Here is a 70896-nt window from a genome sequence, read left to right as displayed (position 1 = left end):
ACTTGGGGCCAATGTGGGCACTGATGGTGAATATACCAGTAGCCTGACCTTGTTATGCTAGCAAGATTCTTCTTAAAAAGGAGTGACCCTTGAGTTTTGCATCCGGGTCTTCTTCTAGCTGGTCATTGACTCTCTAAATGATGCTACCATCTCTTTTGTCTTCTCCAGAACCTTCCATAGCTTTCTGCCCCCCCCCCAGGTGTCCCAGCCTTGTTCTCAACTACCCCTTCTCCAAGTCTCATAAACTTGGGCTTGAGGACTAAGAAAGGGTTTCTAGAGAAAAAAAAAGAGACAGAAGAGGGGCCCCAGTACCCAAGAATGGAGTCTGAGGAGTTACCGGATAAGGCCATGAGAGCTTCAGAGAGGTACACCAGGAACTAGCTCTGCCTTTGCTGAGAAGAGACCCCTAAATAGAGGTGCAGTCAATGTGCCAGCTCACTGCCCTCAGTACTGAGTCTAGACTGAGTGTCTCCATCTTCACAGATGTAAGATGTCCCCACCATGAGCAACCTATGGAGTGCATGACACTGCTCTCCCAGTAGCTCCTGTCCTAGGACCTTCCAGAGTGCCTGTCTTAGTGGAGGGATCCACTTCATTCTCTTCAGATGTCTAGGTGTCTACCTGACTTGTCTTAACTTTCAGCAGTAGAAAGCTATGTCTCCCATAAAGGCTCTGATTTTAGGAGTGAATGGAGCTTGGTTTAGGATTAGGGGTTAAAACTGGGATTAGGGTTAGAATCAAGGCTTAGTTAGGGTTATAGAGCTAGGGCTTAGGGTTAGGGTTAATCTTGGGGATGGGGATTAGGATTCTTGCCAGTCTGGCCATTTTCCCTGGGTCAGGTTATTTCATGAATGGATGTAGTATTAGTTACTTTTCTTATTGTTGGTACAAAAGAGTATGACAAAATTAACTAAAGTGTGAAAGAGTTTATTTCAGTTCTGTGGCAGGGCTGACCTAAAGGAGCTGACCTGAGCCAGGCCTGGTTTTCCTGCCATTTCTCTGGTGCGCCAGGCAAGCCACTAATGGTCTTCTTATTATCAAGTAGCATGACCCTCACAACACTCCCATGCACTTTGCAGCTTATAATAAACTCCAATAATCATTCTGTCATCCAAAACTTGAAAGAGACACAGCAAGGAATTAATTAGTAAAGTCAGTGCATTCATTCAGTCAAGAAGCACTTGTAAGACCCAAGCTGGTCCATGGGCTCTTAGCTCAGTATTGTTAGCTTGGTCATACTTGGGAACCCTACAACCAAAGAGGAAGAGGCTTCACCTACCATCCACTGCTAAAACAACCCAGAAGGGCTTCAGTAACTTAAGCACTCATCTCTGCTCACTGTCCTAAGCCATCAGCTGCAGGGCCAGTGTGTCAAGTCTCTGTGTCAGGGTCCCATAGTCTCCTGATCCTCCTGGGCCAGGAGTTACAGCAGCTTAAAGGAGTCTGGGAGAGAGTACTGAGTGAGCCACAGGAAGAGGCTGGGGCTGGCCCTGCTTATATGTGCTGCTGTTATTACACCCCCTACTTTGATTTGTTCCAGAATCATAGGTGGTCCATATCTGTTCTCCTCAGCCAGTGAGTGGCCAGTGGACGTTACGCCTTTGGCACAGAAAGTGTCGTGATCTGGTAGATAGTAGCAGCAGTTGTGGGTTGCAGCAGAAGAAAGGTTGGCTTTGAAAAGCATCCTAGCCTCCCGTCAGCTTTCATCCTGATTTGAGGACAGGTCTCTGCTGCACACAGGAAAGATTTTGCTCCGAGATACAATAAAACCACATTTAAAAATTCATCCAACTTCGGGGCATCGGAAAGCTGAAGGAAAGAGAACTTTCTGATAAAGTAACAATAATCCAGTTTAGAAGACAGTTGCCATGGTTACCTCCAAAGTCTCTGGGGCTGTTTTTTATTTGGTAAGAGGTATTAGATATTTTTCCAAGGTGAGCTGAGGGGACCATGGTGGCTCGAGGAACATGGTGCGTTCGGGACTCGGGTCATATGGCCCTGTGCCAGCTAGAGTCAGTGCCCAAAGGACAGGCCACTCCAGGTACAGTTTGATGCTCCAGAGGGAGCACTTTCTACCTGCAAGTTGAAGGAACCATGGCAAACTGACTTCAGATGCCAGCGGCAGTCATTCAGGGACCACAGCCAGCTGCAGATGAGGAGTTCTGGACAGACCACTGCCAGGTAGATGTTTTATGTGTCCGTTTCCTTAACAATAGCCTCATGAGGGAGGTAACATGTCTATGTTGCAGGTGACACACTGCGGAGGGCACCTGAGATTTTCGGGAGAGCTTACACAGAACAGTGGAACTGGTGTTCTAACCACATGACTTGTGTGTTGAAGGCAGTGCAGTGGGGTTCAGAGAGGGGATTAGGAGAAACGAATAGGTTGCAAGGGCTCTGACCTCATCACTGACGGATTAATTGCATTGCCTGTGAACTTCCCTGGACATTGGCTTGGTCCCCTTGCATGGGGCAGCTGTGTGCTAAGTTGCTCCTCCCCTGGGACCCTGAAGGAAATTGATTCACCTCAGATGTGGGTTTGTCCACGTAATAGCACTCATCCGGAGTGGGTTTGCACTAACTAAAAAGACATCTGGCTCTATCTTGAGAGGTTTGAGCCGTTCAGCTAGGGGATGGAATACAGGTACCAGTACCACTCACCAGTGATATCTTCTAGGCAGAAGCCCAGAGCTGGCGCTAAACATAGTAAGGCATGGGACAGCCCGCAGCACACCTGGACCTCGTGTGAGCAGTAGGACTTTCCACGGCAGGGGGCATAATGTCATCCCACACCTCTCTAGCCACTAACCATATGAGGCAATTGAGCCTCTGAAATGTGGCCAGTTGTGACTGAAGAACTAAATTTTCAAGTTTATTTCATTTTAATTAATTTGATTTTAACCTTAAATAGCTGCAAGCAGTTGGCTGATGGCAACTGTGGGGACCAGTTGTGTTCTCAGCAGGCTGCAGAGCATCTTCCTTGGTTCCTGAGGACAAACCTCACTTCCAACCACGGGAGTGTCTCCAGGGAAGATCTCCGTGAAGAAAAAGTGTCTTACTATGGTCTCTCTGGTCAGATAGACCCTCGTGCTAAGACTGGAGTCCAGCTCCCACCTTCCTCTCAGTGAACCCTCCCTCCATGGCTTCCAGTAGACCCTTCAGAATGTGCCCCTGAACTACAGACACGAAAAAGTTGAGTTCATGAATTTTTTTTTCTCCCTTTAAGAGGCCTCTAACTTGCCCATTTCCTCCCAATTACCAGCTATGCTCTACAAAGGTATGGCTGGGAAAACCTTTTGCCCTTCCTTTGGGGACAGCAAACTGTTTCTCTCCCTCTTTCAGGGGGTTTTCCCTAGAAGGAGGAAATCTGCCCCCATGCTAGCTTAATGTCTCTCCACAGGGAGAGATTGACAGCTCTGGACAGCAGCCTCTCTGACTTAAAACGCGACCAGTCCAAGAGTGAGTTCTATGTACTCAGGTAGAAGCCTTAGGCGGAGAAGAGCTGAAGAGGCTTGAATGAAAAGCATCGCAGGGGCAGGAAGTGGAGCACAGAATAGGGATTTGTCAGGCAAGTGGATGGATGAAGGAAGAGAAAGCACCTTGATGGAAGGATCATGAGGTTCGTCACATCATTCCTGTTTCAGAAATGAACACAGTGAGCTCAGATGGGTTAACCCACTTACCCAAAGCAACATAGCAAGTTCACGGTAGAATTAGTATTTAAAATGGGGTTTACCAGGCTCCAAACCCTACCATCTTAAATCTGAGCATCAGTAAGAGGATGTGTGTCACTGGGCTGGCAAAGGTGTCATAGAACACTCAATAGGTCATTTGTTCAAGAAAAGCTTCATGATTTTCTGGAGGCCAGGGCAACTAAGATACTGGATCCCAGCATCCCTGTGGCACCAAGGCAGAGATGAGACAGAGTGGCTCCCTCCCAGTTCTGCTTGGGAAACCAGCTGTGCCTCTAATTGGCTTCAGGGATAAAGATGTGGTTGGGGGATGGCTATTTATTTCACAGTGGGAAACATACATCCTGATTTGCGTGATCAAAATCCAGCCTGGCACTCTGGGGTGCTGCTGGGGGGAGGCTGGGAGTTGGCAGGGACGGGCACTGGGCTGGGGAGCTGCTCAGCTTTGAAGTGTTTGCAGAGCCTCCTAATTAAAGGACAGGCCCACAAGGAAGCAAGCTGAGTAATATAGGGAATTGGAATCTGGATGGCTGTGAATCTCCATGTTGAAATTAATCTGTTTTCTGGCTCTAAGAGGATGTTCTCTGGTCTCGTCTTCTATGCATGTGGCTTTACGGCTATTATCCAATTATGCCTCTTTAGAGCTTAAATGTATATTCTAGAGAAAACAAGGGTGACAAATGGGTGGCAAGTATCTACCAGCTACTATTCTGTGCCCTTGACAGACATCACTAATCAATCAGAACACCATTTTCCTAAAGAAGAAATTTTGAAATGTATTGTAGAGTAGAACTCCAGATGTGGCCTATGAGATTTGTAGGGACACCCTAGAGGACAGGTAGGATCCTACCCCCTTTCTAAGTGCGTGCGTGTGTGTGTGTGTGTGTGTGTGTACTGCGTATTCATATGTATTCATGTTTTCCTGCATGTAGGTCTGTGCATATTTGGGGTTACATGTACAAATGTAAGTACATACATGTAGAGAACTGAGATTGATGCCAGGAATCAGCCTCAAATTCAGTTCCATGTTCCTTGAGAAGGGTCTCTCAATCAAACCCAGAGCTCACCGATCTGGTTACTCTAGATATCCAGCTTGCTCTGGGCCCTTCTTCAGAGGCTGGAATTACAGGTGAACCACCAGGATCTCCAGGCATTTACATGGGTTCTGGGAATTTGAACCTTGGCGAGTACTCTAATCATTTAGCACCCAAGGGCAGGTAGATCTTTTTTAAAGCAGGCTCATTAGGCCAAAGCCATTGCTTTAATAACCTTTATGATAGTAGGAATGGTAAGAGTGGATGCGCTCACAGCCCAGGGATCAGAGGGCCTTCAGTTCACTGTGTCCCTCCCGCTGTCTCCTGTGTACTGTCTCTTCTCTATTCTCAGCTAAGTGATGGATCAAGTCTTTCCCTGAATACCTATCAGGACAGGAACTCACCACTAGCTTGCACCCTCTGGAGCCGTCCTCCAACAGTAGAGGCTCTGGAATGAGCTGGTCCTGAGTGCTCATCCGGGCTCACCCTCTCCTACTGACCCTGAGGAAAGCACATCTGTTCTTTCCTATCAGCTGTGTCAGGGAGAGGGGCCATGCCCCTGACAGGCGGATATGAGACACAACTGAATGGATAATCGAAAGCTCACCGGATGCCTCAGTACGGCTTGTGTGAAAACCTAGTGAAAAGCATAGAGGTTTTGATTTTTAAAATATGACAAAATTTGCCTTACAGAATACTGGTCCGTGGGCTACTTGGGGATGCCAAAGTATATGTTTTTCCTCCTTCTCGCGACAGCCTGGCAGCCGTTGAAGACATACATGAAGACAGAGTATCACGTTTTTTCCAGTTCCCTCAACATTTCCAGGAATCTGCGTGGTGGCAGCCCAGCGCTGGCTCTCAACCTGTGAACCCAATTCTTGGGGGAGCTCCAACCACATCTTGCCTGACGGGACTGCAGACGCCCTCAGCTCTCACTGTGGACACCTGCATCCTTTCACCTGTGCTTAAAATCTTTGCTTCATCCACTTAACACACACTTCACAAGAGCTGGGCGGGTGTTTTGCTATCATTTCTGCTATCTAGGTCATAATCCATGACCTCTCAAATTTGTGTTACCAGCTGGGGACTAAGGGGCCAGAACAGAAGTCTGTGGATGACATTCTTAATTCAAACCATACACTATTAGTACTTCCTACAGTGTTGCTATTTGGTTGTTATTGTTTGGTTTCTTTGTTTTCTTTGTTTTACCTTGAAAGATTATTAAAATATTGCAGGTGAAAAAGTAAAAGAAAACCAAGAAAATAAACGAACAGAACAAACTACACATATTAAAGTCCCTAGGGAATGGAAAACAGTATACATTGGAAGTCCAGAAGGTCCCTGTAATGGGAACATAAGGACGAGAAACAGGAGCAAGGTGACCCTGGAGATGAAGGCAGAGCTGGAGGGAGCGGGAGTTCCTAAGAAGGGAATTGATTCAACCAGACTTTATTCTAGAAGGATTATTGTGCTAGATGAAGATTTGACTCGGAAGTGAAAAGGCAAAAATAAAAACAAGCAAATGTTTGCCAGGAGAGAGAGAGATGGCATGGACCAGTGTCGATTGTATGTGACAGAGAAGACAGATGGAAGTTTGTTTAGAAAGCAAATTTGAAGTCAACGGGACTTAGTGGTGACTGTTTCTATGCATGAAGTGAGAAAGGAGGAAAGATATGGTTAGGGTGATTGGGTGAAGAGTGGAAAACTCTGGCCCCCAAGAAAACTCTTTTTTTCTCTCTCTCTTTCTTCCCCCCCCCCCCCCACCTTGAATGACAACATGTTCTTTGCCCCTCTACTGGGGGTCAAGACTAATCATAAAAGACAAAAGCTGAGTCTGGGAAGATGACTCAGGCAGTAAGTGTAAGGACCTGAGCTTAGATCCTAAAGGACCTGACTTCAGATCCCCAGCACCCACAGAAAAGGCTGGGTGTGGCAGCATGCACCTGCCATCTTAGTGTCGGGAGGTGCAGACAAGAGGATCCCTGGTGCTCGCTGCAGCCAGTACAGCCCAGTCAGGGAGCCCTAGGTCCCATGAAGGACATATCTCAAAAACAAGGTGGTAAGCAATGGAGAAAGACATCTAATGTTGGCTGGTTTCCTCCTTGCCCCTGCACACATGTATGTATGTGTGCCCACATATGTGCATACCCATCACACACACACACACACAGACACACACACACACACACACACACACACACACACACACACACACTGGGGAAAAAGCAGAATAATAGCTATTCTTAACTTCTCCAAGTTACAGTCTCCCTCAGCTATGACCCTCCCTCCACGTGGGATGCTTGCTGCAATCTGGCTTGTCCCTGCAATGGTGGGGATGTCTGCCAGTATCAGGGTTTAGTGCTAGCAACAGTTGCCTGAGAGGCACGATGCCACATTTTCCACCTGGTCTCTAGCAGTCATAGCCTGACATTTTGGCCTCTATTTTTACTTTTTCATTTTTCTTCCCAATTTGTTCAAAACCCAAAACGGGGGCTAAGGTACAATTTATTAAGGATTTACCCATAGGTTCCAAACCTTCGGTTTACTAAGAGACATAAGCAAAACTGGGATTTAAGAAGTCAAATCTGTGTATGGAAAGACAGAAAAGAGCCTGAGGCTGTGACTCCTATATGTTTGTGAGTCTTTTGTCAATATAACAAAATATCTGCGATGATCAACTTAAAAAGAAGAAATGCTTGTTTGGCTCACAATTTCTGAGGTTTTGGAGGTGTTGTTGCTTTCTGGCCTGTGACAAGGTAGTAAAGATGGAAGGAACACATAGCAGAACAAGCTGCTCACACATGGTGATCAAGAAGCAGGAACAGGAGGATGGAGCATCCCCTCAGCTTCAAAGATGCACTCCAACATGACCAGAAAACCTTCTACTAGGGCCCACGTCTTAAAGGCTTTGTCACCTCCCAGCGGTGGCTTGGGCTGCAGATGAAGCCTGTAGTGAACACATGGATCCCTGAGAACATTCAGAATTCAACTACAGCAACCTGAAGAGTATGTTGTCCTTGGTTTCTAAAAGTTTGACTTAGACCAGTTGTGCTCGGCAGTTTTGTCATATTCTTTAATGGTTCTTGCATTAAAGACCGGAAGGTTGTGACTTAGGCCACGTGAAACATTGATTTTAGAAGATATTTGTAGCTTTTGACCTTTGCTGCAAAAACTGGGGACTCGGAGCAGCCCACCTCAACAAATAGCATCTCATGTGAAACCTGTGTCTGAACAAGTTGAATGAAGAACAAAGACAAAGGTCTATGCATCTTGCAAGATTGCACTGAGCCAAAGCTGTACGACCTCATTTGGGTGTGCCGACTGCCTTCAGCCAGCTCTCTCCTAAGAGGACAACGAGACAGAGAGGGGCCGGAGAGTGTCTTAGAAAACCAGGAGAGGATTTATCCTATGCTTTTTCAGACCTAGGCCAGCTGGCCTTGGTGAGATCCCAATAGAACATCCCCATTGTCTTAGTGTGTGGGTGCACCCCTCGTGGTCCTGAGTTCCTTGCTCGTGCTCCGTCTCCTTCTGCTCCTGATTTGGACCTTGAGATTTCTGTCCGGTGCTCCCATGTGGGTCTCTGTCTCTGTCTCCTTTCATCGCCTGATGAAGGTTAATATTCATGAGGATGCCTATGTGTTTGTCTTTGGATTCACCTTCTTATTTAGCTTCTCTAGGAACATGAATTATAAGCTCAATGTCCTTTATTTATGGCTAGAAACCAAATATGAGTGAGTACATCCCATGTTCCTCTTTTTGGGTCTGGCTTACCTCACTCAGGATAGTGTTTTCTATTTCCATCCATTTGTATGCAAAATTCAAGAAGTCCTTGTTTTTTACTGCTGAGTAATACTCTAATATGTATATATTCCATACTTTCTTCATCCATTCTTCCGTTGAAGGGCATCTAGGTTAATCCAGACTAGCTGAACATAGCGGACAATGAGGAATACTGAGAATTCAAGAACAATTGCAGTGGGTTTTTGATCCTACTGCACGTACTGGCTTTGTGGGAGCCTAAGCAGTTTGGATGCTCACCTTACGAGACCTGGATAGAGGTGGGCAGTCCTTGGGCTTCCCACAGGTCAGGGAACCCTGATTGCTCGTCGAGCAGATGAGGGAGGGGGACTTGATCGGGGGAGGGGGAGGGAAATGGGAAGCGGTTGCGGGGACGAGGCAGAAATCCTTAATAAATAAATAAATTTAAATTAAAAAAAAAAACAGGGAAACCCATTAATCCAGTGTATCCTATAGTCAACATTAAGGCCAACAATATTTCCATCACTTCAGGCCCTTTGGCTCTCCCAACACCACAACCAAGGAATAACTATTATTTTAGTTCTGTAACCCCAGACTATTTTTGCAATTTCTACAACTTTATGTAAATAAAATCACACACAAAAAATAAAAAAAAAATGAAAACCAGGAGAGGGTAGAGGAATTTTCCTTCTAGTCCATTCTTGATGCCATTGATAATGGGACTTAGTAAGTGCGTTTCAAATTCACATCTGAATGGATTAGTCCCAGGAGTCACATCCAGGCATGCCATTTTCTCCTCTTCGTACCTACTCCTGTCCTGTTGGATCAGGGAAGAGCAGATTGTACTGGAGCCTCCAGTGCTCTGAGCTCAGGGACCATACCAGTGCAGCAGGGTCCCTGGTGCTGCCTTTGGTCTACGAGCACACAGTTCAGCTACATTTCTGGCCTCCCAATGTGTTCCAGGGTGCCAATTAACTACAGATCTGCTGGGATTGCATTTCTAGTGTTTCTGGCCCTCTGACCCCAGTGAATGTAATTCTGCTCTTTTAATAATTTCTGAGAGTATAGATTCTGTTGAGTGAGCAGGTTCCCTCCTGTGGAAATCTACTTAAATCCTCAAGCAGCACGCTGCACATTCAGGGAGACCAGGCCTAGATTTGATTTTAGTGGTGGGCAGGAAAGGTCAGCAGGATTCTTTTTGAAGGGAGCTGAGGAACCAGGCAAAATCCTCTAGCGACCCTTGGGTGACCTGCTGCCTCCGAGTCTTTTATTCTGGCACAGCCTCATCCACTGGGTTTCTACAGGGAGCGCAATAGCTAGGAGCTCGCATTATTTCCAGGTTGGAAGGTAAACCCTCCTCCATAGTTCATGCCTTCCTCCCATATTCAAAAACAATTTATAGTCTAAGCATGGACTTAGAGACTGTAAGGGGCAAAGATGAGGCTCCGTGGCCCTGTAAGCCAAGGTAGACGGGTGGAGTGAGCAGCAGGCGTAAAGGAATTGGCAGGCTGGTGTACAACAGCCTGCCTGTTGTTGATGAGACGGAAGCCAAGGGGACCCTTTAGGCCTTTGCAGGAGGCTGGATCAGGAAGTATTCATCTTTGCACCACATAGAATAAGGAAGTGAAATCAGAAGGCCATGAAGAAGAAACCGATGAGAAGGACAAGGACAAGGGGAGAAGGTCGAGGAGGGAAAGGATAGAAGAGAAGAAGAGGGAGGAGAAGACTGAGTGCAAGAACCAACGCTTAAATACTATTAGAAGTAAGAAGGATCATCCTGCATTTCTGGAGGCTTCCGGATTTTCATTTCAGGGCTCAGATAATATTCTTGCCCTATGTTCTAGCAGATATCCTTCTTCTAGCAGCCTCTCTCTTTGCCCAAGCCTGAGCGGGCTCTTGGCACCAGCAAAGGAAAGTGATCCTAAGCTCTCCTGACAGACAGTTGTCACACACCAGTGTAATTGCAGTACTGACAGGAAAGGAAACTGGAGAGCATAGACAGGCACCAGCTACCTGGAAGGGAAGGAGTCCAGACAGCTAGGAAAGGCCTCATAAAGGGTCGGTATGAAATCGGTCCTGAAGGGATAGCAACAGTGCCAGACAGTGTCAACCAGTCCTCCGGCACCAGACACATCCCCGTGCTCCCACATTGTCCCTCGGAGTTCATAACAACTTAGGAAGCAGGGACAGGATATCTGCATTTTTCAGATGGATATTTTGGTTGCCCATACTTAAGTCAATTTTCTACCCTTTGATGTCATTCAGGCCCTGGGCTGTGCCTTTTACCCTGTCCACTATACCCTTCCCAAAATCTCTTGTGTGAACTAGGAGTAGTAGGGCTGGGCTTTGCATATACAAATAGTAGAAGATGGGGCAGGGTGTGTGTGTGTGTGTGTGTGTGTGTGTGTGTGTGTGTGTAGCCCTGAACCCAGCCATGAGCAGATGTGTAATAGACAGAGCCCAGTGCAGATTGAAAATGTGGTACAGCATTCACCAACAAGTGAAAATTTCAAGATGGAAACAGCAAGTCAAAAATTAGCCGTGGGCCAGGTCCCATGAAACCACAAAGGTCCCACACCCATGAAGACAGGCACGGGTTTGGATGGAGCATTTCAACGTCATATATTCTTATCTGGGACTCAAGAGGGCCTATAGTGAGGAGAGAAATCTAAGGTAAAGGGCACTGGGACTTTCTCCAAGGGGCTCAACGGCTTGGATTTAATTCTGTAGGGACCGGCAGCCTAGGGATCCTGTCTCAACTTACACTTCTAGGTATCAAATCATCACTTCTGTAAGTGCTAAGAAGAGGGGAAAGTGGCCATCACCCAATCTCCAGGGTGTTCCCAAGGCGCACTTGGCACCTCCTTATCCCTGGAGAATATCTGGCCAAGAAAGTTCAAAGGCCACAGTGGGGAAAATCCTCATTTAGGGAATGCTGAATCCATTAACACCATGTTTTTTAAAGTGTCTCAGCTGGAGGAAAATATTTAAATAGAAGTCATTAGCGAGCACATTTTGAAGCCAACGGTGCCTAATAAGTCAAAATTGCTTTCCCTAAAAATGAAACCTATTGAAGATTTTCAACCCCCCTTTCTGAAGTGCTCAATTAGTGTGGGAAAAAAGATAATCCATAGCGCTGCCTGGATTGAAGCTGTTGAGCAGCCAGAGTGCTTTCTGGTTAGGCGCCATCCAACCACAGCGATACAAATCGGGCCATTAAGGTAATTTATGTCAGGGGCAGGAGTTTGGAAGTGGGTCTGCTTGGAGTTAAAAACATCGTAAATAAGCTGGGTTGGGAGACAGAGATACACTGGCTGTGGAGGGAATTAGAGTGGTCTGTGGCTGTCTCCACGGACGCACAGAGCCTACTCCCCCCAGGGATCTTAGGGGCTGAGAGATGAAAGCACCTGTCTTTGCTTGTTCACGCCCACCGAGGAGCAGAAGGCTGGACATGTCATGTGGTACTGCAGCGGCAGAGCCAGCATTAGGTCTTGCTTCCTTCCTGATTACAGTGCCCACTAGTGTCTCAACTAGGTGTTGTGACTGCCTCCACTCTGAGGGCCAGGACTTGCAATGAGGAGGAAAGGCCAAAACCAGGGGACCAAGACACTGGAACAATATATATATATATATATATATATATATATATATATATATACACACACACAAATATATATATACAAATTTCTTGCAATAATATCAGGATGAAAATGAGCACATAAAGGAAGGAGCATGTACATGCATGTGTGCAAGCCTGTGGGGGTACATGTGCCCTTGTACTATTATATACGATGCTGTGTGTGTGTGTGTGTGTGTGTGTGTGTGTGTGTGTATGCATGATGCAGCATTCATTTGTACCCATGTCTCTATACACTTAAATCTGTATATGATAGATTGGGAATCATCTCAACCCAATCTAAGGTTTCAACAAATTTAATATAGGGCTGTGAGTCATGCCTTGAGTAAAGGTGGTAAAAACATCGGGGCGGGAGGTGAGGTGGCCTGTACCGGGAAGGAAATATTGTAAATGCCTGCTTATGAGATGAAATTCTTTTTCTGCAATGTCTCCCTCTGGAACATTTCCTTCCCAGGTCTGTCATGGAACAAGCAGGGCTCTGTCTAGACGGTTTCCGATAGCGACACAGTGCTGTTCGGGGATAGACGCTGCAGCCCGAAAACCTCTCAATCTGTCGGTGGAAATAAAAGGCAGCAAAGACATGGAACACAGATGGAGTAATTCGTTATTCCCAGGAGTCTGACCCCATAATTGATGGATGTTATTATAAGCGAGCTCTGTAAAGGTTATCTTTAAAAAACAATGAAGAGTTATTTATTCCTAGGAGACTGGTCCTCAAGATGGGTAAAAGGGTACTTGGGGTTTGCCACAGAGAAGCCAGATGTCTTTATGGACAATAAAAGATGGTTCTGATGAGGCTTAAAAGAGGAGTTCTGAAGATAGGAGGCTGTGGATATACAGGGGGTGGGGGTCCAGGAAACAGCTGAGCCTGGAGAAGAAGAGTATGGCAGGGACAGGTGACAGGACAGGGACAGAGCAGATACTTGCACCAAGGGCTTGTTTGTCTCAGCTGGACCTCTCAGGGATACAGTGTCTCTGAAGTGCCCTATTCACTAGGAGCAGTTCCATCTGCCTGCAAATCGGGGTGACACTGTCTTAGTGATTCCTGGCACTTCCTGTCACTTCTTATTTCCCTGCTCCTTGCTGGGCAGATGGAACTGGGTGGAGGCTGGCCAGAGAGTCTGACCCACACCTGAGTCCTGTCGTTCCTCAGGAATGAGGGATCATTTGGATCCCTGTGCTTTGTTGCTGGGATGTTGAAACTGCTTCTAACCCAGGGGACCCTCAAGGGGGAAAGCGGGTGCCTCAGATATTGGTCCCAAACTCAGTCTGAGACTGTGAGAATCACCCTCATATAAGAACCAGAAAATATTTCTCCATGTGACCCACCACTAGTTGCCATAGCAACAGTCAGGCAGGCCCAGAAATGATGGTCAGGACCTACCATCCTTCCTTTCTCCAGATCATGGCTCCTGTCCACTACCGAAAGTCTCACTGAGGCTCTGGACAACAGGAAAAAGGCTAATCCCCTAGCAATTTCTAGTCTGTCTCGAGACTGCCCTGTGGTCCCCTGAGAACAGGAATCTGTTCCTCTTTAGACTTCCCTCAGCCATATCTTCCTCTCATCATTATATAGTGCTGTTCATGGACCAGGGCGATGGCTCAGCAGTAAGGACCCTTACCACCAAGCTTGATGAATAGACTTCAATGCCCAGGACCCATGTGGTAGAATTGACTCCTACAAATTGTCTTCTGACTTACACACTTACACACACACAAACACACATATACACACAGAGAGACATGCCTACATACACACCCAATAAAAATACAAAAAAAAATGTAATTGTTTTCCACACAGTTTTTATTTTGAATGTTCTCAAAGTCTGTTTTTCCTTTAAAAATGTGCTTCTTTCTCTTCTGGACTGCCCAGATCAATGAAAGCAAGGTCAGAAGGCTCTTTTGAATTACAGGCACCTTCTGTGTCCCCGGGTCCTTTGCCTTCCACCCCTCTTGCCCGCTACCCCTCAGTGTTCTGTACCCAGGAGGTGCCTCACACTGTATGGGCAGGAATAGAGAGAGAGAGATGATCCATGCAGCACCAGCCAAGGGCAGACATGCCTTCCCTGTGTTCCACCTGTGCAGATGCAGCCCTAGTTTCTGAGGGAGCCGTGTGGTGAACCCCGGCATCTGGGAAGGCATGCCTAAAGTCAGAACTAGATGTTAACCAGTAGATTTATGAATGAAAATAGAGCTATGGAGTATGACAAGGTGCTCACAAGAAAAGAAATAAGGAAAGTCACTTATGTATGTCAGGGGTGCAGTGAGTGTTGAGGATCCACACAGCCTCCTCTCCTTTAATCATTTTGCTCCTCATCTTTCAGGTGAGGAGACAAGAGCCTCTAGGCCAGTGGTTCTCAGCCTTCCTAGTGTTGCAACCCCTTAGTACAGTTCCTCATGTTGTGGTGAATCCCTCAACCAAAAAAAAAAAAATTGTTTTCCTTGCTACTTCGTAACTGTAATTTTGCTGCTGCTCTGAATTGGAATGTAAGTACCTGTGTTTTCCGATGGTCTTAGGTGACCCCTGTGAGCCCCAGGAGTGGGGGGGCATGACTCATAGGTTGAGAACCACTGTTCTAGGACCCACAGGTTGAGAACCACTGCTCTAGGAGAAGGGACTTGCAGAAGACACACAGTCATGTGGTCCTAGACTAGCAGTCACCTCATCTGCTGTACCGCAAAGGCTGGTCTTTGAGCGGGCTCCTCTCTGTTCATTGTTAGTGCCTTTCCCCTTTGTTCTCCTGGGCACAGAGGAGACAGAGGGACAATGAAGGAGGGGCAGGCTCTTCCCTTAGGCGAGCATCTTTAAGTTCAGCTGTGAGCTAGCTTTCCCTTGCCTGGGATCAGGCACCCAGTGGGTATGAAGAAGGAACTGTCTGCAAGTCTTCCTTCTGCAGATCCTCTCTCCTTCTCCCCAGAGGGCATCTCCTTCTGCCTCAGTGACCTCTAAGTGGCCAGGAGCTCCCTGTTTCAGGTCTCCTGTGATTTGACAGTGGCATTGCCGTGTTCCTGGTTAGTAACAACTCAGAAGCCCCTTTCTCTTAAAGTTCTTTCCCACTTTAGGAAATTGGTTGTGAGGGGAGGGGTGGGTATGTTTGTGCTGCCAGGAAGTTAACTACACAGTGAGTGTACCTGAGGCTTCTCTGGAATTTCTATTACTATCCCTGTGTGCGCCCTGGAGGTGGTTGGCTTGGGAGTAAGCAGGTGGGTAAACTTGGCAGCTAAGGTTGAGCACATGGGGAAGGGATCCTCTGGATCCAAAATCTCTAGTCCTAGCATTTGTACTTTCTAGGTGTGTGGCTTTGGCTTAATTACTTAACCCTCCATGAGCTACGGTTTTCTCATCTGCAAAAAGAAGTTCCAACAGCATGCATTGTGCAAAGCTTTGGGGAGGGTTAAATAAAATGACATGAAAACAATTTTCATAGGGCCCAGTAACCCACAGAGTCTTCCTAAGTGTGAATACATCTCCTGCTTTCTTGAAGGAGAAATCAGTACTTTCTGAACAGTAACTTGCACCAGCTGCAATATGTGCACACATGCACACACATGCACACACACATGCACACTCATCATTGCATATACACATGTGCACATACACACATACATGCACATGAAAGCACACTCCACACGTATGTACATACACACATGTACACACTGCACACCCACACTTGAATGCATGCACACCACACGCACATGAATACACATGAAAGCACACACACACATGCATACCACACACACATATACACATGCTGAATATATACAATACACAGATACACACATATACCCTGTTTCCCCTTGCTTTGATGGGTCTCCCCATCTTGGTTTTTAGTCTGAACATGAAACTATGGGAACCCCAACAGAAAGGCAGAGATTTAATTGCAGGTATAGAATCTTGGTGGTATTATATATTTGGATGGAGATAGAAATGTATCCCAGAACCCTGGAAGATGAAAAGTCTCAAAGATCAAGACAGAACAGAGATGAGATTCCAGGCAGAAATAACAGGGATTAAAGTGTGAAAAATGGATAGCATGTGTCATGAGCTGATGGGAGAAACAATGGAAACGAACACAGGATTCCACGTGTGGTATGGGCTTAAGAGGGGCTGGGGACTGAAAGGCCTTAGATGCCCAACCCAGAGCCTGGGTTTACTCTGTACACAATGAGAACAACACAAAAGGACATGAGAATTGTCAAGTCTCAATCCATGCTCGACAAGAAGCACTGTGGGGAAAGTCTGAGAAGTTGAGAGCCACCAAAACAGGATTTAGGCAAGTGGGATGAATGAGGGTTTTCAATGAGACGGGCAAAAGGGAAGGGAATATGAAAGCTCAGCTCATTGGAGGATGCTAGAGCCATGAATCAGGAGAAGGTGTTCAGGGGACAGAAGAGGCTCAGGGACAGGAACAGGAGGATCACTGCCAGGTTAGGAATGAGGGGTGTTAGGAGCCAGTCAGCCACTAAAAAGAGACCCTGGGTAGACAGCTGTGACTGAGGGCAAGATAAGATAGCTGTGGCTTGAGGGTAGAGGTTAAAGTGGAGGAGAGAGCAGGTCTAGTGGAGAGGAGCAAACAGAGAAGAGCACTAGGGGCAGAAATTTCAGGTTCATCTTTACAAATGAGAAAGAGAAGAGAAACCTATGTATGAGAAAGGGATGAAGGTGGGAGTGGAGGATACTGGAGCCCCATGTGGCTGCAGAGTGGGGAGTGAGCCCACTGAAGAGTATGGGGAGGGATGGGGAAGCCATCCCTAGATCGGCATCAGGAAGGAGTGGTTAGCCTCTCGGGGAAGAAGGGAGCAATTTCTTTTATATCTGATTAGATGGTTGAGAAGAGGAGGAAGTGGAGAGGGCTCCTCACTGGTCTGCTGGGGGATGTCTTCCATAGGGAGTAGGGAAGAGATTAAGGAAGGAGTATCTGAGGAGGGAGGGCTGGAGACACAGGTGTGTGAACAGAGGAAGAGCCCCAGTCACTGAGGAAATGGATAGATCTGTCCATGGAGAGTGAAGGTCAGAGCTGGACATGGAAGCTGGTAAGAGCTTTTCTTGCTCTTAAAAGGCCCCATCAGCACCCTTGGGTCACCTAGGATTCAGATGACACCGGGAATGAATGAGTATCCCCGTCTGTGCCCTGGAGATACCTGGAATGCAGGAGGCACGGGAAAGGAAGAAGTGATCCCTGTGCCATGGGTGTATTTCTGGATATCTGCCAGTGGCATACTCAGAACTTACCTCCAAAATATTATTCCATCCTCCAGCCATCTGCCAGGCCTGCTTCTGTTAGCACCTCTTCCATGGAAGCATCTCTCCCCTGCCTTTCCTCAAGTCTCTGCCCTTCCTGGCCAGTGGGCCGCATGTCTGGGAGACAGTGTTTATAGACATGTGGTGTCAGGAGCTTCAACAGCCACTCAAGGTAGAGATGCCCGGGAATTTGAGATGAGATTGAAGGATATTGAAGTACTGAGGGACAGTACTCTTGAGACTGTCAAGGTCACCTAAAGCTCAGGCACCATGAGAAACCATCACAGCCCAGAGGACACTGGGCAGACAAGACAACTCAAAGAACTCCACAACCCTGCATGGCACCCCGGGGCAAAGAAAGATGCTCATGGGGAAACTGGTGAGATCCAAATTAAGCCTGGAGTTTAGCTACCAGCCATGTGCCAATGTCAGTCAAGGTCTTAATTTTGACAAAATCATTATAGAATATAAGATGCAGACCACGGGGAAAATGAATGGGGGGCATAGGAGAACCCCCCCCCCATTCTTTTGAAACTTGACTGTGAGCTTTAACTTATTCTAAAATGAAAGTGATCTTTTATGTCGATGCTATACGCATGAAGTATGCTAGTAGCTTAATTTAGATCATTTGCAAGTTCATGACCTTTGTGGCAGACTTACAGGGAGATTTATAAAAGTGGGGAGAAGCTGAGCTGCTGCTTCTTTAGGCATCAGTGTCTGGTGGACACAGACCAGATAGGCAGAGAGAGTAAAGCAAGGTGGAGGAGCCTCCATTGAAGCACGATTAATAAAAACTCGGAGAGAGAAATTGGGGTTCAACCTGAAGATCTGAAAAGCAAAACAGCCAGCCACTGGCTCTTACCTCAACCTCAGTCTGAAAGGGTGATCCTGCCTCCCGGAATCTCAGAATGAGACTGTGTGTTGCAAGCTGCTGTCTCCTCCCATTTTATGTTTTATAATCCTCCCTAGGGCTGGGATTAAAGGTGTGTACCACCATGATTAAAAACATGCATCATCAGGTTTCTATGGTAACTAATATGGCTACTGGGATTAAAGGTCTGTGTCGTTGTGGCTACTGGGATTAAAAGTGTGCGTTACCATAACCTGGTCTGTAAGGCTGAGCAGTGGGACTGTTTTACTCTCAGATCTTCAGGCAGTCCTTATTTGCTAAAATACATTTGAAATGCCACTACACTCCGCCATCCTTTTGTACCGTGGCTTGCTTGCCAGTCGTATACCTTCCAGCTGACAGCCAACACCATGGCCTTCATGCCTACTGCAGGCCACACAGGTATGTTGAGGTTCTTCATGGTTTTCTCTTCCTCTGAATAACCCAGTTGCTGCCTTTGTACCTATGGGACATGGAACCAGACAACTATAATCCCCCATCCCAGGACCCTCATTCCAGGACATGCCATGCCGTTAGGCTCAGTGCCAGGACTGGGTGTCAGAGACGGATCATCAGAGATATGGTTTTTTACTTTTGCACTCTTCTAGATGCACAGTCTGGGCATTCAAACGTTCTCCCATTTTGCAGGCTGAACCATGATACTGTAGTGTTTCCCCCATGGTAGAATTTCTTCCAAATCAGTGAGTCCTCTCTAACGCCACCTCTGCTTGTCTGCCAAGATGATGTGACTTCTAGACCCTCGGCCATGTCAGCAGTGTTCAGAGCATCTTCACCAGAGCAGATTCCGTCTCCAGAAACTGCTTTGTTCACTATGAGTCTGGAGCAATTCTCCCCCATCCTCCAGGTCCGTGTCAAGCTCTTGTTGCCCGGATCTGGCTTTCCCCACCACAGTGATAACTACTGATGTCTTGAACTCCTCCATGAAGTGCAGATCAGCTCCTTCCAAACACCAGCTCATGTTGCTATTCTGACCTCTTCTGTGGATCATTAACATTGTCAATGGGGTCTAGAGTGGCTAATCCTTTCCAGAAGGTTCCCAGCTGACTTTTCCCATATCCATCAGAGGCAACAGTAGCTAGAGAGGTCATAGCCTCCTAAAAAGTATTCTTAAATAGTCAGACAAAGTTGAAATTTCTCCTAGATCTATGAGCGGCAGCTATCGCGTTAGTAAGTGTGAAATTAAAATTAAACTGAACTAAGACATTACCTCTGAGGGAAGTACTATGCTTTCCTCAGCTGGACACGGGGATTCGGAGGCATAGGTTTGAACCAGGCAGCACAGACTTCTCAGGTCTTGCCACCGAAACAAGTCTTTTGCACTGTGCCCTTTTGCTACCTCTGAATTCTTGCAGCTTTCTGGGTGTTTTTGGCCCATGTCTGGGGAGTGCAGATTCTCCTATCCAGACCAACACTCAGGGAGGCTACCGAGTCCCAGGCAATCCAGGCTTGCTGCCCTGTTCCACACCCCCACAGTCTTGTGCTCTGCAGACCTGGCACAGCAGGGGGTGCAATTACCATCTGTGTACCTGGCATTTCACAGAGGCACATTTAAGTCACTGCAGCACTCGCAGGAGAAAGCAAATAAGTATGTCCAGCCCAACGAAGGGCATAACCCAGCCTCGAGTCTCACTGTGCACACACACACAAAGTATCCATAGCATCAGGTGAAAGAGAAAGGAAACTGTGTGTTCTCTTTGGAGACGCTGTCGAAGGTTCTCTCTCCTTAAAGGTCACATCCTAGGGAAAGGGACAGGAGTGGAAGGCAGCCTTCACAGGCTACTTGGGGACTGTCAAGTCCCTGTGACCCTGAAGTCCAGGACAGTGGAGCAACGGCTGCAAGAGGGAAACTCTCAAACACAGTCAGTCAAAATGTCATTGGCTTCCTCATTTTGGCACAGCCCCCTCCCCGACCATAGATACCAGAGAGTGAGCCATTCTCTTTCATCCAGGATCTTCCTGATGGCTGGTTGACTTTGGTAGCCAGTCACGAGATGACTGGGAACCAACAGGGATGTCTGCAACCAGAACATTAGTAAGCAGTGTCTTGCATTTCTCAGAGGGAGCACAGCATCCGTTAGGGACTGACACTGGCCTACCTGGGTTCATGGGAAATGTCATGTTAGACACATTGCACCTTAGAAATTGATTAAACTTAAGCCAGTCATGGTGAGTTATCTTGCTGCTAAGACAAAATATCGAACTAAAGCAACTCAAGGAAGAAGGGGTTTGTTTTGGCTTACAGTATGAGGGCACAATTCTTTATGATGGAGAAGCCCTGGCAGCAGGAACCAAGGCAGGTGGATCCATTGTATCTAATTTAGGTAGCAGAGAACACTGAACACAGTGCTTAGATCACTACTCCTTTCTACATGCCTGTTCTAACTGGTAGATGATATTACCCGTATTCAGTATGTGTCTACTTATCCCAATCTTAATAATTTTTCATAGCCAGCTCCAGAGACTAAGCTAATCTAGATAATTCCTCACAGATATGCCCAGAGACTTCTCTTCTAGGTGGCGTTGAAGCTCATCAAATTTACAGTGTTAACCATCAAACTGGCTCACACCTTAGCACAGTGGTTCTTGATCTTTCTAATGCTGCAACCCTTTAACACACTTCCTTATCTTCTGGTGACCCACAACACTAAAATTATGTTCGTAACTGTAATTTTGTTACTATTGTGACTGTTATGAATGGCACTGTAAATAACTGATATGCAGGATAACGGATATGTAACTCCTGTAAAAGGGTTGTTTGACCCCCACAAGTGGAGAACCACCACCTTAGCACCCGGAAATCTGAGGGAAGAGGATTGCTAATGAGTTCAAGTCTCTCTTGGATTATAGAGTGAGTTCCTATCTAGCCTGGCATATGAAGTAAAGCTGTTTCAAAAGCCAAATGAATGAATGAGTGAATGTATAAATAAAAATTAATGAATATTGAGTGAGCATGTGTATGTACCAAGGATTATGCACTGAATGGCTCTTTAGGAATAAAATCCCTCTAGTTATCCAGGGCCCAAATTCTTGCTGTGTAGCCCATGAAGGTTAAAAAAGGAAGAAGAACCAGCAGAGATGCAAGGTGGAGGTTGTGATCAATCTTATGAGGACTGGGAAGTGGACAGTGGGCAGGTGCTCTAGCTGGACTCCCATGCAGGACAGGCCTCCTGGGCAACAGGCCAGTTGGAGAAGGAGCAAACACTAAAAACCTGGTGGGCCTGGAGAACACTCAACAGTGTGTGGTTACCAGGAAAAAAAAAACCCGCATGGGATATTTACAACAATAGATTACATGCTGTGTCCGGTGCTGTTTTATTTACAGACATATTGGCCCAGGTTTGAGGTTTGTTTTGTTGTCCAGCTGTCCATGCCGGATGCTTCTTTAGGGAGCCGGCTCAACAGTCTCCAGTAATCAACAGGAATCTAACACAGGATGGGCGTCTTTCTCAGTGAGGAAAAGAAAGCACAACATGAAAGGAAGGGATGGGGAGGGACGGAAGGGGAGAGGAAGGGGATGAGGAGGAGAGAGGAGATGAGGGGGAGACAAAAAGTCCAGGAGACAGCATTAAGTTAGGAGGTAATGCATATACTTGGGATCCAGTGATTAAGCCCATAAAGTGGAGCAGATGGAGTAAAGAAGCAAACACAGAGACAGGGCTAGGGTGAGCCGAGACTATCTTAATTCTTAGTCTTAGACTTACAAGAGGAGAAGGGGCAGCTGCATTACTCAGGAGTAGCTGTACCCGAGGCAACACCATGGTAGGACCACCGTAGAAGTCCCTGTGACACTAGGATGTTGTTGCCACATGGGAACAGGTGATATGGAGATGATTAGCAGTGGATCTAGGCACAGGGAAAGGGCTGGCATGGTTTGAAGGTGACTATGCAAGGTAGCTTCTCAAAGCCTTATCTGCAACCGACACTAGAGAGGAGGGCTCCATCCCAGCACAGAAACCCCCAACCTGCCTTTTCCCAGCCCTCTTCAACTACATGTTCTATGGGTTCCTTCTCACACCTCTTTTCTCATCACCTCTTGCTAGAGTCAGCGAGCATCTCCTTTCTCGTCTCCCCTTTCTAGAGTCAGCGAGCATCTCCTTTCTTGTCTCCCCTTTCTAGAGTCAGTGAGCATCTCCTTTCTCATCTCTCCTTTCTAGAGTCAGCGAGCATGCCTACACAGGTGTCTCTACACACAGAGACCGGGAAGCCCTTCCTGGAGTGCTGAGCATCGCAAGTACAGTCAGACACAGAACTCTTCCCTTAATATCCATCCCATCCTTCACATAGACAACTCAGCTCTCTTGTTTCAGGTTGCTGCTGCTTGAGGTGGCATCTTCTCCCAAGTAGTAACTGCAGGGGAGTGTCTGGAATCCTGAGCAGCTGGTTTGGACATCCCCTGGGCTGTCCTTGCCTCAACCCTTGGATAATCAACTCCGTTTGTGCCCCAAGAACACCATTTGAAGTGGATGCATATGAAGTTAGTCTGTCATAAGTATTAAGTGGGACAAGGCTATAAGAGGGTCATGGGTGACTTCATGGGCTTAAGGCCCATGAAAGACACAAGACTGTGCTTCCCAGTGGCCCCTGAATTGTATTTTTAAATCATACCTGCATGTCTTGAAATTCTAATAATTTTTTTAGCACAGAGCCCACATTTTCCTTTTGCGCCGGACTCTATAAATTATGTAGCCAGTCCTGGAGAGGGTTTAAACACAAAACAGCATTGTGAAAGGGCACGGCAAGTTACTGCTGGTAATGATTATTAAAGGCTGTGGAGAGGTTACTTTTTTTCAGGCCTGGACTGCTGAAATAGCACAGAATTCCTCCCTCCCTGTGTTCTCATCCAAGACTCCCCGGGCTCCAGAGAGCTCAGCCGTCACCTCCAGACAGCAAGATTCCTCTGTGCAAACTTCAGCAAGTCCTCCCGCTTTTCAGCTCTTCATCAGGGTGCCTTGACCTTCCAGAACTGGTCCCCTTCGAAGCCCCATTGCTGCCCTGCACCTGTTGAAATCGCACTTCCTGAGTGGCTGAGCAGCTCTGCCCCTAGCGGAAGTTGGAAGCATAAAACTTCCATTCAGGAAGTCGGTTAGAGCCACTTCCACCTGCTCCTGCTGCCTTCTCTCATCCTGTCCTCTGCCTCCAGCAGTCAGTACTGGGTGAGACCTGGGCCCATGACTGTTCCTGGCAGAGCAGGGTGGATACTGTGACTTGGGGGCTTGGAGAGGAGGAGTGGGACTTCTCAGTGGGGTAAGCCTTTGAGACTGGGTTCAGCCTTCATTTAAAGAAGAGGCAGTGTATAAACCTGTGTGTCCATTCTCTCTCTCTCTCTCTCTCTCTCTCTCTCTCTCTCTCTCTCTCTCTCTGTGTGTACCTGTGAGGCAATGTCCCTCTGAAGGTCTGTCACTATGTGTGGGGTGGGCAGAGTGATAAGCTGCTGGAAGAACCCCAGGTGTGTATGGAGATAGTGTGAGCACTTTTGTCATTGGGTTTGTGATTCAAATTTGTGTATCAAATGTGTGTGTGCATGTGCGTGTGTGTTTCTAAGTGGATGTGTGAGACAGTGGATGAGGTGAATGTGCTTACCTCTGCGTGGGACAGTGATCCAGTGTGTCTGTGTGTTAGTATTAGAGTGGTACAAACCGCGTGCTTTAGTGTGTGTGTGCACCTGCCGGTGTTCTACCCTGTTTCTGAGTGAGTGGAGTAGAACCCACAGAGTGTGTGAGTGTGGGTGTCTGGTGATTCAGTGTGTATTTGTATCAGCCACTGTGCGTCTGCCACCACGTCTGCATGTGAGTGTGGTGGCGTACTGCTGTGAGTGGCAATGCCCAGTGTGTTCATGTGTGCGTCTGGTGTGAGCACCATGGTGCGTGCCAGAGCCAGTAAGGCTGCAGTGCTAGGCTGGGCGGGTGCATCAGACCGCTGTCAGTGTTTTGGCTTGGCAGTAGCGAGTAACGCGTGTGACCCGCGGTGTGAACGTCGTCTAGCAGGCCAGGACAGATCACACCCCCCGCCCCTTATCCCGGCTATGAAGCCGAGACCCTTCTTGGAAGCCTAACAGCGGGCTTACGCCGGAGCCTCTAGGACCCGGCGGAGGCCGGCCGCTGTCCCCGGGCCGCGCGAGTGAGCATGTGCAGACTGGGCGCCTGTTCGCCCGCTCCGCGCCCGCCGCTCGCTCCACTCCGCGCCCGCGGCTCAGCTCGGAGCCCGCCGGCTCCGCCACTGCTCAGTGCGGAAGTCCGCAACCTAGGGGAACTGTGCGACGTGGGCCTGGGCGCGTTGGTGTGCTCGCTACTGGCGCCGGGGGCGTGCGGGCGTCTGTGCTCCTGGCACTGCGGGGCTGCGGGCTCGGCGCCCCGGAAGGCGGGCGCCCCAGCCGGCCACGATCGCGGGGTGAGTCCAGTATCCGGGGTCCCACACCCAGGACCCTGGCGCAGGCTGCGAGCTGGATCTACCCAGTCGCGGGCAAACAAGTTTGTGTAGACACGACTGGGAGCGCGCGGGGCTGCACCTGCTGGGGCGCGGGGCGCACTGGCGGGGCGCCTTCCCCGGGCCGGCGCTCGGCGCGCCAGGACTGTGGCGGATGCGTGGGGAGCGCCTTGCCACGTCTGGTCCTGGCTGGGGGTGCACAGGCAGTTGCACCAGCCGCGTCTCCACCATGAGCCGGTGTACATCGGGTCTGAGTCCCCGGCGGGGCTGAGAACAGGATTTGAGGTGCGCACTGCTTCCCTCCTAGGTGGAGATATTCGCCAGAATCTGCTCCCCCTCTCTCGTTCCGTTCCCAAGCCAGGCTTCCGGTCAGCGCAGGGTTTTCTCCAATCTCTCGGTGAACTTGAACACAGGCAGAGACAAAACCGAAACGTATGTATTTTGTTGGGAAAATTACCCAGTCTCGCTCTTTCCATCTTCCTAAGGTATGGATGGGGACTCTTGGCGTGATGCTGTGTGTGGCATTTTTCGTTGCTATTCAGAAGCGGCCCTGGATGGGTCAGCTGCTTCAGGGTAGCCCGTCTATCAGCTTTCCTGATGTCTGTGCTCCGCGGGTGGTACTTAGTCCTGCCAGCTAGCCGATGGGAGGTCAGAGTGGGAAGAGGTCCTATGCCTCATCTCCTTACTGGCAAATGGGCAGTTTTCAGCCCTACAGCCTTACCCTGGGACGCGGCCCTCACTCTCCATCGCAGGCTACTTTCCAGACAGAATGGACACACTCGGGACACCACTGTACTTTTGTCACCTCATCTCTCCCGTTACCGGTACAGCATACTTCTGTTTAGGGAGACCCTCGTCAGCCTGTGTGGGGACACATAGTTGGGATCAGGATCCCATCAGGCACAGGAAGTGAGGGCTGTAGGGAGTGAAAGTAGCGGAGTCTCGAGCTGGGTGACCCCGTTCTGTCTACAGTATCCCTTCTTGATCGCTAGCCCACTTATTGGATACAAGGGCTGGGGAGAGCTCCCTGGTGTAGGAGCAGCTTTCCTTTCTCCCAAGCATGCTCTCCCTCGACACACATAGCCTTAGCTGAAATCCCATAAAATGTCTGTGGGGAGAGGCTGCCAAGTTCACAGGTTCAGTTGCTAGGGGTTGAAGGCGACCTGGCCAGTTGATGGACTGGGAGAAGTAAGGCGATTGTCCCTTTATCTCCTTGTCTCCCTGACCTCGTGTTCCCCTCCATCCCGAAGTCGTTGTTCCCATAGAGCTTTGGAAGAAACTTATCTTGAGGTGAAGGAATCCCTCTTTTCAGTGGGCACTGAAGTCCTGGTATAGACAGTTCTGCACTGTGTCCTGACCAGAAGTGGAGAACAACTTGGGTTTAGACCTAAGAGAGGACCCTTTCTCCTTTGTGCCTCCCCCAGCAGAGGGCACCTTCTGGACCAGTGGCCTGTTGCTAAATGTGGGTCTCAATTCAACCAGTTCAGCCCGGAAAGTGCAGCACACGTAAGTATCATTGTAAAGTCACTGACTAGAACCTCGGAACCCACAGCCTCCAGGCCCAGAATGAGACATATGTGTGCAGGGCCTAGTGGGAAGGATCCACTTCTCTTTGCAGACACTCCCAGCTTGTACTCCCATCTGCCTCCATCCTGGCCACTCTTCCTGAGACCCGCTCTCTGGGAAGTCAAGACCAAGGACTCAGCATTTAAACCTTGGGGATTTACAGTGCATGAATGGTAGCCATACTCACAGAGTGGGGTCCCGATATCTGATCCCAAGCTGATCTGGAGGTCAGCCCTGCTTATTTGGGGAACATGACCTAATCTGCCTCTGGACTTAACTAATCTTGCTGTCTCCCTCTCATCCCTAATTTCTGTGCATCTTAACTTTAATAACCACTATGTTGAGCTGTATCTGAAACACTATTTGTATATCTCTGTATCTGTGTGCCTCTTTGTGGGCATTAAGACCCCTCCTCTCGGCTTGGATGTGAGCTCCCTCCCAAAAGATCATCACCTTGGTATGAGGAACCATGCGTAAGGACAGGAATGCAAAAGGTGTCTTGGGCCATCTCCCATAGCTTGAGTCCCCCGTCCCTTGGCAAAAATGGAATCAGAGAAAGACAGGGCTGACTGACTCTCCTGGCCAGATTTATCCAAGTCCCTCAAAGGTGTAACACCCATCTAACCTGTCACATTCTATGCGAGGCCCAAGACCACCCCCAGGGACTCACCATCAGGGGAGGCACAGGAACAGATGAACGAATTAGGGTGAGGGTGCTAACTTAGGAGGGGTTGTGATTGGCTGTGCCATGTGGGTGTGGGCCCTGAGTCAACCAAATAGAAAGGGGAACCCCCAACCACATGTGGCACTCCAGCACAGTGCATAGAAGGGTCCCCATCTGATACTAGGTAGATGAAGGCTATGGGACAGGGCAAGGGATGTCATACACTTGGAATCAGAAAGCTGGAGTTCTGCCTAGTGTTAGCTGTTTATCTGTCTTTGAATTAATTGGTCCCCAATGTTTCACATTCTACCTCTGTGTAACAGGGATAATGAGTTGTAAAATAATGTCATGAGCCTGTGAGAAGATCACTCATTCATTTCTTTATCTGCGTATTCATGTAACTCTAATGTGACATCTAAAACTTTACTGTTCATATGAACTCCAGTCCTAAGTTCACTGAAGGTAATACACCTCATTTGCATGGAGTGGAGTTTGACCTTAGTAAGACTAGTTTTAACTATTTGTGACTGACAAATCGTAATCGTCTATTTTAACGGGATACCATGCGACATTGGACCTATGTGTATGCTATGAACTAATTAAGCTAATTAGCTATTATATTTTATACTTGTAAAGAAACCGTGTACGTGGGTGTGGAGTCTGTGTGTGTGCACATCTGTGTGTGCAAGCACCTGCAGAGGCTAGTGGTTTTCTCTGCTGTTCTCCACAGTATTATTGTTGTTTGGGTTTTGTTTGGTTGTTTTTGTTTGAGACAGGGTCTTGCTATCTAACTCCAGCTAGCTGGAACTCATTTTGCAGACCAGGCTAACCTCTGCCTCTCAAATGCTGAGATTAAAGGCGTGTACCACCACATCTGGCCTCCACATTATTTTACAAGCCAAAGTGTCTCACTGAACCTAGAGCTTGCTGCTTCCGCCCTTCTGTCTGGTCAGCAAGTCCCTAGAATCTGCCTATCTCCACCTCACCAACACTGGGGTTAAGAAGCATAGCCATGCCTGGCTTCTGGCTTCTGCCTGGATATTGGAGATCTGAACTCAGGATCTCACTGAGCTATCTCCCCAAGCCCCTAGAAACATTCTTATTTGAATTCTTTCTCTAGAGTGCCGAAGTTCAGAGTTTTGCCTCTTCAAAGATGTAGTCTTTACCCCATTCCTGCAAGGACCCAGCAGGTTTGTGTTTTGTGGGTGCCTTACCTCCCTTTGCAGCCTCAGACCAGGAGCTCAGGACCCTGGAATGAGGGTGGTATTCCCAGAAGTGGGCAGAGATATTGACTGTACCTGGGAGTGACTTGCAGGCTGGGAGGGGATGTAGGGATATGGACAAACGACCGCACTCCAAGTAGACCCAGATTGCAGCCACAGCTCACTGTGTATCCAGCCTCTCTGTTGGTGCTTCAGAGCTACTCTGCTCCGGGGGTAAGGAGGTTTTATGGAGAAAGTGTTATTGGGCTGAGCCTTAAGGGCAGGAAAGTATTTCAGGCCTGTGAGTTGGGCAGAGCATCCCTGGCTGTCTGAAGAACATGCACCATAAGGAGGCTTGAAACAGCTGATGCTGGCCAGGAATACTGTTTGGGACACTGGGTTCTGTAAGGAATAGTCAGAGGGAGGGGGCTGGGAGTGAACCAAGACAGGACACTGAGTGGCAGTGGAGGAGTTTGGATCAGTTCCTCCAAGCTCCTTCTGAAAGCTCTAGTATCACGGATGCTGTACACCGGTATAACTGCTTTCTTAGGATGCTGGGAGGATAGAATCTCTGGGAGAAGAATGGAGTTCAGTTGACAGGCATTGAATAGGGCAGCAGAGGGTGAAGCATGGAAAATTAGAGGTGGGAGGACACTGGAACCCAGCCCCATTTACAGCTTCACTGAGGCACAGCGCCACTAGCTTCTGACTGATCAGTGACCGAGGCTCTGAGCAGCTGGGGTTCTCATCTTGACTGGGGAACGGCCTGTCGAACCCTGTGCTTTGTCTTTACGATGGTGCCCTATGTGCACACAGCACAGAATCGCCTTTTCTTGGTGGCCACAGTGGCTAAGAGCCATGTGGGGGGCATTTGTTCTCCACTAATGCTTCTTCTCTCTAGCCAGAAGATAGACGGGAGGTGGAGTCACATGACTGAATCCCAGGGGCCAGCACTGGCTAGCCTTGGTGATTCTCTCCTCTCTGGTTTATTGCCTTCCTATTTCTGCTGCCACTCCTAGGACTCCAACCCCAACTTGGCCCACAGGTAGGTGCCATCTTCCCTCTTCCAGGAGCCCGGTTTTCTGAGTACCCCTTGCTCTAGGAGTCTGCTTTTCTTCCCTAAGACTCCTTGAAGCCTCTGGGTTCAATCATTCTCCTCTCATTCCTGGGGAACCTCAGCTGCTCCTTCCCTAAGCCCTAAAATAATTCCATAATTCCAAGGATGTATAGAGCACTGCTCAAGGTGGTGGATGGGTATTTGTCCAGTCTGAATGAGCCTCAAGTGGCGGTCCCTCACCCCAAGTACTCTGTGGTCTCTAAATAAGGAAAAGCAGCAGTAAAGTAAGCCTCTGGGGAGATATAGGAGACTTCCAGAAAAGGGGGAAGGGTTCAAAGGCAGCCTTCCAGCTTGCCCATGCCAGTGACTGGTAGGTTTGGCTCTAGAAAGGCCAGAGCAGGAGGAGTTTCTGCCTGGCATAGTTTTAGCCCTGTGAAGGAGACACACTCCATATTAAAGAATACATCTTGCCACGTGCAGAACCAGAACTGAAGTGAGGAAAGGGGCAGGGAGCTTATTGGCCACATGTTCCAGGAACAGATGTCTGGGTGTGAATACTGACTCAGATCTAGGCAGGTACGGGGACAGTTCTCAACTGACGGGAAGCAGGCCTTCTGCCTCCCATGAGGATCTCGGGGCCCATGAGATACATAGGTCATCTAATCTATTTATTCACACTGTAGGAGCTTAATAAATGGTGTCACTGAAAATTAAGCAGTTGCCAACAGCAGTTAGATCAACTTCAAGCACGAGGAAGTTGTTGGGCCCGTCCTGGGAGGAGGAGGCCAGGACGGAAGGAACCAGTTTCCCAGGAGCACTTGCTGTGGGCTTGTCGTCCAGCAGCTCCTGTGCACCACTTTGGTATTCAGAGCCAGTGTGCGCCACAGTCTAGGCAACTAGAGTGTGGATCGACAACCACACCCACTTTCCCATTCACAGACAAGGAGCCTGAGGCTCTGCCCTGGGATTGGGTTGGCTCTAATAAAGGTCGGCTGGCCTTGGGGTACAACAGGTCAAGTGGCCTACTAGGTCCAGTACAGATGAAAAGTGGCCAGATTCCTGCCAGGTCTCAGCTGGCTCTGCTGTCTTACACCTCTAAGCTTGTCTGTGTACTCTATGCATGCTGCAGGTCTCCCAGTCCCAGCTCGGCCACTCTTGAGTTAACAGGTTCTTGCTGTTGCTACTCAACCAGCTGTTTGCTGGCATCTGGGGCTATGGAGACAGGCCAGGTCAATCTGTGACCTGGAGGGGCCTCATCCGCTGGACAGATGAGCGGGGCTGCACGCTAGCAATTGCAGCGGTAGAGTGTGGTGGAAGGATCAGGACAGGGCAGGTTCTGGGTGCTTCGATTGTGTAGCACCCTGCCCACCCTCAATCAAGGTTCTGGCCTGGGAATCAGCTTTGCCATTTTAAGAATTGAGAGTGAATGCCTGTTTCTGGGATCCTGGGCTGTGGAATTCTGGCCTGCATGTGACTGTCAGACACTACCCGCATTAGAGAGACCGCTCCAAGGACTGGTCCAGGGGACTCTAGGAGGACTTGCCAGGTCTTGGAAAGCAGGAGTGAGTTTGAAGCCTGGTGGGTTCATGCTGAAATCTCTCCCCTACCCCCTTCCCTACTTGTCTTATATAGCACAACCTATCTGTAGCATAAGATGGAAGTCCCAACACACCTGGGGGTGCAGGGGGGCATCACCCACCTGTCTGTTCCATCACACCAGAAACTTTCTTCCCACAGTAGATGTGCCACCTTACGCCTGTTACTGTGGTTTTCAGGACTTCATGCCAGTAGGACCCTAACTTTCTGCATCCAGAACCCTTCTGCAAACATTACCTTCTTATAGCACGCTAAAGGTCCAACATTTAGGTGTTTGGGTGTTCTTGATAATCCATGTGCATCTTACACCTCAACTCTGTGGTGCTGAGACCTCTGCTTGCCCACATGTTGGTCAGTATCTCTCCAGTTCAGGCTTCCTCCCAGCTATGGGGGAATGGAGTTTGAAGTCTGGCTGCTGTCAGACCCCTCAGGAGCAGACTTTTCCTGTCCACTTAGCCATCCTTTTATTCATAAGTTAAAAAACAAAACAAAACAAAGAGCAGTCTTCACTGGCAAAGACTACTTTGTGTCAGGCTTCATGCTGGGGGACAGTGACAAAATGAATAGGGGATGGCGTCCACTAGGGTTGATCAGAGTCCTTTGGGGTGGTTGAAAAGAGGGGAGACAATGGCAATTGCATCAAAGTGATGTGTGCTGGGAGGGCTCGGCATAGGCTGTTGGGGACCTGGGGTTCGGTCTGTCTGTCTGTCTGTCTACCTATCTCTATCTATCTATCTATCTATCTATCTATCTATCTATCTCTGTGGGTGGATGTGATCAGGTAAATCTTGGAGGAAGTGACCTTTATGCTAAGCCTGGGGGTCATACACACTATGATTGCAGGAAACCCTGCTGCAATCATATTGTATGTATGTGCCTGCGTGGTGGAGACCCTGAGACACGGAGATTGGGTCTCGAAGGGCTGGATCACCAGGAGACCTTGTGTGCCATGCTAAGGAGCTTGCAGTTGATCCCCAAGCTCTGGAGCTATTGAAAAGAGGTTTTTAAGCAGGGGAACACCAGCCATGATCAGATTCGCTTGTTAAAGAGGCTCACCCAGGCAGCCTGTGCACTGTTGATTGGAGAAGCCCAGGCTGGGGGCAGACAGATCAGTCCGGATTTCATGGGATTTTCTCTGTAGTTTTACAAATCTGAAGCTGGCAAGAGTGGGTCTGGCAACACACCAGCTTAGACAGAAAGGAAAGACTAGGAGACCATCTGCAAAGGTTTGCCCTGCTCAGCTGGATTCCGCTGTCATTTGCTGATGAGGACCTGTGTTCCCATACCTCTGTCATCTTGGAGGCTCTCAGAACTTAATCCGGAAGGCTCAGGCTGGTCTGGGCCCCTTTGGATGGTCTCCTGGGTCCCCAGCCTCCTTGCAGCCTGGAATGCTGGGCCCCAGAGCCAAAACATTGTCTTTCTTCCCACACCCAGCAGGCCGTGTCTGTGCACAGAACAGCCATTGAAGCGCTGCCCTCACCATGTTAGTTACGGCCAGCGGCTTAGTCATACTTCCAGGGTCCTTTCTTCTGGGACAGGCCTGTCCTTGTGCTCCGGGCCCTTCTCACACAGCAGCCCAGCTCGTGGCAGCTGCAGGGCCCCCCACCAACCCTAATAACCACTTTAGAGATGCCGCCAGTGAGAACCACAGCTTAACATGAACACTGTAGCCTGGGCAGGCTTACCCAGTGGACTTTCCCTCCTCCACACCAGCTTCCCCGGCCTCTTGGCGTTATCCTGTCCCTTGGCACCCTAGCAAGGAGTCCACCAAAAATCCTCTCCCTCCCTCGGGCCTCTGTCTTAGTGAGTGTTAATGGCCAACCTCTGTAGAAACTGCTCCCGGAATACAGATGGCAGCGCCAGTGCATCCCAGGGAGCCAGGTCCCTGTGTGTATTTGTTGAGTACCTGCAGTATACCCCTGCCTGCGTGGGGCACACCTGTGTTTTAGCAAAGCTGTGTTTCAGGCCGAGCTGGGTAGCAGTTTAGAAAACAGGTCTGGAGAGACTTTGGAGCGTTGATTCCCGTGCTCCCCAGCTGTGCAGCTTCAGGAAATTGCAGTGCCTTTGTTTTTCTCATCTGTAGAGTGGGGACATTATCTAGCTCACTAGATTGGGGAGAATCAAATGAGATGAAGGCATAACTCATTGAGCTGAGTGCCTGGGGCTACTGAGGAGTCAATGGAAGCCGTGGTTGCTTGCCTTCCTCCTACTGTCTGCTGTCGTCATTACTGGCTCTTCATGGCCACTATCCAGAACAGTATTAACCTCATGTCACACATGAGGAAGCTGAAGCCCAGAGAGGTTCCACAACTTCCCCAGTGTCACACAGCTGGCCAGCAGAAGAGCTGGGATCAGAACTTTCTGTCGAGTGTTCCTGACACAAAGCTTACCCCTTTGTTAAGTCAGCCATAGGGCTGGGGAGTACCCTGGTCCAAGAAGGGGGCAGTGGACCCTATCATCTTAATATTATTTCTTCACTTTCCTAGGTTCCTGAGACTGATGAGGGCCAGGAGAACTGAGGGATGGGGGAGACGGTGACTCTTGGGCAGAAACTACCAACACGGGGCTGGTGGCTGCTGAAGAAAAGCGATGGTGACATTTGAGACACACAGGGACAGCAGCACAGGAGTGTACTGACAGGTGTCCAGTGCCAGGATGCTGGGATGACACCTCTGGAGGCCCTGGCGTCCCTCCTGCCCAGGTGCTAGGAGCCGTCCCCAGGCTCCAGCTGGGAGCCCTGCTGCCCAAGGGCATGGCCAAACCTTTCTTCAGACTCCAGAAGTTTCTCCGCAGAACACAGTTCCTGCTGCTCTTCCTCACAGCCGCCTACCTGATGACCGGTAGTCTGCTGCTCTTGCAGAGGGCCAGAGTGGCCTTCCCACAGGCCCTCCGGGCTCCTGGCAGCCTGCAGGCCTTGCCGGTGGCCACTGTAGCACTGGGTATGGGCCTTCTGGATGGCAGAGGCCTCCATGACCCCCACAGTAGCCCTCACCTAATACTTGATGTGGACACACTGAGGAGTCCTCTGGCCCGACTGCCACCTGGAATCCGCTGGCCCCGCAGGAACCGCAGCTCACCGAGGCGGCGCTGGCTCCATCACCTCAACAATGACCCCCAGGGACCACCCACCCTGGGCCCTGAGGCCTCTGGACCAGTGAGCCGCAGCCAAGGTAGGTACTCTGCTGCTGCCAAGAACCCTACCCAGGCTTCCATGCATTGCCCCTCTTCTTGGCCCTGTGGCAACTAAGGGGTGTGATACTGTCACCCAGAGTGCAGGCTTTGATCTTGACTCAGTCACACCCTACTGGGTGACCTTGATTACATCATTTGTTTCTGGGTCCTCTCAGGTGGAGATAGAGTCGTTGACTCTACCGTTATGTATTGGGGTGGCCTGGAGCAGTATGTCATGGGTGTGTGTCATGGGCCTCAGAGCCGGAGCAACTGTTGTCCTTCAGAACTGGTGACCAGCACAGTCTCAGGTTGTCATACATCAGACAAAGCAGAATCTCCTGCTTTGGTTGCCACCAGAAATCCCCTTACCTACTTTCTAGACCAGTGGTTCTCAACCTTCCTACTCTGCAACTCTTTGGTACAATTCCTCATGTTATGGTGACCCCCGACCATAAAATTATTTTCGTTGCTACTTCATTCCTGCAGTTTTGCTACTATTTTGAACTGTGATGTAAATATCTGATATTAGGATATCTGACATACAACCCCTGGGAGGGGGTCATGGCCCACAGGTTGAGAACTGCTGTTCTAGGCCATCCTGGTGCACTCCTAAGCTGAGAGCCACTTCTCAGGGCTACCTCATGAATTACTTGGCCTGCTAACTAGAAACTGTTATCACTTTAGTAAAAGTGGCTCGTCTCTACAGTGTTGCTCTTCTGTGAAGCCACTGTATCCGGCACTATTATTTCCCCAATTCAGAGTGAAGACATTGAGGCATGGGGATGTTTAGTGAATGGTCAAGGTTATTCTCCTAGTTTGGGGTTTTTAGTCCCAAAGCCAGAACTCAGATATAAGTAGATCTGGGCAGGAAACCCTGTCTGGGGAGTGGCAGGGAGATCAGGAAAGAAGGCAGCCAGGAAAAGTGTACAATGGAGCAGGTGCAAGCTGATGGAGGCTGCTTGAGGTGGGAGGGGGCGGGAGACAAAACAGAACACATCTCAGGGCAGCCTGGAGTGGCAGGCCTAGGAGTGGGCCACGATGGGACCACCTTCACACTGCTCTAAGTCCCACGATGGTCCACTGTGGCCTGGTACTCTGTGCACAGAGTTCTGTAGATTCTCTGTACAGGGCCCAGGGAACATGCTGGGTGCCTGGGGAACATATAGTAAGTGCTGAAGTTGTACCTGAATGAAACTGAACTTGGTTAGCTCTGATCATCCTGTTGTTACCTTATTCAGTCCTGTGCCCCAAGTCACCAGGTTCTCCTGTCCCGAAAATAAAGTTCATGGATTGCTAAACATAGATTTTTAAGCATAGTCTGTAGAGTGCCTAGCATACGTAATAAGCATAGTGCATAGAGTACTTAGCATAGAATATTAAGCATAGCACATAGAATATTAAACATAGTGTACAGATTTCTTAGCCTTGAGGTTTTTTTCTTTACGTCCCTCCACCAGCATTTATTTTGTTTTTAGAATTGACAGTGCTTTTATTTTTTTTTTGATTGTTTTTTTAATTTATTTATTAAGGATTTCTGCCTCCTTCCTGCCACCGCCTCCCATTTCCCTCCCCCTCCCCCAATCAAGTCCTTGGACTCCCCACAGGTCAGGGAACCCTGATTGCTCTTCGAGCTGATGAGGGAGGGGGCCTTGAGTTTTAAGTGGAAGACTGTAGGAGGATATAAGGCAAGTGGGGCGTCAAGCTTAGGGGATAAGAGAAAGTGTCAGGCCTAACTAACATTTGAGATGAAGGATGGATGGATGGATGGATGAAGAAAGGATGGGTGGATGGATGGAAGGATAGATGGATGATAGATGAAGGATGAATGGATGGATGGATAGATATGAAAGATGGATGGATGGATGGATGGATGAAGGATGGAGGATGGATGGATGAAGGATAAATAGATTGATTCATCCATTTTGTGTTGTTGAAACTCAGATCCCAGGCCATGGGATACTAGGCACACACTCCACTGTTGAGTGACACCCCAGCTTTGATTTATTCTGAGAATGAGAAGATTCCAAGGCATTAAAAGAGCCCAGCTTCTCTTCCTTGGAGAGATGACTCATTGGGACCGACTAAGTGAAGACTAGAAGGCTGTGGGCTCTTGTCTCTTGGGAAGTGTGTTTTTTCAGACATTATTCAGCTGATATTTGTCTCAGTGGGTTCTTTAGCATGGCCTGCAAGTAAGAGGAGACAGAGGAGCTAGTGGGGCCGCCATTTTATACATGTGTGCCTTCTGTAGTCTCTCCAACACACCAAGAAGCTGGGTCTCTAAGCAGGCATTACCAGGACAATTAATTTAGACTAAAGTGCAGGTGACCAGGAGAAGGCCCCATGGGTTTTTTGAGAGGAAGTTTTGTGAAGTACATGCTTGCTGAAGACAGAGCTGAGTTCCTCTCTTGCTATTGCCACTTCATGGCTCTGTGACCTTCAACAAATTGGCCTGAAGTCTTCTCTTCATTTCTTTCCATCCTCTTTTACTGAAGACCTAGTATATTAGTTCCCATATGTGTTTTGCCTTGGGCTCTTGTGTGCTCTGAAGTGGAGTCAGCTATATATCCAAATAATCACTGCACAAACTTATTGAAGGGTGATGAAGGCATGGCTTGGAGCTTGAGGCAGAGCAGACGTTTTATATCTGCTCTGCATATGAGGGAACTAAAGGGCCTGGTCATCTGGTTCTGGTCATAGATCTATCTAAGAGAACCATTTAGTTACCCCTAGAGACACAGTAGTGATGAAAGCAAGAGAGATCACAGTAAGATGTAAGCAAGACAGTAATCAACTGCTATCCAACAATATTGTTTTGGGTGTGGAAAAAGATGGTATATCTCCTTATCTGTTGATAGTCCCTGTCCCTGATCTCCATAGTGCCCCCATTACCAAACAGAGAAAGGGTTAACTCTGACCACACCAGGATGCAATGGGGCATCCAAGGTCCAGTCCCAGGGCTTGGCAGTGAGAACTCAGAATGATCAATGAGCACCACCCCTCCATGGGTGATTAAATATTCTGAATCTTCTGCAGGACTTTAAAGATAAAATTAGTCTCCCTGCAGACTCTTAAAAAGCAGTGTCTGACAGAGGTGTGGTGACATGCTGGGAGTCTTCAGAGATTGCAGAGGAAGGCAGACCGCTGGCCTGGGAGTCCCTGTCCCTTCCTCTGGTAGGACTCTCTGGCCCTGCATGGCCAAGCAGGTCTCCTTGGTCTAGAGAGTGGCCCACAGTGTAACCCTCGCCCAGCTGCTGGGGCAGCAGACAAAGCAAGCATCTCTTTGCAGCCTGGGCATGCCGCCATCCCCTGAAAGGGATCCTGCAAGCCACGGAAGCTGCAGGAGTCTCCATCAATCACTGAGCATTTCATTATACCTTGGACAACATCCATAATGGGATAAAATGTCAGTAAGTTTACTAGGGGAAAAATAGTAACTTCTCCATAGCCAGTTTGTTTTTTATTGATAGTAATTTTCAAAGACATTCCAATATCTCCAAAGCCATCGTTAATAGCCTCACGACTTGTCCATTCTGATGTGCAAATGAACAGATGCCGAGTCACAGGCGGTAATGCATCGTCTTCGTTTCAGCCCAGAGTAATAAATCCGCCTCAGGATCGTCCCAGCGCATCCCTGCGTCCCTCGAAAGTTCTTGCTTTTCTGCACATTCTTGCCTCTGTCATGGATTTAGAAAAGCCATTTGTTATGTTAAGTGACAAAGGGTTCCTTTGCTCCCCCACAACCCAAAGGGGCCATCTGTGTCTCCAACCCTGGCTTCACCCCAAGACAGGACTGCTGGGCGGAGAGGCAGTGGGTGGGGGGCTTCCTCTTCACGTGGTCACAGAGTCCAGCTGCTCAGTACCCAGCCACTTCTAGTTTTCCGCAGTCTGGCTGTGGAAACCATTGCCTTCCTCTCGTCTACTAATGTGCTAATTATTCCACTAATGTTTACTGATCCATTGTCCCGCTAGGTCCCAGGTTAGACTATAGGATCAGAATAATAATAGACAGTATTTATTTGAGCATCTGCTATGTATGGAGCATCACTTTGTGTAGATGTCCATCTGTCATCTCGTTTAATGTAATCTTCAAAGAGCCTACTGATGCAAGCAGCGCTCTCGCCACTTTAGCAGCGAAGAGTGTGAGTTCCAGGGAAGTCATTGAGAATTCTTCATTCTTCAGAATGAACTATTCAAAATAAAATAGTCACTCCTAGGTCCCTGCCACTCCGAGGCTTGTGTTAGACATTGGACACATGTTATCTTGTGGAATTCTCACAACCAGCTTCTGGATTGGTACCATGTTCCAGTTTTGTAGATAGGGAACCTACACCTTAGAGAGGGGGTCACATCCCAGGTCACACAGCCCCGTCCTGGCAGAGCAGGAATTCAAGCCTCCACCGTCCCATTCTCAGAAACAGGGTTGCGCCGGCAAGTCTTGACCGGGTGCCTCTCGAGCTTCGTGCTTCGTTTTCGGCGACAGAACTTGTGTTTGGAATGTTTAATCGAAAGCTGCGATGGACTTCTTTGCTGTGCCAACCAACACATTGGAAATCTCTCAGACACTGCTTTTCTTTTACTAAGTAGGCAAGCAAAGAATAATTCATGCCCGCTGCTCTGGCTGGGTGTTTTCTGCAGCCTAAAAGATGGATTCGGGAGTCCTGTGCCTCTTGAGAGAGAGAGAGAAGTTTACAGGGATTCGTACCAGGGAAATAGCCCCCACAGGGAGTAGGTGCCTGTGGTTGGCATGCTGAGTGCTGATGCCCAGCCCTCTGTGGAGGTGGCCTTGGGAGTCATGGAATTTACAAGAGGCCATACTGAAGAAGGTGGCTTTGGCTTCCTCTTCCTGGCATCTTCTGACCTGAGATTCCCTGGAGCTCTGGACAATGAAAGTGCAGCTTCATGCCTCATGACTGTCTTCTGCTCTGGGAGTTTAGGCCCCTGGAACTTAGAACCAGGTGTGGTCAGCTGGCCCACCTTTCCATCCTGGGACTCCTCTGCTTTACCCTGAGGCTTTGGGACTACCAGTGTGGTTTGTTGGAGCTGCGACCCACTGCTTCCAGTTAGGTGATAGCAGTGGCATTGTTTGTGACCCTGGTGAGTCACTTGGGGTAAAGATGCTGTCCCTACCCTCCAAGAGGCTTCCGGTTTAGATTTTTTTTTTTTTTTTTGGTTTTTCGAGACAGGGTTTCTCTGTGGTTTTGGAGCCTGTCCTGGAACTAGCTCTTGTAGACCAGGCTGGTCTCGAACTCACAGAGATCCGCCTGCCTCTGCCTCCCAAGTGCTGGGATTAAAGGCGTGCGCCACCACCGCCCGGCGCCCGGTTTAGATTTTTTAACAACAAGTTAATGACTGGGACTTGGCTGACTTTGCCTGTATTTTTAAGACAACAGCTTTGAGTGCTGAGATTCTGTGGAGAGCTGGAGTGACAGGGGAAGGACCCTGACCTTAGGATAGGTGTGAGGCACTGGCTAGAAGGGAGGAGGGAACTGGTCCAGAGCAAAAGTGGGCATGCATCCACCTGACAGCTGGGGAGACTAAGACATGGACAATCGAGATGATCCAGCAGTCTGAAGTCTTCTTTACCTTGGCAGCACTCACAGACTGAAGAGCCCCCCCCCCCCGCCCCCCCGCCCGATCGCCCTGCTTCAGCAAGGAATGGACATGGAACCCTTCCCCACAGTGCTCAGCAGAAGCCGCCATTCCTTGTGAGGGCCCATGACCTCGCTCTTCTCTGGCCAGCCCTATGAAGCCATGAGGCTGTTAGGAAACCTGACCTGTGTTTCTGGTGCACGCTCCAGGCGACCTTTAAGAGGTCCTGAGCTGCAGAGCTTGCCACTCTCAGAGTGTGTGCAGCATCGGCACAGGTGTCCTATCCAGTTCCCAACATAGCACTTGTGGATGTGCCTCTCCAGTTTGGGGACCGTGTGAGAGATTGTTTGCAAATTCCCAAATGCCATTTCTTCAAAATACTGTGATGCATATGACATTTACAAGCCTGGAGCTGCGCTTGCATTCTCCAAGTTTCTCTGCAAGTCTAGGAGACAGCTCCTTCCTGTCAGTGACAGGGCAGGGCTGCCAGCAGCTCCCACCTGTGTGTGCACGTTTGGGTCTATTGTGCTACTACCTATGGAGTCGTCCCCAAGTGTGTCGCTGGCTGGGGAAGTGCTGAGCATGTGGCAGAGGGCTCCAGGATCACTTGGTTACATCAGTTCTACGGGGCACCTGTCTCAAACTTACAGACTGTTTATATATGCTAGCAACACACTGCAGATAGGTTGTTTTAAAGAGACCCCTGCTTATGATACGTCTTAGGTTAGCTAATTCCAGACTTTCCCTGGATCCTGTCCTCCCTCTGGCTCATGTGAATGTGGCAGGAGGGTGTCTTGGGACCACAGTAGAGGCAAAGGGCCTCTCTGAGCCTAGGAATGGAAGAGAGAGTGAGGTCATTAAACCATCAATGTTTACAAGGACTCAACTGTATAAAAATGCCAACTGCCTTGATTTGACCATTGCACACATATGTTGGATCATTGTACTGTAGCCCATCAGTATATACAATTAATACTGTGTGTGTGTGTGTGTGTGTGTGTGTGTGTGTGTGTGTGTGTAAAACTCATATCCAAGCACAGGGAAGAGGAGTGGTGGAGAAAGCTGCAGTCTGGCTCCAGGTTCCTGGCACTACCTTTAGGTGCACAGTAGGCCATTAACTGGGTGCATATCAGGCCATTAACTAAGCAAAGAAGCAGAAAGCTTCCCGGCTACCTGCTTGGCTCTTGTGCTGGGAGAAGTTGAAGAACACTTCTCATCCCCTCTACTTTCTGCAGAAGTTTGTGGGTCAGGCAGGGCTGCCCACCCCCCCACCCCCCCCCCCTTTTCCTCACTGGTTGCAGGCGGGCAGACTTTCCCATGGCTGGAGGTGCTCCCTGACTCCTAGGCCTGATCTCTATTGTGCTCCCTCTTTGCAGGCACTTACCTGGGATGCTTCAGTGAGGAGGGCCAGGAAAGAACTCTGAAGGGGACAGTGTTTTATGACTTGAGAAAGATGACCGTGTCGCACTGCCAGGATGCGTGTGCTGAGCGGTGAGTATTGAGCTGGGCTGTTGACCACACCAGAATAAGGTCAGAAGACAGGCTCCGAACCCAGGGACATCATGGTTGCTGGTTAACTGCCCTGATGTCGTTACACCCCCATTCATCAGACTCTAATCCCAGGAGAAAGTTTGTCAGCGTATGACCAAGGTGCTGGAAAGTATCTGGAGACTTAGTTTCCATTCCTGCTGTGCTAGGGACTCTCCCTGTGACCCATGGGAGTTCTAGGAGTATCCTATGGAAGTGTGAGGGCCCACCAAAAACTTAGTTACTCAGGTCCCTCGCCTCAGTTTGCTCATCTGTTTTAAAAAGTCAACTAAAGGGATATCGAGGACCAGTTCAGGGTTAGAGCAACCCTTTCTACTTGTGTGTACAACAAAATTTGCTTTTTCAGATACTCTCAGCTTTCCTGTGGCCATCCCACATTTGTCATGTAGCCCCTACCATCAGGACAGTCACAGCTCACTGGTGTACATGTTCATGTCAGAAGACAGGAAGAGCAGCGTGAACACCCGGCATCTTGACCTGTTTCTATCACCTTAGACTCTTTCACCCTTGTCTAAGTCAAGTCCCACCCTATTCTTTTAGGCAGTCATGAATTATCCCCCCCCACATTTTATACCTAGAAAAGGCAAAGACAGGCCCCACCTTCTCCATGCTTGGAAACTAAGAGGAGGGTGAGGTTGACCCCTGTGAAAGGGTGGTTTGCCCTCACAAAGGAGTCGGGACACACAGGTTGAGAATCACTGGCCATGCCCCTGCCTGTTCACCTAAACCTCATTGGAGATTCAAGTCCATCCCTAAGACTCAACTGTCATCACCTGACTCCGACCTTAACCATAGTTTGGATTCCAGCCTTAGCTCTAGGCCCAGCTTGGACTGACTCACACTGTGTCCCTGCAGGTCCTATGTCTATGCTGGCTTGGAGGCTGGCGCGGAGTGCTACTGTGGGAACCGGCTGCCAGTCACACGCGTCAGCCTGAAGGAGTGTAACCAGGAGTGCAAGGGGGAGAAGGGCGCCTTCTGTGGGGCTGTTCGTCGGCTCTCCGTGTACAGCGTGGGGCTGCAGCAGTCGGGCTCCAGGAAGCGTGAGTGTGCCAGCCTCATCCCAAGCTTTATATGTCACCCATGTCCCACTCACCCTACCCACAGCCCATAGGCCAGAATTGGAGCCCCCTTCCCTGTCACCCGCACCAGACTGGTTCCTGGCATACTGCAGAGAGAGAGTTAGGGCCATCAAAAACTATAACTGCCTAGGTTCATGACTGGGCACACTTTCCCTTATCCCTGGCAGAAGAAGCTAAGTAGGAAGCCTGGGTTGGTGGTGTGGTTACAGATAACTCAGTTCTCTTTGTGGGGTTCCAGTCTGTTCTCTAACTTCTTTGGATAGAGCTAGGTCTCTAGCCCTACGGTGGTGAACTTGAGAGGCAAAAACTGGTTTGAGGAGATAAAATAAGACTTGAGAATGTACATCTACAGCGCCACATTTGTGTGTGTGTGTGTGTGTGTGTGTGTGTGTGTGTGTGTGTGTGTGTGTTTGGGGAGTTTAACTTATATCATCTACCAGGGCCTGCAAGCTCTAACATAAAAGTTGGTTCTGGAGCTTTTTGGAGGATCTTGGAGGAGCAAGAACAAAATCTCTCTCTGGAAGCTATGCAAACAAACGTAGGCATCAAGGGTTCTCATGATAAATTCTCACCAAAGATGAGCATACAATTCAGAATTACAAGCTTGAAAAGAAATAGCCCAGCCCTGAGGACCATGGTGGGCCACAGGCACTGCACTTAGGGCCAAAGTACAGGGAGATTGACTCCTTCCTGGCTGCTAGAGATGCTCAGGTGCTTCTCGCATCGTGCAGGTGTGTCTGGGAGCCGAGAGGCCTAGATGGGGCAGTGGCTTGGAATGAAGACACTGACAATACAGACGAGCTCAAGGATTTGCTAGTGAGTCCATTAACTCAGCAGAAACCCACTGACAGCTAGTGTGTGCCAGATTTACCTTGTCTTTCCTTGGACACCTCCATGGCTTTCTGAGGACTGGACTGGCCGTGTTCGCTTCTTGGATCTTTTATTTCTTTGGTCTTAGATGATTAGTCTGATCTCTGATCTCTTATCCTGATCTCTGGTCCCTTACTCCCGAGACCTAGCAGGATCGGGCCTGAGGTAGACTCTGGGCCACCCTACCAACTTCCAGCAGACTTAGAGACAGCCAGGTTTTTCGTTTATTTGCTTGCTTGTTTGGTTTGGTTTGATTTGGTTTTGGGTTTTTTGTTGTTGTTGTTGTTGTTTGGTTTGGGGTTTTGTTGTTGTTGTTTGGTTTTGGGTTTTGTTGTTGTTGTTTTGCCTCTGCTTTCGATCGGCTGAGGGACAGATGGTCCGGTCATTCAAGACAACCTCTGATCTTGAGTGGGCCAGAACTGCTATCATGGTTCATGTTGGCCATGGTGTCAGTGCCGTCTCTGCAGCCAGCTGTGTTTCTGACCTTTGCATTCCGCTCCACTCTCCAGGAGCTATGCTAACAGGCTGTCAGGGGTGATCAGGTGACCAACCTTTGTAAAGTGCAGCTTGCGGCTGCTGGGACACACGCACAAGTATGCCCTTGCCTTCCAGTTGGGCTGAGGGTCAGTCCTGACACTTCATCAGTGTCTTCCCTCGACAATGTTCGTCTGCCCTGCGTGGCCCCAGGGCTCTCCTCTGGGGACTCCACAGTGAGGGCTATAGAACAGTCTACACTTAATGGCATCAGCCACAAACGGTCACATCAGGGATGTGCACAGACCATTTCTGTGACCACCCAAGCCACATGGGTCACTTCCCTGTTGTCGGTCATGCTGAGCTCCACCCCCGTCACTCCCCCACCAGAATACTGTGCCTCATTCTGTTCATTCATTCACTCAGCACCCCTTGGCATCTCTTGTTTTAGTGTTGAGGCTGGTTGCAGGGAACCACACACAGCCTCCTTCTGGGAGCTCCATTCTGGAGTCTTATGGCTCCCCATTGCCCCCCAACCCTGCCATGGCTTGGACTTCCTGAGACACTAGTTACTTTCCTTCTCCTGTGTTTTCCCTGCCTTAGTGGCCCTCCCTTCCCTTGCAGTCCGTACCCTCGGCATCTGTCCCATGCCAGTGATTGAGCTCTGAGGCCTGAGCTAAGTCTTTGTTCTTTGTGGCCTGACCTTGCCACGGGATGGCACAGAGTCTTGTGTGTGGTATATGTCATTAGTTTGGGCTATTGTCCCACAATCCTATGCAGGTGGGGGGATGGGGGATGGGTAGGATATAGCTGTCAGGAGCTGGCACTGGGACAAGCAATGCATCCACAACAGTCCTCAGAGCTTGGAAGATGTCTGTCAGTGAGGAAGAGTCTGTGACACAGGGCTAGTCACAGGCTGGACAGCCCAGGTCCTGAGTACTGGAAGCCAGCCATTTTCTCTGTAACAGGTAGCCTTCTTGGCTCTGTATACTGATTCCCAGACCCCTGGTTCTGTGGTCAATTAAGATGGGCTTCCAGGTCCAGGACTTGGCATGACTTAACAGTTTATATGGAAAAATTCCTTTCCTGATGTAGCCTGGCGAGAGTTTGTGCTGCTGGCCAGATGTGGCAGGGAGAGCAAGCTTAAGTAAAGATGTCAAACCTCAGGAGACCTGATAGGAAGAGGAGTGTGGGATGTGAATCAGATGTCAGCTCAAGAAACTTATCCCCAAGCAGCTGGTGCTGGAACATTCCAGAAGGTTTGCTCAGTACCAAGGGAACCAAATAGTGAGTTGAGCTTATCCACCAGAAGGTTGAAGAACAACTTGGCAAGAAAACTCCTTTGTGACACAGGATTGAGGAGTATCCCTAGAACCCGGGCAGGAGTTCAAGACCAGAGTGAGGACAGTGTGCAAGAAGGCCCAGGAGTGCCTTGTCTGCCCCAACACAGCAAGAGGCAACAGGCAGTCCAGATGCCCAAGTCCACTTATTTCTCCATACATATTCTCAGGAGTCATAGAACTTTCTAGACTACCAGCCTGCCAGATCACTCTGAAAGCTAGCATAAAGTAAAATACAAAATGAAGGGAAGAAAAACAGAAACCCAGACCCCCTCACCTCCACCCCCACCCCCAAAGATTTGGTAGGAAAGGCGACCCCTTAACTCTGACCCATGTTAAAGACCCTGGATGACCATGGTTCCCATGGTGGATGTTTCTCAGGTGCTTGGCTCAAGCCCGTCTGTACCCTTCTCCCTCTCTCTCTCTCTCTCTCTCTCTCTCTCTCTCATGATAGCTGTCCCTCTTGGGTCTATTCACATAGGCCTTAGGACCCAGAGCCAACCACAGATACCACTTCTCACCCAAACCCCATTTCCTTCCCTGCAGGACGGACTGCCACCTACCGAGGGTGCTTCCCACTGCCAGAGAACATCACCCACACCTTCTCCTCCTCCCTGACACAGGCCAACATGACTGTGGAGACATGCTCTGGATTTTGTTCCCAGAAAGTAAGAACTATTACCGTTGCATGGTGCATCAATCATACAGTGTGCGTAGTGGGCTTCAGAGCAGGAGCAGGGCCCATGCTGGGTCACACACATCCACTCTGACAGCCCAAGTGGCAGCCAAGGAGTAGAGGGCAGGGTCAGGCCTGATAGCCAGTGTCTCGCAGGGTGTGTTGGGTAGTTCACAGGTAACACTCTCTGTGATTTGAGGCTGCATAAGGAAGGCTGGAAAGCTAGAATGTGCCTGCCTGCCTTTCTGCATGGAAGATCTTGACACAAATGTCACATGTTAAATTGACCTTGTTTGGACTCAGAGATGCTGGCTCAATCCTTAGGGACAGCTGATGGATTTTCCATTTTCTGTGCTAAGGGCTGTGACTGCCTGCAGGGGCCATGTCACAACCACTCCTGTGGTTCACTGCAGGCTTTGGAGGGGAGCGGAACTCTGCTGGGGCTAAGCCGGGCAAGGCACCAAAGCCACTGTCCCCACACTGTGTCCTTTCTCGATGACAGGAAGAGCTGTGGGCAAAGGCTGGTGGAGGCTGCAAAATTCAAAGTTAGAAGTGTATGAGGTGTGGTGGGGAACTCCGTGTCCACAGAGCACAGAGGTATTAGGCTGAGATTCAGCCACCTCACCCTGTGGTAGATGCTGCCTCTCTGCAAGTGACCCTAGGTAACAGTGGTCTGGGGTCTGGGGCTGATACAGTAGCTTCGAGGCTCTGTAGTATTGGACAGCGTAACAGAGCAGAGCTAAGGGGAGGAGAGGGCATTGCCTGTGATGATGGTGACAATGACCATGAGCAGAAACTAACACTGATCACACATACGTGCAAAGTACTAATCATTTCAAGCACTCGTTAACGCAGTCAACCTGCATTTTGGCACGTGAGGAAACTGAGGCAGCTAATGCAGAATAATCGCGCTGTCTGCCCGTCCTCACGTAGTACTGATGGAGCTGGGACCTGACAGCAGTGTGGCCCATTGTGGGGATTGGATGGAGCAGGGGCAGCCGCAGGGAAGCGGTTGTGACATCCCTCCTCCCTTTTCACCCAGACCCTACAGCCCCAGTAGGTGCTGCCCTCTTCCTATTTCCTCAGCTCTCTGGAAATGTTTCTCTGGCAAGGTGGAGGAAGAACAAAGCTTTTATAGGCGTTTTCCTCTCGCCCGGGTGCAGTGCTGACGTACTTCCCCAGCTTTGTGTCACCAGCCTTTGCAAAGCCGCTGCCATCAGGGCCCATAAGTCACAGAGCAGTCACCCCGTTTGGTGACTGGCAGACATCTGGCCTGGGAAATCACGCCTCTTCTCATCCTCATGGTGGGAACTGAACTCAGTGGGGGAGGTAATAAGGAATCCCAAACAACTGCCAGACCTGCCTGAAGTTTTGAGCCATTTCCCCCGTAGAGCCCCCCAAACCCCAACTTCCTTCAGAATGTAGAATGCCACTGGTCTAGGGTCAGATAAAGGCAGACTTCTCAGCAGCTTTGGAGGGGCCAGGCCTTTGCAAAGAAAGGCTGCTTTCTCAGCAGGGGACCCTTCATATCCCTAGTGGCTGTAGGATTCAGCTCAGGTTTGCAGAGGGATAAGCCTGGACACAGGCACCGCCAGGGCTCCTGACTCCACCATCTGTGCTTTTAGGCACTGTAACCTCTTGTGACAGAAGGTAAGGGAGAGATGAGAAAAAGAGCTGGGAGCGGGGGAGAAAAAGTGCAGTCACCAGGACTGCAGGCCTGGACCCCTCTGCTTATCTTTGAGTAAGTGATGTGTTTATGTAGAGCACAGTAAAGAGATACCAAGGCGATGCTCCTGCCTCCCTCCCAGCTAGCCTCCTCCCTGGGAGTCAGCTCATTGCCCTGGCTTCCTATGACCACATTCAGAAACTGAATATTCAGTCGGTTGCATCCTAGACAGGTCCATTACAAATCCCACAGCTAAGGGGAACACAGGGCCTGCACTCCGCTGAACTAGCCCTGTCCTGCCAGACCATCCACCTTAGAGATCACTCTATATGGGTTGAGAAAGTGAACTCCAGTCTTTCCCAGCCTCACAGATGTCCTATAATTTATTTAACCGATCCCCTACCGTTCAGCTTTTAGATTGTGTCTAGTCATTTGCTTTTACAAACAGTGCCGCAGTGACTATGTTTAGGTCATTTTGTATGAGTGAGTCTGTAAGGAAAAGAAGAGAGAATAAAAAATACACTATGGGTTCAGGAGGTATCTTTGTTGTTCAGTCTCTGCTGCCAGAGTGCCCTTGGCAAAGGTTGTACTAACTTTGCACCTCTTTGCAGAGATGAGGGAGTGAATATAGCCACTCCTGAAGGGTTCTCTTTCTTCTGGGAGGGGAGCTCCTAGGAAAATGTCCCAGTATTCTGGATGTGTCTCCCCCGGGCAGTCTTCTAGAGCCCAGAGAGTTCTGCCTGGTGGTTGCAGACAATAATTTAAAGATGAGAAACTCCTTGCTATTTTCAGCTCTCCTTCATATTTACTGGCACAAATCCACATCGCTCCAGTTTTACAGTGACGTGTGCCAGAAGATCCCCGCAGGCTCTCGGTATCATAAGCCGTTTGGCACCTTAGCACCTTGTCTGACTCCCCTGCAGATGCACCTCAGGGGTGAGTTGCTGGCTTAGTTCTAGCATTTGCAGCAGCACAGCTCATCAGAGCCACATGGAAAAGGGGCCCCGTGCCCTCAGAGCATCAAGTGTGGGAATCATTTCACTCCTCTCTTGTCCCAGCCCTGTCGGATGGAGCAGGAGGGGACATTTCCTTGAGTCCTATTGTTGAGAGCTGCAGGGGTTTGCAGCTGTGGAAAGAGTCACCTTTTACAGTGATCAAATTGAAAGTGACTTTTAGCAAAGTGCATTTAGCAGGAATTGGCTGAATTGCCTAGGTTAATGTTTACCGTGCTAAAATCGTGTGTTTGGTGCCTGCAGAGCCCAGCGATGGGTGAGGCTCTGCAAGGTAGGGTTTAATGGCTGGGGAGGAGCCAAGATGCTTGGCTGAGTAAGGCTAGTAGCTGGAAGAGAGGTAGGTAAGTTAGAGGGGAGGAGGAGCTGGAGCACCTAGGGCAGTGTGAGCAGATGGATAAGGAGAATGGACATTGATGGTCATTGTGTGGTAACCACTATGTGAAGACAGCAACATTGCAAGAAGAGGCACTGGAAGTGAAAGGCAGGGTGGGAGAAAGTTACAAAGAGCCTTGGGAGTCTGCCTTAGTGTTGAGTGGGCCGTAGTTTTCTTTTTTGTTTTGTTTTACTTGTCCCCAACAGGAAACAGGAAGCGACTGATGATGTAGTTGGGGGGGGGGGGCGTGATGCGGTGAGTAGCGTGACACTCTCCATCTGTAGGCAGGATGTCCTGGACCACAGGGAGCAGTGGAGCTCATCGGGGAAGGGCTTGAGCTGAGAGCTGCTACAGGAGCCAAATCCTCTTGAGAGGATGGGGGACCCACCTGGGAGGAAGGTGACAAATTCTGTGTGGGTGGAGAGTGGCTCTGGCTGGTAGAGTTCTCCATAAATCCTTCTAGGAGGCAACATTCTGCAGGGTCAGCCTGAGAGATGCTTGGCAAAGCTGCCACAGAAGTCTACCTATGATCTGGCTCTGGAGTACGGGATTACAGCTGTGGCCAGAGCAGAGCCAGTAGAATATCGTCGATGCATCAGAGTGCCCCTCTGGTCCCCAGGCTGCCAGGCTGTCTCCCTTGTCTTCCCCTCACTCACTGGTATAATGGAACTCAAGGCCTCAGCTTGCAGATTTCTGGGTTTGCCTTTGCCCCTCAACAAGGTCTCGGCCTTGGACTGGACCTTGAAGGTTGGAGAGTTCATTGTTTCAGGAAAATTGTAGGATATTTTAGCAAGGACCCCAGATTCTACCCATGGGGTGCCAACAGGAACTCTCCCCTCAGGGGTCACAACTCAAACTCCGGACATTGGCCAAGATCTGTGGAGGTGAGACCCACAGCCCTAGAGAGCCAACTTGAATATGTTGCCCTGCCTTTCCCATGGCACTGAATTCCACTTTCTGCATGAAGGCCTGGGGTGGGGAATGCACTTGAAGTTGACCTGCCTGTGGCCTCTGCAGGGAGTGGATTCCTTCCTGACTTCCTTCCTGTCCAGAGAGAGTGCATGGTGGGACAACAGCGATGGAATGCTTGGCTGTACTTTCCTGTCCCCAGTCCAAGTACTTCCTCCCCTACAAAGGCCAGTGGCACGGCAGGACTGACCAGCGCCAGCCTCATCACGTCTGCACTGGGCCAGAAAATCAGCTCAGATGCCACATGCAGTGGGAATGGCCAGACCCATACTGCAGTACAGACATCGAAAATGTGTCCAGCCATGGGGGGAGGGGCCTGGGCGGTGCTCCCAGCAGGGTGTTCAGTGGGGCAGAGCTAAGCCTGAGGGTATGAGCCTAGGGCAGCAGATGTGAGAAGCGGTGCTTAGAAGCAGGAGATAGAGCACCCCCTCCCTGCAGCACTTCTGAGCTACCTGCTGAAGGATCTCTAGTTGGGACTAGGTAGATAGCACAGATTTAAGAAGCTCCGGGAAGGTAACTGAGCAATAAAGAACATCTGGGAGCAAAATCCAGCCTCTAATGATCTGTTTTCACTAGCAATGTTAATTATATATAATAATGGATTCCACTCTGGCATTTTCACAGTACACATAGTGTATTTTTATTGTGGGCACCCATCCCATCACCTTCTCCTGTTTCCCTCCTCTTTCTGTTGACTCCTTTTCTCTTCCCACCCAGTGTCTTGTGTGTTTTCACATCTTTATTAATGTTAATGGGAATTTCATTTGGGTTGTTTACAGGATCCTGGGTGAAGGGTTGTTTACAATAGCATACTGGTGGCTATGCCACAGGAGGAAAAAAAAATGTATTTTTTTAAGAGTATGTGAGATATGTACAGTGATTGCAGTGCCTGCAGCAGCCAGAAGAGGGCATCAGATCCCCTGCTGGACAGTTGTGAGCCACCCAACATGGAAGCTGGGAACTGAACTTGGGGCCTCCAGGACAGCCACAAGGGCTCTAAACCACCCAAACATCTCTCCAGTTGCCCCACCCACCCACCAAAAAGAAAAATGCATTTTAAAAGCCCTCTAAAATGTTCTTGTCTAATTTCTGATTTTTTTGGAGATAAAAGGAAGCTTGCTCCTTTCAGTCACCTTGAGATCCCGATGCCTCGTTTCTTCCATGCAAGGTGGGAAGCAGCTGGGGTGGCGGGTTAGATACTTTCATTGCGCTGGTTCCATCTATGGTGATTAATTTAAAGACTGATATTTGTGTGCAAGAGCAGAGACTGTTGTGGGAGTGAGGACTCTAAAATGGGAAACTGTGAAGTCTGACACCATCCGCAAGCAGGTTAATAAAGTGTGACTGCCCCCCACCCCCCTCCCGGTCATATTGCCTCTGGAACTGGAAAGGGAAGCATGACCCTGAGCCTGTGTTTTCCCCCAGTTTACCTGCTCTGACTAAATCCCCCTGAGCCCCAGTAGATGGGAGAGTCCCACCCCAGGGAGACCCCCAGCAACCGTCTTTGCCTAAGGTGGAGTCTGTGGGAGTCTGAGATCAGTGATCCTTGACACAGCAGGGTTTTCTTTCGTTGGGCCGTGTATGTGCTTTCCAAGAGCAGCTCAGGACCAGTGTTTAGACCAGACACAGTGGCACACACCTGCCATCCTAGCACTCAGGAGGCATAGGGACTGGATGACCGTGAGTTTGAGGCTAGCCTGGGTTGCACAGTAAGACTTGATCTCAAAAGAGCAAGGTCCGTGGATGGGGATCCCTGAGCTCTTGTTTTGCTTTGTAAGACCTTGGTTGCATCCCTGGGACAGCACATAGAAGAGTCATTTAAAAGCCCACACAGAACCTGCGATATTGAACTGTGCGTGTACTCATTGTTTTAGGGGGTTGCAAAGGTAGAAAGGTAGCTGTTATAGAAAATTTGAAGGTGCAAAAGTAGAAATAAAACTTACCTATAAGCTTAATGCATCAGAAAAAAAATAAGAGCTAAAAGCATATCAGCCTTTTGACCTTATCCTAGGTACATGTGCAAGAGCTTTCTTTTCTAATGTAAACATTGGGCTGTTGTGTCTTACATTCATCCTCTTCTTTACTATGACCTGGACATTTCTGTTGCCGTGCTGTGATTTTTGTAGATGTATGACTTTCCACCCTCCCCCCCTTCCCTCTGCTCCCTCCCCTCTCTTTCTCTACCCTCCCCTCTGTCTGCTTCCCTTCTTTCTCTTTCTCATTTCTCCCCCTCTCTCGCTCCATTTTCTCCTTCTTTCTTTTATGCATATGTATGTGTGTATGTGCACACAAGCATGGATGTGTGTGTGTGTTCACACACACGGGCAAGCACGCATGTGCAAGAGCTCACAGGTCCATATGCATGTGATGGCCAGATGACAACCTTGGGTATCATCCCTCAAAAGCCATCCACTTTGGGTTTTATTTAGGTAGGAGTCTCTCACTAGCCTGGAGCTCACTAAGTAGGCTGGGTTGATGGCCTGCAAGCCCCAGAAATCAACCTGACTCTACCTCCCCAGCTCTGGAATCCCAAGTATGCACCACCACATCTGCCCTTTTTAATGTGGGTTCTGGAACTCAGGCCCCCATGCTTGTAGGGCAAGCACTTCACTAATGGACCTATCTCAGGTCTACTTCCTTATTTCTTTTGTACTCTTTGCTTTCTTTTCTAGCCTGCGAGCACATTCATAATTATTTCCTTGAGCCGCGTTAACAAGGGAGCTAAGGATTTGTGGTTTCATATGTACACATGGAAGTACATAACAAACTTTGGATATGTTTTTCTGACTGTGTCTTGTCTTTCTCAAGTTGGTCCTGAGAAGGGCTTGAACTTGTGATGGTTCGAGTCCTAGTCCCTGCCTGCTATTTTTCTGGTCCTGTCACTCCCATCCTCCACCTTTTGTGCTGCATGGAGGGAGAACGCCTTGTAGGCACAGACCCAGTGATGTCACGACTTACGTTTTGTGCTTCCCGAGTAGCTCATTGTCCAGGCGATGATTGTTTCTCTGAGTCCTCTGAGTCCTTCACTCATGGGACATGTTTGAGAAGCTGCCTCAGAAGGAGCTGGCTCTTGCCCTGATGGTTGGATGCCAGGTTTCTGGGCTGTTGGTGGTTGGGTGTGTCTTTGCCAGTTCTTCTCTCTTACAGTGTTTGGCTTTCATGAAAGATATTCTCTGGGAAGTTGGTCTAGTTTGCCTATTACCCATGGACTTGGGTCTTCTCAAAGCCATGACAAGCCTACTGATACCCATAGGTTTCCCCAAGCCATCATGTTTGGACTTTTCTTGTACCCGTGGGATGGATGTTTAGCATGAACTCTGGCATCTTGAGGCTGGATGTGTGCAAAAGGCCTGCATGGAGAGCTTTACACTGAGTGGGTGCTGCTGGTCTTGCAGGTGGAGCCTCTAGCACCATTCTTTGAGCCACACCCGCATCCCCACCATCCTAGCTCTTGGGTACTTTCTGGAAGGCACTTGGAGCTCATTTCACCCCTAGATCCCACTCCCATGAATGGAGATATCCACAGCCACAGCCCAGACCTTTGCTCATGGCTCCCGGAGAGACATAGAGCCTTACCCTCTATCTCAAGACCTGGCCCTTGCCTGATGCCTTCTCCTGGGTCAGGCTTAGTCCCATCCTGCCCAAGTCTCCATCCCAGGCAGGTGCAGGATCAAGACTACTATGCTGTGCATCCATCCTGCCCCAGGACACCGACCTAACTGCCTCTCCTCCCTCTCTGCTGGATCCCAACAACCCCATGCCATGCTCAGGCTTTCTGTTTGCTTTTTCTGCCTGGCTTTTTTCAGCTTGTTCCCTACCCCCCCCCCTTTCCTTCTGTCTTTTTTTTTCCTTGCTGAAGGTTGGAGTGGGGGCAGGGGCATGGGAGAGCTGAAAGTTGGAAGAGAGATAAGATTCATCAATATTTAATTTTTATGGAAATCGTGTCCTCGAAATCCCACGGGACTGAAAATTGTTCTGTGTTTTCAGGATCCAGTGATGTCGCTGAGGCAGTTATGTTGTAAATAAAACTGTATTACTATGTGCAGCTCTCCCGTCGCTCTGCAAACACCCAGAAACTTGACAGTTTAATCCACTCAGGGAGGCAAAAGGGTTTGGGTCACTGGTGGGGGCAGTGACATGCTCATGAAGTGGGCAGCCCTGGGATATGAGAATGGAAGGCTCGACCTCAGCAGCATCAGTGCCAATGGGGAGAGCTAGGAGCCCTCCAGCCTCAGCAGAGCACAGGCTGGGGACACTGTTGGCCTCAGCAGGGATCCCAAGATAGCAGGGCCCTAGGGGTGGGATGGCTGACTCTGAGGTAACTGCTTTCCCCTCCCTTACAGCCTTTGATGCTCTTGACCTTAGCTAGCAGGAATATGGCATGGTTCGTTGTCAATAGGTTTTGATGGTGCTGGAATCTAAAAAGGATGTTCATTCATTCATTCATTCATTCATTCGTTTGTTCATTCATCAAACACTTACTAAAAATCTGTCACACATTAGAAGACTGTTTTAGACCCTGAGGGTGTGGCGACACACAAGACACAGAAATCCCTTCCCTGTTTATATCCTTGTGAGCAGGGCAAGACAACAAACCAGGAGAAGAAATAAAACCTAGGGTATGCTGCGCGGTGGTGAGTGCAGCGGTGAAGAGAAAGGCGGGGAAGTCCATGGGAGTTTACCCAGGAGACATTCATCCTTAGATGTCTCAAAGCCACTCTGTTCACAGTGGCTGGAAACAGCCCGGACAGCCATCAAAAAGTGAGTTGGTCAACGCACGGTCCAGCCACACGTGGAATTCTATGTGACAGTAAGAAGGAACAAGCTGCCGATGTGTGAAGCGGTGGGGACGGATTAAACAAATGGTTTTCTGAATGAAAGAAGCCACGCTCACAAAAACACACACTCGGCGATTCTATTTATGTGACACTCTAGAATGGATGCTGCTGATTCACAGTGATCGAAAGCAGGATGGCGGTGGCTTAGGTTGAGGCAGGGAGAGATGTAGGAGAAAGGACAGTGGGACCTCTCGGTGGATGGAAGTGCTGCCTATCTCGATGTGTGTTCGTCCGAGCTGGCCAAGTGCTAGATGTGGGGTCAGAGCACTTCATCAGGAACTTAACAAGCAGTATGCACACACAGCAGAGAAGGAGGTGGGAGAGCACTCAGTTTGGAAAGGGGTGGACAGAGGAGGCCTCACTGAGATGGGGGCTGGAAGAAAGAGAGAGTGGTGTGTGGGGAGGAACATTCCAGGCCGTTGAAGTTAACAGGTGCAAAGGCCCTGGGGTGGGAGCCTGGCTCAGTAGCCAAGGAACAGAGAGAGCTGGTGTCTTAGCTGACTCAGGCTGCTGCCTCAGCACCACGGACTGGGCAGATTAAACAGCGGATATTAATCTTCACATACCTCTGGAGGCTAAAGCTGGAATCATAACTTGGAGGTACCAGCAGCCTTGGTTTCTCCTAAAGCCTCTTTCCTTGACCTGTATCTCCCAGGGTTGTTGGATGCTTACATTGGCCTGCTCTTCCTGTGAGATCACCAGTCACAATGAAGGGCCATCCCAACCTGACGGCTTTATTTTGACTAACTCTATGGAGAATTGTTTCTAAATAAGGTCCACTCTGAAAATCTACCATCACAGGCTGTGCGGGAATGAGCAAGGCACCGCCAAGCCACTGTGTGCTCCCTAAGGGTAACACAGGGGCCTGGAAGCCCCCGTTGGGGTGAAGGTTCTACTGAAGGACAAGGCAGGATGCTGGTATGGTGAAGGAAGGGGGTGAAATTGCAGGGGCCGTACACCACTTTTCACCAGTTCACATCCATGGGGACTGACTTCCAGGAATGTCCCTAGTCAGGCTACCAATGGGGGGCTTATTTGTAAAGCAGTGTGGGGCCCCTGTATGGAATCTACTTAAAGACACAGTGGGACCTGTCAGTCCCTTGTGTCGGTGAGCACAGCGCCATCCTAGCATGAAGAGGAACGGGGAGGTGAGGGACCGGGATTTCTGGGCTCAGAGGAGAGGCTCCACAGTGCCCTGGGAGTCAGTGATTAGCATTTCTTTCTGGCTGTGTCCCCCAGGCTCCGCTTCGCCTCCCCTGGCTGCGACACTATCTCTTGTCTAACATGAGTGCATAGCTCCTCGGCTTTACCAAGCCATGCACAGAAAACGCTATTGATTTTCCTTATTTATTTATGAGATTTCTTGCTGAGGGCAAAAAATAAAAAGGTTTGTGCAGTGGCTCCCTTCGCAACAAACACCATCCTCCACCCACTGCCTCCATCTGTCACACAGGCTCTGGGCCTAAGAGGCCTGCTGTGCCCCTGGGAGACATGGGGGTGGGGCTGAATGTCCCACCTACTGCCCGGCATGTAGTGGATGCTCACAGGCATGTGTTGGGGAGGTGACTGAATGCGTTTCTTGAATGAACTGTGGCAGACACTCAGAAGGGTAAGGAAACCAAACATGTCCCGTTCCTATGTGAAATGCCTACTGGGTGGTCAGGAATAACCACTGGGCCCCAGCTCATCTAGCCATCAGCCTACAGGGTCTATTTTATTGTCTTTTATCAATGGTGAGAGTCTGAGTGGTTGAGCATCTTACCCATTGTTGTACACGTGAGCCAGATTTCACATCCAGGCCTTCAGGATTCTCTTTCATGCTGTGTGATGTGGACACTCCAAAGCAGAACAAAAGCCCACTTGAAAGCTGGCTGAGTCCTCAGAAATAGCTGTGTCCAGTCTCTGTCTGGTGGGGACTTTCCATTCTCAGAAAGGTCCCATCCATCATCAGAGCATGTCAGGAAGGAACAGGATTTGTGTTTCTCTACTCTTCAGTCTTTGGAGAAAAGACTATAGGATCTGTCCCCATTCTGCTGTGAGACCTCTCTAGGCCAAGGGTTGGCTTTTGTCCATTTCCAGGGGGAGCATAACTAGCCAAGGGTCTGTTGTCTAACAATACGGCGCTCCACATCCCAAGCTGCCCGTGTCAGCAGAGCTGGCTTCCTGTCCCCACAGCTTCACTTATGTGGATGTCTTCCCTGGTGTCCTCATTCTACCACTCCTGCCAGATGCCAGCCACAGCCTGGACCCTGTTCCAGGACCGCCCAGCGTTCTGGCCTTTGTTCGCCTGTGCCCAGACGCTCACGCAGTGTGGTGACAGTTGTCACCCGTTCGCTCTGAGCTCCTGCAGGGCAGAAGTCATATCTCACTTCTGTGGCTACCTCTGGTTTAAACACAGAGCCTGGTGGTCATCCCTGCTGAGCCTGTGTGAGTGGTAGCACCTCCACAGAGTGCAGCTAACACCTGAACCGCAAGTACAAGCCACTCCCTCCCTGGCCTCACGCTCCTCCTCTTCTTCCCTACAGGAGTTTCCTCTGGCCATCCTCCGGGGCTGGGACTGCTATTGTACCTACCCTACCCCTCAATTCAGCCTGCGGGATGCTGTGGATGGAACACTGTGCAGCCAGGCCCCTGAGGCTCAGGAGCTACCTGGCTACTGTGAGGTTTACCAGACACCTGTACAAGGTGAGCTCTGCATACCCTCCTGGACTGTGGCATTGGTCTGGAGCAGTGATTCTCAACCTTCCTAATGCTGTGACCCTTTAGTACAGCTGTGGTGATCCCCAACCATGACATTATTTTCGTTGCTGCTTCATAACTGTAATTTTGCAACTGTTATAAATTTTAATGTAAATATTTGATATTTCTGGCAGTCTTAGGTGACACCTATGAAAGGGTCATTCTAACCGCAAAGGGTTGAGAACTACTGGTCTGGGCCCAAAGTGCTCCCAAGGCTAGAAAGACTAGGTATGCCTAACTATAAAGCCACAAAACAGGGTACAAGTTATGTAGAGTTCCCTGTATCTCTTCTCAGTAGATAAGGGAGAGGAAAGGTCGGGTGAGGCCAGGCTTCTTTTGAAAATATGAGCTATTGGAGATGGTAGTATAAGAGGCAGAGAGGAAGAGCAATGAAAAGGGGAATAATGCAAGACTCAGAGGCACAGGAAGGGCACTTAGGTCTCAGAAGCCTCCATGTGCTTGCAGTCCCCTAGGGTGAGCATCATCACAGTTGGGCTCTGTTGATCCCAGGGACTGATGGGGAAGACTAGCTCGTAGAGAGAAGCATCCCCGCTGTTGTCCAGTGCCTCCAGGGATTGCCCCCTAGTGACTTGTATGTCTTCCAGCAGCCCTGGGGAGAGACCATAAGAAGCACAGCTGTTGGCCTGAGATCAGCCCATCTTCAGTTCATTGCGCTGCAGTGGGTCCATAGTTCTGTCCATCTCCCCTAGCAGAATCTGGAGTTCTCGGTGTTATGCCAGGATACTTTGGCTGTCCCAAAGAGCTAGAGTGGGGTGAGTGTCCCTAGAACACTCAACTCCCAGCCACGAGGGATGGGAGGCTTTATCATATCACTCAAGGTACAGGTAACAAATTGCTTAATCACCAGTCCCTGTCCAGAGGGCTTCAGCAACAGCTCTGAGATCACAGTGCAGGTGAGTGACTCCTTGGTGACTTCTGGGCTTTCAGACACCCGGTGCACAGACAGGAGGTTCCTGCCCAACAAGTCTAAAGTGTTTGTGGCTCTGTCAAGCTTCCCTGGAGCTGGGAACACATGGGCAAGACACCTGATCGAGCACGCCACTGGCTTCTACACAGGAAGCTACTACTTCGATGGAACTCTGTACAACAAGGGTAAGCCAGGGGTGCTGGGGAAGAAGAGGCAGCCCCAAACGGTCCCCTCACAGACCAGCCCTCCTCAGAGCACTGGAATTTCTCCATTGCTCCCCAGACAGTAAGGGATTAAGGGTGAAAATTAATCTGCCCATTCCTCTTTTTTCCTGGCAAATGGTAACTCTTCGAAATGCCATTTAAAAAAAAAAAGTCCAGAAATGCTCAAGAACTTTATGATTTCTAATCTTTCCCCTGTAAAACTAAGCGGTCTCATTACGCTGAATAAATTAACCCGCTCAAGTTTGTGAGCTGCTCAAGAACGCAGACCCTCAGACAAGTCAAGTGGTGTCTAAATTTGGCAAAATGTATTCCTCAGTTGTCACGGGGTGCAGCATTTGCTCTGGGCTTCTGTACCAGAGTTTGGATTGCAAAAAGAGCTGATACTGTCAGAAACCAAACAACCTAGTGTGCTTGGCAGTGAGTTCTTAAAGTGGTTGTGCATGTGTAGCCTAGCCCATCTTCCCTGAGAGGCTAAGGGCACCTACAGATGCGGGAGACAGTTGCCAGATAAACACACGGCCCTGCTTTCATTCACTGACCCCTGTGCCGAGGCTGTAGTGACCTACAATATTTGCCTAGGAGGCCTGTACCAGCTGCCTGGATTCACATGTAGATGAGTGGCCAAAGAGTGGAATGCCAGCTTCAGGGCTGCCAAGAGGCACCTGGGCTGTGGGCTCTCAGGCATGGTCTAGCACTCATTTGGCTATAGTTTGAATCTTCCTCTTAATGGCATCCTAGCCTGTTTGATAAAAATCAATCAAGGCAAATGCTTCTGGTGTTTGACCCATGACATTAGCCAGCTTTGGTGGGTAACCTCCAGTTCTGGGTTTGAGAGTTAACATTTTCCAGGTACCAGGAAAGCGCTGATGCCACCGTAGATATGGATGCTTTGCAACCACTACTGAAGGGAGGCTTCTGTGTTTTCAAAACCCCAAAACAAGTTTATGGAGATTTAAGGAGCCTGTTCTCTGAGCTGGGTATCCTGACCTATGGTCCAGAGACCCTGGGCATCATCCAGAAAGCCTCCAGAGCATCCCACTTTGTGGGTTCTCCTGCTCTGCTCCCTTAAGCCCCTGTGCTCCACACTTGGACCATATCACCTAATGGTCCACAGCCTTAAAGTTGGGGTCCGCTCTTGTTCCTTGATTGCTGTCATATTTATTCTTCCTGTTGCTGTGACAAAATAATGCAGACGGAAGCAACTCAAGTAAGGGTGGGTTTATTTGGATCACAGTTTGAGATGGAGTCCATTGGGGAAGTCAAGGGAGCAGAAGACTGAGGTGGTTGTGTCTGCAGTCAGTAAAAAGAAAAGCAATGGATGCTTATACTCAGCCAGCTTCCTCCTCTTCTGTGGTACAGGACCTGCTTCAGGGCAAGGTTGTCACTTTCCTTTGGGGTAGGTCTGGCTCCTTCAATTAACCCAATCAAGATTGTCCCCCATGGACATGCCAGTGCCATATCCTTCACGCATGTGCCCAGAGACTTGTTTCCTAGCTGAGTCCAATCTTATCAAATTATAGCACTAGCCACCAACTGATCCAAAGTCCAACACAAGGAGCCACGAGAGCTTTGTGGAATCTTGTGACTCTGGGGACCAATGAGTCCAGTCTGATCTTTCCTCTCAGTCAGCTGTCACTGAGATTCTAAGTGTACAGTGCTTCACCAAGGATCCAAGGGAAGGTGTGGGTAGCAGAGATATTGGTCTGGGGGACAACCCTCCATTCATGGGAGTAGGGTTATAAGTCCTCAAATGCTGTGGGTGAGGCCTTTTCCAGACTTGCCCTGGATCCTGTAATAGAGAATCTTTACTCTTGTGGTAGTCCAGGGAGCTGTGATCGGCTATGGCATAAGGTCATAGGGAGGCTCCTGTTGTTTACAGTCACTGGCCCATGATGGCTGCCTTGTCTCTCCTGGAGAGGTGGCTAGAAGACAGGGGCTTCACAGGAACACTCAAGGGCTCAGAGACAGAGCTCTGGCACAGTTGTCAGGATGCTGTGTGACACTGTGTAGGTCACATACCCACTCTGAGCCTCTGTCTTCGTCTGAGCCAAAATTCTTTGTAATGCTCCTCTGGAATTATCTCCCTGGAAAGTCCAACATTTGTATCTATAATCAGACCCTGGGGACTGCAGAAGGTAATTTGCCTCATGCCGATGTGAGCATCCTCTTCCCTACTGGTAGACACCTCCTGTTCATACTTTCCCTGAGACAACAGTCACTCCTGTGAAGGCCTCTCCTGCCCCCATTCATAGAACCCCCAGTACCCTCTCATCAGTCCTTGTGTTATTGTGGAAGTGGGATCACCCCAAGTGAGGGTGAGGATACCTTCCTCCACAGAGGTCCTCTGATTCCTCCTGAGCAGGGTTCAAGGGTGAGAAAGACCATTGGCGTAGCCGGCGCACCATCTGTGTGAAGACACATGAGAGTGGCCGGAGGGAGATCGAGATGTTTGACTCCGCCATTCTCCTGATCCGGAACCCCTACAGATCTCTAGTTGCTGAATTTAATAGGAAATGCGCTGGACACCTGGGCTATGCCCCTGACCGCAACTGGAAGAGCAAAGGTGAGGGATGGATGGCCTGGGCAGGGGACTGACAGGTGTACCAGGGTGGTGCAAGGTCAGAATACATGTTCCTGGCTGTGGGAAGGCCTGGTCGCACTCATTTCTCCCCATCTTCCCCAAGCTTGCTCTGTCCACACTGCCATGCCGATGGCAAGCCAAAATCCTCCTCTATCCACCCCCAGTGGTGGGTGGTGAGGTCACATAGACCTAGGAGTTGCATAGAGCTGAGACAGCCCTAGGCACACATGTCCCTGTCTGCCCCTCAGCCTGAATCAGGAAGCCATGTTCACCTGCCATTCAGAAGTAGGAAGAGAGTGTGCACACCTGGTCTGTGTCCAGGGTTTAGCATGATCGTCCTTCCTAAGCTGCCCCCACTGACTTTTCTATGGTTTGTCCAAGTAACTCTCCAGATGAGCCCAGAGGGTAACTTGATTTGTCCAGGGTACCAGGATGATGGTGGGCAGGGCTGGGTCTTAATCCTGCTTCCGAGTCAGCTTGGACAACCATAGCAATACAGTGGAGATGGGGACTTAAATAACAGTTCTTTATTCTTCATGTCCAGTGAGGCCCTTCTCCCAGGTTTCAGACAGTACTCCACGGCCATATGGCAGAGACCCTCTTCTTGTAGGGACACGAATCCCATCTCAAGGGCCACACTCTTATGACCTCATCTAACCTAGATTGTCTTCCAAAAGCCTCTTTTATACACACTATCATATTCAGGTACAGAAATGCAGACATTCGGTCATAACACCCTCGTTTCCTGATATGGCATGAACACTCTCTTTAAGAAGTGATCCTTTTGACCTCAGCTCCTGAAATTCTACCATTTGCCAGGCCCTGGCTGAAGATCCTGCCCTTGAAGAACTGTGGTCTGGTCTTTGACCCCTCCAATCATAGACTGAACCCTAGTCTCCATTATGATGATATTTGATGGAGGTGCACATCTGGAGGTGACGATGTCAGTTAAGTCATGAGCAAAACTACCCAGGGCAGCATGGGTGGAGATGCTACAGGGCCAGCACCAGCTGAACCTGTGCTACCCAGGGCAGCATTGGGTGGAGATGCTAGCAGGGCCAGCACCAGCTGAACCTGTGCTACCCAGGGCAGCATTGGGTGGAGATGCTACGGCGCCAGCACCACTCCTCCTTGTCCAGGATAGTCCCAAAGGTCAAAGAACTCACAGCACACAGGAGAGGGCCAGCTTTCGCTTGAGACATGGCAGGCTATATCTGTCTTAAATTGGTACCCAAAATCACTGTCTTTCAGGCAGACCTAGGCCTCTGCCAAGTTGAACTTGACAGGAACCCTTCATTCACACTGGACACCCAAGCGGATCAGCCTCAGGTCGAGAGGTCAAAAACAGGCAGCACCTTCTCCTCGACAGGCCCTTCAGAGCCAGCAGCCCCAGGAGGCAACCCTGACTTCATTACTTCTCTCCCTGTTTCAGAGTGGCCAGACTTTGTGAATAGCTATGCCTCCTGGTGGTCCTCGCATGTCCTAGATTGGCTCAAGTACGGGAAGCGGCTGCTGGTCGTGCACTATGAAGAGCTGAGGCGCAGTCTGGTGCCCACGCTGCGGGAGATGGTGACCTTCCTCAACGTCTCTGTGAGCGAGGAACGGCTTCTCTGTGTGGAGAACAACAAAGAGGGCAGCTTCAGGCGACGTGGCCGGCGCCCTCATGACCCGGAGCCCTTCACCCCTGAGATGAAGGACCTGATCAATGGCTATATCCGGACAGTGGACCAGGCTTTGCGTGACCACAACTGGGCTGGCCTGCCCAGGGAGTATGTGCCCAGATGATAGGCCCACCCTGGCTACCTGGTCCTGCTGAGATGCAGCTGGACTAACGGGCTGAACACTGCTCTAGTGCACTGATCTGTGGACCCCTGGGCTGCATGGCTGCTGGCACACAGTCAGCAAGGTGTTCTCGCGGGTGCAACTTCATGAGCAGGGGATCCACCAAGCCTGCCCAGACAGATGTGCATCACAGGACACTCCTTGCACATCATCAGACACACTTAGACATCATCCACCACTCACAGTGCCCATCTTTATGTGCCTAAGCCAATTGAGTAGGGTGGACTAGACACTCCCAGCTTTGCAAACACAGCCAGATGTGGACACATACGTACAGGTGCCAGGGTGTATGCTTACAGAGACTGACTGTCTGCCTCATATAGACACACGTGCACACACTCAAGGCTACGGGAGGCCTTTGGCTTCCTGGGTCCAGCTGGGCACAAACTGGACTTTTGGGGCTTTTGGCTCTGGAATACCATACTGGGCTGGTGGTATTGCTCCAGGCAGTACAGTGGGAACTGGGGGGATGGAGGTACACAGAGTGTTGCTGATGGGTACTGTGTGACCCTGGCTGCGTGTCTGACATCCCATAAATGTGTGTGCTGTGACATCCTGGCACTGCAAACCACTGTGTCTCTGCCTCTCTCTTCTCTATGGATGGGGACTGGCAACACTGGCAGCATGGGGCCTGCTGCTGCCCACCCCCACCCCTGCAAGCATACACATGCTGACCTTAGAACAGCCACTGCTATTCAACACAGTGCTGTTACCCTCTTTTAGCTAACAACACCAGGGCATCTAAGTCCACTTGCTTCTCCACCCAACTGTTTTGGGAAGCTGCATCTTCAAACCCTGTCTGTAAGGAGTGAGGGTCAGAGGCTGGCATAGCGGCTTGGCCTACAGGGGACCTCCAGACTCAAGGGTGACCACATACCAGCAGGAGGGGGTTGTGGTGAGAAAAAGAGGCCCTAGGTGAGATGTCACCTCAGGGACCACTAGGAGCAGTTGCCCCTCATATTAGCAAGCCCATGCCCTATGGAAGTCACACAGAAAATTCTATACAAGCCAAGTATAGAGACATCCACCTTCCTTCTGAGCACTTTGGAGGTGAAAGCAGTAGACTCAGGCCCTCAGGCTCATCATCAGCTTTGTATCATGAATCTGAAGCTAGCCTGGGCTACACAAAAGAGCACAGAGTGCCAGGTGATCCTTGAAGAGGCTCGACAAAGCCTCTGCCCGCCCCCTGTGGCAGAACCCTCCCTGATACCACATTCACTCTGACTTTGCCTGTCACTGCTACCATGACACTGCCTCTACCACACTTCTGGCTTTATTTCTGTAGCTAACCTTGTTCCCCATCCTTGGTCCATGTCTTCATCAAAAGACAGTAAGATAGAGAAATAGTCTTCCTTAGTCATCCCCACTCTGCCCTCTGTGCTACTCACGGGGCCATGATGAGTGTGACCCCCTTCCTGCCAGTCTCACCAGTGTGGGATTGTCCTAGTGGGTGTGGGAAGCCAGTCACAGAGGAAAGTATGTGTTATGTGATTTCAGAAGGGCTAAGTGAGCTACATCCCCAGGATCTTCAGGGAATGCTTCACAGCAGTCTAGAGGTGGTTTTAAATGAGAATGGCCCCTGCTAGGAAAGGAGGGACAGCATGTGTGCATGTGCGGAGGTTTGGCGGTCCCTCTACCTCTGCAGTAGGAGGAGGGACGTAGAAATGGACTTGGCTCTCATAGCCTTTTAGTGTTCAGCCTAGCCTGCCAGCCTGAGACCAGAATAACTGCTTATGCTCACAAGCCTTGTTAGGTCACCTTTGCTGTCTGTCTTGTGCTCAGAAATGGATGCAGTTTGTGAGCAAGGAACAAGAGAGGGAGTAAGAGGTGGGGATTGATGGGCCCTGGCAAGGGTGAAGAACAGGTTGGGCCTAAACTCCATAGGGCTTCTCCATGAGAGGTAACCCTGGCAAGAATGAGGTGCCTGCTTCTGGGAGCCTTCTAAAGTCCTAAGAGGAAGATCTCAGTGGCCCTGGGTCAGGTACCAGTAGCCTCTGAAGGGGAAGGCAGGGGCCTCTGAATGACCAGATTAAGTCAGAATGGAAGAAGACCCTGTGATTACATTTTCTGAATGGTTGGCTCTTTCAAGGGGGAGCAACTGCCTTAAAAAGCAAGAAACTAGCAGAACAACTCTAGTGTGGCTCTCTCTGACAGATTTCCAAAATGCAGAGTCCTGATCCTCAAATCTAGCAAAGGAGGTTTTTGCAAGCTCTATCTACAGATTCAACTGACTTCAAAGAGGAGGACAACACTGCCATACTTCTTGCCCTTGGAATGCCCTCAGGGAGACATCCCTCAACCCAAGCAAAGCTTATAGAAGGAGAAGCAGTGTGGACATTTGAGAGGATGGTCATGGCAAGGTCCCAACCTGCTCCCTGGCTAGGTTGGTGTTCTTACCTGGGAATATAGGGTGGTAGTACGTACCACAGAACACCTCCCCTAGCTGCATATCTGCTCCTAAGTTTACAAGTCCTTCCTGTAGAGTTTATCCTTTTTTAATCACACCCTGCCTCCTGCCTACAAGTGCTCTTCCCACACCCATATCGTTTTATTTTGTTTTGTAACCCACTAAGTTTAATCGGGGCCATCTGTGAAATCACAGGTTTGAAACTATTTGTTGGGGCATAGCATCATCAGTGAGTACACAACATCAGTGAGGACACAGCATCAGTGAGGACACAGAATCAGTGAGGACACAGAATCAGTGAGGACACAGCATCATCAGTGAGGACACAACATCAGTGAGGACACAACATCAGTGAGGACACAGCATCATCAGTGAGGACACAACATCAGTGAGGACACAGCATCAGTGAGGACACAGCATCATCAGTGAGGACACAGCATCAGTGAGGACACAGCATCATCAGTGAGGACACAGCAACATCAGTGAGGACACAGCATCATCAGTGAGGACACAACATCAGTGAGGACACAGCATCATCAGTGAGGACACAGCATCATCAGTGAGGACACAGCATCAGTGAGGACACAGCATCATCAGTGAGGACACAGCATCAGTGAGGACACAACATCAGTGAGGACACAGCATCATCAGTGAGGACACAGCATCATCAGTGAGGACACAGCATCATCAGTGAGGACACAGCATCATCAGTGAGGGCACAACATCATCAGTGAGGACACAGCATCAGTGAGGAAGACAGTATCTGCCCCATGCCCAGAATCCATCAGTATCCCATTGTTCAGTAGTGAGGAGTAAAGCCATCTACTGACTTGCTTTCCTGGACTTGCTCAGTTACCTCCCTTACAGCCCAGGACCACCTGCCTATGGGCAGCACCACCCACCGTGACCTGAGCACTCTCACATCAATTACCAATCAAGAAAATGCCCATGAATGTGGCTGGCTATAAGCTAATCTTATGGGGAAAACTCAGTTAAAGTTCCCTCTTCCCAGGAGGTTCAAGTTGACAATGAGAGCTAACTATGACAAAGTCTTTCTCCCAGCACCCCTGCCAGTAGTTTGCCTTGCACCTTTCAGTACTGTGAAAGCTGGCCGTCAGGGAAGAGGATGCCAGCTCAGCTACAGCAATAGTGTCTTATCAACTAGTTCTGGTGGCCATTCAAGAAGAATGACCCACGTTGTTTTGGTTTCCCATGACTCTGGGGCCTCCATGGCTGCCCTGGTTAGTTTTTTTGTCAACTTGACACAAACTCAAGTCACTTTAGAAAAGAGGGTCAAAATTGAGAAAATGCCCCAATCATATTTTCCTGCAGGCAACTCTGCGGTGCATTGTCCTGATGAATGGTTGTCATTAGTGGACTCAGGCCATCGGGAGTGGTGCCATTTCTGGGTAGAGGGTCCTAAATAGTTTAATAAGGCAGGCTGAGGAGGCCACAAGGATCAAGACAATAAGGAACATTTCTCTGAAGCTTTTGCTTCAGTTCCTACCTCCTGGTTGTTGCTCTGGGTTCCTGTCCTCACTTCCCTAAGTGATGAACTTAATAAGCTGTAAGGTGAAATAACCCTTTCCTCCCCAAGTTGCTTTTGGTCATGGTGTTTTGTTACATCAATAGAAACCTTAACAAAGAAGACAATGGCCAACAACTCAGGGAAGTGTCCCATACCTGGCACTAGAATTTTTGTTTAAGAATCCCTGGCTATTGGGCTCAGCATTATTCAGTCGTGCAGGCAATCACCCTTCAAACTAACTTCAGATGCCCATGTCTCGCTGGCATAACATAAGCAATACAAGAAGACAGCCTGTGCCCAATAAGAACTGCTAGTCCCATCGTAAGCACCCCTCATGAGAACTATTTAGGGGAAAAAAAAGCAAGACAAAGAGTTCAAAAGAACTACTATAAACATGTTCAAAAACTTCAAATAGGACTCAGAGAGAATGGGAATAAAGCCTCTGAAATGTGGAAAGAGAACAAACAGCTGAATGAAATTTAGGATATGAAAGTAGAATTCAATGAATAGGTAGAAATTCTAAAGAAAGTCCAAACTGAAATTAAACTGGAAATGAAAAAAGTCAATAAATCAAATAAGAAACTCAATGGAAAGCCTTGCCAGCAAAATTGATCGCATGGAAGGCAGAGTTCGGGGGTTTGAAGACAGGGTAGAGGAATGAATTACTCAAAGGAAATAATAGTTTTATGAAATCACATAAATGGAGCATGCAGGATATTTAAGGCACTATGCAAAGACCAATTCTAAGGAACCTATTCTTGGCCTTCTCTTAGGATCACTCAGTTCAGCATAAATCTGGGAAGGCTGGAGTCTCCAGCAATCTATTCAGGCTTGGGATATCTCCACCACTCAATCTGAAAGAACAATCGAGGCAGTTCCCTAGGAGAATCCATGATATCTTGAAGGGAAGCCAGGAAAATCCGGCATCCCAGAGTCTCAAATATACAGCAGACATGATGTCAGACTTTGGAGAGCAAAGAGCTAGAGTCTTCCTGAGATGATTCGTGGCCTCCTGCTGGTCACCCAATAGATCCCCAAAGGTAGGCTTAGAAGAGTGTGGAGGGAGACCTGGCAGGGTCTGCAGCCAAGCATGATGCCCTGGTCTTCCCCTGCCATCCCAGGAGTCTGGGAGAATAGCAGTTCCAGAGAGTTTATCTGGGAAGTTGGGGTGATATGTTCACAGCTGCCAGGTACCCGAAGGCCTCGCCTCCTGTCAGCTGGAGCACTACCAATTCATATGGCTCATTGTGTTGCGTGGATAAATGAGTGCAAAGGCCCTGTGGTGGCGGCTGACCTTCCACGGGTCAACCCAATCAGCTTCATTAGGAGGGAGCATCTGCCCACCCTTTTAGAGAAGTCCATTAGACTCATCCATGACTCTCAGCTGCTCACTAGAGAGGATGCTCCTATGCCCACTAGCCAAATCATAAAAGCCAATCTGTCTGGAAAGCAGGCGTGTGACAACTGCATCGGGACCCAATTAGAAGAGAACAGCAAAGCCCTAACCGTCTACAGATTCCAACTCCAGTAGCAAGGCTGTGAAGTGGCATAAACCTGTGTTTAAAACATGCAATTTTCATGGATTTTATCTCCTGTTGTGGATCAATTTGGAAAAACCAAAATATATAATTTTAAAGAACTAAAACACATTCTGATAATCTCAGTGATGTGTAAATGAGAGAGAAGAATAGACAGACTCCCAGGCCCTGGGAAGAAAACTGCTTAATTATGTGAACATCTTATAATGAAGCTTCTTGCAGCTAAAATTAGATTTTGAGTGCATGAATATGCGAGCGTGTTTGCACATCAGAATGCAGTTTTTCTTCTTAAAAGTAGCAAGAGCTCCTTGGTTCTCATGGTGGCCCCAAGAGCGGGGAAGCAGGGAGGAAGAACTGAAGGTTCTTCTTGAGGCTGCAAAAATCCTTAGGGCCCAGCTTTCTTTTAGACTCAGGAAACAGGGGATGTTAGAATCCAGTGTATCCAAAGCAGCCCATGGAGGGCTGGGGAGGAGCTGGTTGCTCTGATTGCGTGTTGATTGACTCAGGTGTGGGGTGTGTTGAGCTGAACAAGGATGAGTAGAGGGGTTTTTGAGTGATGGGGAGTGTGATGACCAGGTTGATTTGTTCTCAGTCTCTCACCCAAAAAATGAGAGGTGTGGTGGCTGTTGGTTCCGTTGCCAATGTCTGTCCCCCCAGCTTCTGTCATCACAGCCCCTCATTTCTTCTGGATTTTCATGTACTGTGAGTCTCACCATCATCAGGTAGAACCCTTGGCCTCTACTTACATCAATAACATGGCCCACCTCTATGGCTACAGTGACTGGTCCTTGTGCAACCATGTGAGCCAAGTTCATAGACTTTCCTGGGAACATTGGGTAACACTTGTAAGCCCCAACTAGATGTGCAAGAGGAGACAGGTAACGCTGGGTCTCCAAAGTGGCCAGATGACTTGAGACCACCATGAACTCGCTCTCACTTTGGTAAGGAAGAAAGCTTCTGTGATTTGAAAGGTCACTTTCTTCAGTGTGAGACTGGATGTCAGAGACTTAGTAAGAAGCTGTGCCAAGACAAGTGTGTAAGTCAGTCCATGAAGGTGACCTGGATGTCCTTAGGAAAGAATTCCTACTGGGCACTTGAGCTACACTGTCCATTATCTCAGTCCACCTCAGTCCTCTGATGTTGTTACTACTTGATTATTGTCTCTGCTTGGCAGAAAAGAAGACCAAGGTTGATGTGGGAGTGTCATATATCAATCTGTTGATTTCATTGGTTAAGCAATAAAGAAACTGCTTGGTCCTCATAGGTTAAAACATAGGTGGGAGGAGTAAACAGAACAGAAGGTGGGGAGAAAGAAGCTGAGTCAGGAGTCGCCATGATTCTCCCATTCCAGGCAGATGCAGGTTAAGATCATTCCTGGTAAGCCAGCTCGTGGGCTACATAGATTATAAGAAATGGGCTAGTCCAGGTGCGAGAGTTAGCCGAGAAAAGGCTAGATATAATGGGCCAAGCGGTATTTAAAAGAATACAGTTTCCGGGTAATTATTTTGGGTATAAAGCTAGCCGGGTGGTGGGAAGCAGCCCCGCTGCTCCTTGTTACTACACAAGGTAACAACTGTAACAGCTGTAAAAGCTTGGCCCTGTTGTGTTTCTCATAATGCATTTGTGGAGAAAATCTGTGGTGTTGGGAGACATTCTTGATGACGGACTCAGCCTGCAGCTGAGGCCCACTTTAAGCACTAACAGATCCACTGCATGTGCTGTAAACTGCCTCCCGAAGGAAGGCAGATATGATGGTTAATATTGAGCGTCAAGTAGGCATGATCCAGAACTTGGGTTCGTTGGGCGGGAAGACCCAGGCTGACTGTGAGCAGTACCGTTCCACGGGCTGGGACCTCAGACGGAGTGAAGAGGAAAAGGCACTGGTCTGTCTTTGCTTCCTGGCTGCTGATGTCGTGTGTCCAGCTGTCTCATCCTCTAGCTGCTGTGCCTTCAGTGATAGACTGTGTCTTCTAACTGTGAACCAAAGTACACGCTTCCTTCCTTCAAGTTCTTGTGACAGGTGTATTGTCACAGCAAACAGAAACCTAATGCACCAGGTGTGGTGAACCATCCAGCTTTGGTATTTCTCCAAATGAAATATTGGGTAGAACAGGAGTAGCGTCATTGGAGGAGAGGGAGAGTAAAGCCAGTAGAGTCCTCTCTTCTGCCCTGCCCCCGTAACCCCATTGTGGACTAGAAATTGGAGGGACAAAAGAAGTGATTCTGTCTCTTCCTTGTAGCTCTTCTTGGAAAGTCCTAATGGCCTAGAGTGAATGTCCTGAACGCCAGGGTGGAGGTCTTTGTGATATGTAGAGAAAGGCAAGGATCTCAGGAGGTTAATGTGAGTATGCTTATCCATAGTTATCACTTTGTGGCTGAAACTAGATTTTCCTCTATACACAAATATAAAAAAAATTCAATAACTCAATGGAAATTAAATGTGCTTATCAGCTCATTTGGAAGTGACACTGTTTATTTCGCTGCTAATCCTTTGCCAAGAGACTTTACAGTGGGTGCTCGAATTCCCTCCTTAAGGCCATCGATCAAGCATCCTTAGTACTTGGAAAGCTGCTCTGAGGAAGTATGCTGGGCCACCTCCAGACACACGCTAGATGTGTGCCCTTCCTTCCAAAGTGGGAGTGAACCACTGTATCATCTGGGGATGGCAGCTCTGCCTGCTGGAGGAAGAGTAATCAAGTGAGCTAATGCCAAAGCACCAGT

The 70896-nt window shown here is 49.3% G+C and overlaps 1 protein-coding gene across 9 annotated transcripts; it reads left to right on the top strand.

The window, feature by feature from the left end:
• The first annotated feature begins 23458 nt into the window (after positions 1–23458).
• Wscd1 (WSC domain containing 1) lies at positions 23459–63270 on the top strand. Of its 9 annotated transcripts, none has more exons than XM_041665586.1 (11): positions 24197–24661; positions 25005–25129; positions 26125–26203; positions 33269–33952; positions 40919–41033; positions 41946–42130; positions 45400–45521; positions 56914–57073; positions 58076–58240; positions 60642–60842; positions 62293–63270. In XM_041665586.1, the coding sequence occupies exons 4-11, from the start codon at positions 33535–33537 to the stop codon at positions 62643–62645; spliced, it is 1719 nt and encodes a 572-aa protein (XP_041521520.1). In that variant the 5' UTR covers positions 24197–24661; positions 25005–25129; positions 26125–26203; positions 33269–33534; the 3' UTR covers positions 62646–63270. The 9 variants fall into 9 exon arrangements, with proteins under 9 accessions (XP_041521522.1, XP_041521524.1, XP_041521526.1 ...); XM_041665585.1 differs by having other exon boundaries at positions 26122–26203; XM_041665588.1 differs by lacking the exons at positions 24197–24661; positions 26125–26203 and adding an exon at positions 23459–23518.
• The last annotated feature ends 7626 nt before the right edge of the window (positions 63271–70896 follow it).

Source organism: Microtus oregoni, unplaced genomic scaffold (genome assembly GCF_018167655.1).
Source record: "Microtus oregoni isolate MIOR12 unplaced genomic scaffold, Mior012 000015F_ref0000493, whole genome shotgun sequence".
Lineage (NCBI taxonomy): Eukaryota > Metazoa > Chordata > Mammalia > Rodentia > Cricetidae > Microtus > Microtus oregoni.
Note: the sequence above shows the minus strand (reverse complement) of the source record. Positions and strands in the feature narration are given on the sequence as shown.

What these genes read in the sequence shown, in the direction of transcription:
- Wscd1 (XM_041665588.1), top strand. Translation starts at nt 33,535, where the DNA reads ATGGCCAAACCTTTCTTCAGACTCCAGAAGTTTCTCCGCAGAACACAG. An exon ending in CTGGATTTTGTTCCCAGAAA is followed by an intron (nt 45,522 to 56,913) that starts GTAAGAACTATT and finishes TCTTCCCTACAG; the next exon opens with GAGTTTCCTCTGGCCATCCT. An exon ending in CCGCAACTGGAAGAGCAAAG is followed by an intron (nt 60,843 to 62,292) that starts GTGAGGGATGGA and finishes TCCCTGTTTCAG; the next exon opens with AGTGGCCAGACTTTGTGAAT.